We start from the raw sequence: 65,829 nt of genomic DNA on the forward strand, positions 1-65,829 counted from the left end.
ACAAGTGTGGAAATAAGTTTTCCAAAAGATGACATGAAAAAACAAATAAATTTAGTAAAAAAATATTAAAAATAAAATTCAATTATAATTGAAAGTAACAAAAATTTAAAATATTACCTGCACTGACATTGTAGCTTGCATTATCTGTTACAATCTGAACCACATTTTTTTCTCCAATGCGATAAACAAATTTAGAAAGTAAGTCAAACATCTTGTCCGCTGTGTGAGAATAGCCAGAAGCATTAACTGATTCGACAAATACACTTCCTTTGGGACCATTCATCAAAAAATTTATAAGAGTCCTACTCTTTTTATCGGTCCATCCATCTGCCATGATTGTGCACCCAAACTTAGCATGATCTTCTTCATGGGATTTGAGAAGCGAGTTCGTATTTGGCAACTCCGTCTTCAAATACTTAACCCTCACTTCATGATATGATGGAGGTTTCATCCCCGATCCAAATTGTCCAATAGCTTCCATACAAGGCTCAAAAGAATCATATTTAACAACATTGAAGGGAATTCTAGGATCATACATCCATCTTGCAAATTTCTCAACTGCAATATCTCTTAACTTCTTTTTATTTTCATCAAATTGTCCTTTATTTTTTTCACGTCTTTGTTTGACAATTTCATCGATATCTTTCATAAATTAAAGGTTAATAGGTCCAGTTTGTTTACACTTTTTACCTTAGACCGTAGGATGGTTGCTTGAATCGGATATTGGTCGTTTCCCTTTCACTTTCGTTTGATGATCTTCTTCTTCATGTTCTTCCAAATCTTCTAAATTATCAACATCATCAGAATGAGAAATTTCATCCTTTTGATTCTTCGAATTACTCTTTTTTTGCATGAACCCTCTAATTTCTTCTTTAAAATACTCGGGGCATTTCGGACAAGTTTTTACATTTCTATTGCCCCAACTAAATGTAGCTTATGTCGATAAATTCCACCATTTGTTATTTTACCATAGAAAATACAACATACAACATTTGGATTTTTAGAATCAGAACATGTTGCATAATTTCAAGTTGATGGAGTTGTTGTATTTGACATGGTTAAAAATCAATACTACTAAAAATGAAATCAATAATAATCAATCAATAAATAAAATAAAAAAATAGGAAAAAAATTAATTATAGAATATATATCAGATTGATATGAATTAAAAAAATTTATTAGATTTTTAAATTTAAAATTTATTTTTTATATATTTAAATTTTAAATCTAATTAATACAATTTATCAAATTTTTTTACTTTAAATATATTTTTTATGTATTTAAATTTTAAATCTGATTTACTGATTTATTTGAATTAATAATCCTTTTTATTTTAAATAAATTTTGTATATATTTAAATCTGATTTATATAAATTAATTATATTTTTATATTTAAATATATTTTTTATATATTTAAATCTAATTAGTAAAATCTATCAAATTTTTATATTTTAATTTTAAAACTGATTTACTAATTTATTTAAATTAATATTTTTGTTTAATTTTTAAATATTTTTTTTAATATATTTAAATCTGATTTATATAAATTAATTAGTTTTTTATATTTTAAATATATTTTTTTAAAAAAAATTAAATCTGATTTATATTAATTAATAAACTTTATTGATTTTTATATTTTGAAGGGGAGCCTTGGTGCAACAGTAAAATTGTTGCCATGTGACCAAAAGGTCACGGGTTCGAATCCTGGAAACTGTCTCTTGCAAAAAACCCGGGACCTCGCATGGCGGGAGTTTCGTGCACCGGGCTATTTTTTTTTAATTAGATTTCTATATTTTAAATATATTTTTTAACTAATAAAAATTATTGGATTTTTTTAATATAAATATAATTTTATATATTTTATTGGGATAATTTAATTAGACTTTATAAAACCTATTCGAAATACCTCATTTAAGTGAGGAGTTCTTTAATTTAATTAAATGCTTAAAAAAATGTTGCTGATACACGGCTCACGCGCGTATCAGTTAAAAGTACATGAATTAAAATGGTCGGTTGTGCTAATAGTTACTTGAATTCTATAGCCGTGGCAGTGACACATATCATCATTAGTGAAGGCAGTTATGTATGACAGTTACTTGAATTCTGTAGCCGTTGTTGTAAATCATGAGTGGTACAAGGCATGGACATTTAGAAGTGATGAGCCTTCTTGTGTGTAAGCCATTTGTAGATTTTTCCTTCTATTGTAAATTATCGCGTTAGTGCAAGGTTGGGCAGTGTAGCCCGTTAATCGTGTGTTGCTTTTGTTTCTGCCTAGGCATGCTTGGCTCTTGCTAGTTATATTCCTTGAAAACATAATCAAGCACAAGACATCAAAAATTGGCTTGGCGTTCGAGTGTACTTGCATAAGCGTGGGACATCTGCAATAATCCCTAGCGTTGCATAACCCTGTGACAGCTGATATCAGAGACAAGTTGTGGTTGTTGTCGTTGACGTTGCAGACATACATTCATGGCAAAAGATTCTAGCAATTCGTTTTCAAGTAACAATGTGGGTGTGTGATCGTATTCTGGAACTTGAAATGAGATTGCGACGTGTGGAAGGATTACCCGGTGCTCCCTCGGGTGCCCAACAGAATCGCTGTGGCAACAAGTTGAGGGCTTGTTGTGTTCTGTTGAAAGCAATGTTGGTTTTGTTGCAAAATTAACAGAATTTGTGGAAAGGTGGACAACTTCTTTGGGGGAAGATTTCAAATCCAAGGTGGGAAGATTCGAGCTTTAGATGAATTTGTTGAAGAAGGCGGTCGGGGTTGGGGTCGACTATGAATGCCTCTTCTTCTTCATCAAAATTCAAAGTCCTTGAACCGAAGGTGTTGGGGTTCAATCAAAGTCCCACATTGGAAAGATTTGATAAAGATCATGGGGTTAAAAGGATGCATGATATCTCCATTGGTATGAAGCATTTTGGGGAGAACCCAAGAGGAAAGTCATGAGGGTCTAAGCCCAAAGTGGACAATATCATGCTATTGTGGAGATATGTGGACATCCTTTGGGCCTAACAAATGGAATGGAGATATCATGCATCCTTTTAACCCCATGATCTTTATCAAATCTTTCCAATGTGGGACTTTGATTGAACCCCAACAATCCTCCCCTCAAACGAAGGACCACAATTACTCTCCTGGTCCGGGCCTTCCCGAGAGCATCTGCTCATCCTGACCTGCTCTGGGACCTCCCCGCAAGCATCCGCACCTGGTCATCTTAACCTATTCCGGGCCTCCCCGCGAGCATTCGGTCACCTTGACCTGCTTCGAGCCTCACTGCGAGCATCCGGTCACCCTGACCTACTCGCCTCCCCGTGAGCATCTGGTCATCCTGACCTGCTCCAAGCCTCCCCGCAATCATCTAGTCATCCTGACCTGCTACGAGCCTCTCCGCGAGTATCCGGTCACCCTGACCTGCTTCGGGACCTTTCTCACAAGCATCCGGTCATCCTGATCTGTTCCGGGCTTCCCCACGAGCAGCTTGATCCATTCAATCTTGACCTGCTTCGGGCCTCCCTGTGAACATCCGGTCACACTGACATACTCGTCTCCTTGCAAGTATCCGATCACAATAGCATGATATTGTGGAGATATGTGGGCATTCTTTGAGCCTAACAAATGGTATCAGAGCCATGGTCCGGACCAAATGTCATGTGGGGTGGCCTTGAACGAAGTTGAGGGTGGGCTCGGAGCAGGTCAGGATGACTGGATGATTGCGGGGAGGCTTGGAGCAGGTCAGGATGACCAGATGCTCGCGGGGAGGCGAGTAGGTCAGGGTGACCGAATGCTCGCAGTGAGACCTGAAGCAGGTCAAGGTGACCGAATGCTCGCGAGGAGGCCCAGACTTTGGGCATAACAGAAGGCATTCTCAAGAACCCGTAGTGCCAAGGAACTCAAAAATTTCTTGTGGGATATGGAGACTTATTTTATGCTACTAAAGTTCCTGATGCAAAAAAGGTGCCCATTGATAACCCACAATCGTGTTGCAAGAAAATGGTATCAAATATCTCGTAGAATCTACCCTTAACTAGCATAGTGAAAGGTAATCCAAGGCCATCTCCCAAAGACCTTGCAAAAGTGTTATAACTCTTAAATCGAATCCTTATACATGATTCTATGGGGTTTCCATTTAGTTAAGGAAATTGAACCAAAAGCAGCATTAATCGGCAAACAAAACCAAATGAAAAAGAATAACAGGAACTCAAATCTAGATGAGCAGTGATTGGATCCACTCAATAATAAACTTACAAAACAAATTCAAATCTATACTCAAAGATTCAACAAGCACTTAGTAAAAAAGAAAGGAAGAAGCATATCTAAGAATTCAGACAATGTAGATCTCAAAATTAAACGGCTACATTAAATTAAAGAAAGTAAAAACGTTGCTGATACAGGGCTCACGCACGTAGATCTCAAAGGAAAAAATATATTAAATAAAAGAGTCCTCTTATACTATTAGCCAGGATCTTGATATGAATTAAAATGGCCGGTTGTGCAAACAGTTTAAAGTAAATAAATAAGAACTAGAATGCCATCTTGTTATGCCGATGTTGTTGTCATATATCCAAAAAGTTCACCTTTACATTGCTAGATTAATTGTAGTAGAACAGAATCTGTAACACGATCCTCTTATGTCCCTTTTATTAGTCCATGCAAAATTTGCACGAAACCTTACTAATTATTTCCAATCACTAGTAGCATATATATAAATCGTTCTGCAAAAAGGAAAGTAAATACCTCATTTTAGTCCCTAAGGAACACGGACTCTCCAGTAGCTACCGCGAAGACAAGGATGCCTCGAGAGCCGCTAGGTTGTCTCATTGATCCCGCCGGTAGCAAATGAAATAACGGAACCCAATGAACTCGCAGGACTGGCACTGGAAGAGAGGCGGCGGCGGATGACGAGCCAAGCGAATCAGGGAATTACACCGAAAGGTGTCTTCGTCAGAGAAAGGGAAGACTACCATCTTCAAGGCAGGTAATGGGTAGAGTTGCAGAGTCAAGCTATGCGCGGCTAGGGAAAAGAAGAAGAAACCCTAACTTTGTAGTTTTTTTTAAGAAGCAAAAATCACGCAGCTTGCTTTCCCGATTTCGTAGAGTGGCAGTGAGAGCGTCTTTGTTTCTTCGAGATGTGAGACTCTTCGTTTCTCGCGGCCATCAAGCCATAGCTAAGTAGACGTCTGCAAAGTGATTCGAGATGTTAACGATAGCTTGACTTTAGTCCCACATTGAAAGTTTTCTCCACGTAGAATGAGAAAAAGAAGATAAAAGAAAGTGATGTGCACCACAACAACTCATACCTTTCTCGGCCTTTTGGCTAAGATCAAGTGTAGTATCTGTTCTTATCAGTTTAATATCTGATACGTGGACCATTGGTTCACTATGATATTAAATTAATTTTTGATTGGTCCCATAACAATAGCTTGCTATTGGGGTTCTTATGTGTCGCCTATATGTTGCACTATTGTATAGGCCAGGCGCACCCTACCAAGTCGGTTTAAATATTAAATTTTGTTATTTAAATCAATAGTGAACTTTTGGCTAGGTTTTTTATTATGTTTTGTTATCATAATATTTAATTAATAATTTAGTTTTTTAAATATGTTTTGTTATCATAATATTTAATTAATAATTTAGTTTTTTAAATATGTTTTGTTATCATAATATTTAATTAATAATTTAGTTTTTTAAATAATTAACTTTAGCAAAATTTAAAATAAATTTATGATAATAAATTTATTTTAAATTTTGCTAAAGTTATTAGTAATTTTTTATTATATAAATAATATGTATTCGTTAATTTTATATTTTAGGATTGAGTGGAAAAGCTTCCATACATATTTTTGGATATTTTTTTGGCTATGATAAAGTGCTATATTTATTTTAATTATTACATTATACTACTGTATTAGCCTGACACACTAAATCTATATGCTACTAATTTATACTTATTCATATATTATATTATTGAAATAATATGTACGCGTGATGACTAAATTAATTTTATTTAATTATTTAAATGTTGAAATTATCTCTACATGTTGGAAGTCAAGGTTATAATATATATACCCATTATGAGTGCGATAGATAGAGATCGTTAGTTGTTAATATCTTTAAATTTATTGCTATGAAAGTTTAAGATACCATGTTAATTTATTCAAATAAAAATGAGACTTTTTGACATAATTTTAAATTTTAAACTAAATGGTGGTTTGAGCAACAAAATAATGAACTAAGTGGTTCAATTTTACCATTTTGTTTACCAGTCACACGATTGCTAAGAATGGAGGTCAGGTTTTGTACTATTTCTTTGAATGGAGATCAATTTTTGTATAATGTCTTGGTTTTTTTTACTCAGACATCTCAATTAGCACGGATAGACGTCTAATCTAGTATAATTCAAATATATGTCATGTGAATAAATGATTGTGTAAAGGAAGTCGAGTGATTCAAAGTAGTCTCTGTATATAGTTTTAAGTTAATTAGAGGAGAATAGATTTATTATAATGAAACATAATCAAATTTCAAGAGATATGAGGGTGATAGATTCTTTACAATGGGAGAGATCAAATTTAAATGGGCACATGCCCGGGAGAAAAAATTGTTCTAACTCCTAGCAACTTAGCGGTCGACAATAAACTAACAAAGTAATTTATATTTATTCAAATAACCTATGAATAGATAATAAAAAAAATACCTACAATGAATATACTCACTTTTTACAGCAATCACCACAAAAATAGATGAATTGACTATTTTATCAGACTATGCATGAATAGTCGTACAAACTCTCTCAAATTACATATCATAATCATTTTGTTAATCTAGTTTTTCTCATTAAATTTAATGTATAAGTTGAACATGACTTTGTTTTTACAAAATGAAATGGTTTGGTACATGAAATAATCATTAGTACCATTTTACTTAAATATCTATGTCAGCGTACTAAATATAAAATTTATCTTAAATTTTATAGACATTTTTTTTACATTAATTACCTTATTTATTCCTTAAATTTATATTTTATGAATAGTACTTTTAATTTCTAGATTTAGGGAATTAAATTCATTCCCTAAATATTAAAATATCATTTAATTTGAAAAAATAAAGGAAATAAATTGGGTAATGAAAAACAAATACTATATAACGAGAGAGAAAAATAATAAAATAATAGAAGAGAGATAAAAATAATAATAATAAAATAAAGATCATGAAAATTTTAGAGTAGTTAATATAATATGAAGTGAAAAATAATTATCTAAATTTAATAAAATAGATGATTTATCCGAAATTTTAAGGATATTATAGAAAAATTGATGTATATGTTCTTAATACCGCGTGAAATAGATAATACTGCCAATAATGTCATGTAAGCAAATTGTTCTACTTAACTAAAGTCAAAATTACAATTAGTTGTCCCGGAGCTACAGTTGTTGGATCGGGGAGGGGGAGTTGAATCGAGAGGGAGTGTCGGGTCAACCAAGGATGACTCCCGGCTACACTCGGTGGCCGACTTCTGATGACTCTTGGCTACGATCGGTGGTCGATTTCCAGCTACTTCCAACTCTAGGCTACGTTTGGTGTCTGATTCCCAGCTACTCCAAGCTACGTTCGTTGGCCAACTCCCGACAACTCCCAACTTCGGGTTACTCCATGCTACCGATTACCAACTGTTGACTCTCGACTCATGCTTCAGCTCCCTCAAACTAAACTGAAACAGTCTCGGCTATTAAGAACTAGAGTAAAGAAGTGTTACACTATTCCTTGAAATAATATGTATGCGTGATGACTAATTTTGTAAAATACCGAAAATGATAAGGGAATTTTTCGAAATTTTTAGAAATTTTTCAGAAATTTTTCGGAGCTCGTATGGACAAGTTAACGGGGACAAAAACAGGGTCCGGGAAAGGCCTGTTTAGGTTACCCTGTTTTAATGAGGAAAAGATTTATTTTCTTTTCCTTTTCCTTTTCTTTTTCTTTTTCTTTATATTTTTCTTTATTTCCTCGCCGTTTCTTTTCTCACTCGCGCACCCGAGCCGCATCCCATTTCTCGCCCGACGCCATCTCCTCCGAGCCCTAACCACGAGCCCCCCGCGCCGGCCGAATCCTTCTTCCCCTCTGCCTCATCGCCTCCTCGCCAACATAGGAGCAAGAGCCGGTCGACTCCCTCTCCTCCTGGAGCACGCGACACGCCGACCCTTTTCCCCTTTTCTTCACTCTGCGGTGCCCTAGATCTGCAGTGTGTCGCCGTTGCACAAAACGCCAGCACGGCGCTGACCATCTCGGGAGTGCTCAAGTCTTTCCTCTCTCTGTGCCCTAGTTCCTCTTGCGTCGCTTGTTCCTGATGCCACCGACGCCGTCATCCCAGCAGTCGCGAGGCCTTCTTGCCCTTTTCCGGCTGCTGATCCAACCCAGACTTGACCTAGCCGTCGAGTGTCCTATTCTTCTTTTCCGATCTGATCTGAGCAAACGTGGCAAGTGCTGTGATTTGCCTTGCTTCTGATGGGCGCCGCTCGATCACATCAGTGACCTCCTGCTTGATCCGATGGTTAACAGTGAGGTAAGATTAGGTTGTAAGATGAATTGTTGATTTGGTTTGTTTTGTTCCAGCAGCTAACAACCCTTAACGGCAGAAATTCCAGCCAGCAACCCTTTGATATCAGTACAAACTAGTGGTTGTGATATTCGACTGAGGCATTCAACTCAGGTGAGTGATATTCCGTTTGTTAGGTTTAATCCTTATGCTAGGATGATTAGGGTTAAGGAACTAACCCTTGTGAACCCACTGATTTTATTTAATTAGGGTTCGTTAATTGTGTTGGGTTGATTAGTTGGATCCAATTTAGAACTTCTTAATTGGATTAGAATTTAGTTTGGCTAGTTGTTGTATGGTAGAATTAGCTAAACTAGACCTTTTGTTTGATAACACAGGACTTTGACACGAGACGAGCATCTCGACGTCGGATTTGGACCAGATTGGATCTTTTCTATTGGAGGCGGGTACTTTTGACTTTTTGTCTTTGATATGCTTAGTAATGAAATTAACATATTGTATCAATTGTGTTTCTTATCTGTTTCGGTTAATCACTACCCAAATCTTGATACATGTTTGATTGATTGATTTGTTTTGCATCCCATGTATACTTTACCTGTCTATACATGCTTATAGGGGTAGTGATATACCATGCTTCACCATGTTCAGGACCTAGGTTTTTATACCTTCTGTGTACCTTTGATTCGATATGATTCGTTGACCTAGGGTGCACTTTTCTATATATATGGATTAGGTCAGGATGTTTATATGGTTATTGCCATGCATCATTTGCATGATTGCATGCTGTGCAATAGTCCGCTCCATTATTGTTGAGCACATCGCCAGTTACATGGATCTGCACACACCACCACTCATGGGTTAGTGGTCGATTCAGGCAGAGTGTGTTGCAGCAGGGACTCTGTTAGGCACCGTTGGTCCGCTCATGGGTAGTGTGACACAACGAGTTATCCGGCAGGGATTTCTCCCCGTCATCGTGTACCGGAGTTGAGAGCATTGCGCTCCCCATCTATGATTTGGGGTAGGAGGATAGGTGTACTCGACATCCCGTCCACTCGGTCACTCATCGGGAGTAGTGGCGACAGAGTGCACGGTTGTCACCCCTACCCACTCGACCTCACTTTTGTATGAGATGATCGTGGCGTCGGGGTGACCAGGGCGCATCATTGGCATCATATGCATGATGCATTTATTGCTGTGTTTGTGTTTTTGCATTTATATGCTGCATATTGTTTGGATACCTATGTTTGACATGCATACAGGATCCCTATACCACTCGGACTGTTTGACCTTATACTCAGGACCTGGTTAGTACAGTATTCTCCTGTTTACTTCAGATGCATTTTTATCTTTCTTATCAGGAGACTGTACGCATGATTAGTGCTAGGTGTTGTTTCTTTACTTTGCATATCAATTGTACCTGCTGAGTGTTGGACTCACCCCGCCTCCATTGTTGTTATTTTCAGGTTGATGCTGTCAGGAGGGAGTTCCAGTCGCTGGTCCCCACAGCACATAGTGCTACTCCTCTGCTGGATTTTGAGTTGTTGTTTTATTTTAGCTTTCCGCTATCAGACTTTGTTTTAGTTTTGTTTTGGACTTTACATATGGATATTGTATGGTATCTTTCCGTTGGATGGACTTTTGGTATGATTTGGATTTACTCTACTACATGCCTGCCTGGACGGCAGAAGAGGTGAGTTCGTCGGGTTTGAGCTTTACGAGTGTAGTTGAGTAGGGTGGTTTTCGAGTCAGAGTATTACTACTTTGTTTGATTATATATAACTGCGTGGATGGTTGTGTGGAATGTGTTTTTATTTATTGTTATTATTCCAGCCGCCTGTGGCTGAGGTATATGAGATGTAGAAAAGTTTTAGATTGTCCGCTGTACAGGGGGGATGCTGCCGAAATTTCTTCGGACAGAGACTCCTCTGGGGCGTGACAATTTAGTGGTATCAGAGCACAGGTATACAATCTTTTGTATTCGTATTTTTGATGTTTGGGATAACCTGATACCAATTTATTTACTTGGTATCAGAGTGTCGAGGTTGGCGATACTTGTTTGATTTATTTTCGTGTTACGGATTTTTGAGATTTGGCTGATACCAATTTATTGGTATCAGAGTGGGTTATGACTCCTGCTTTAGGTATTCTGGATTTTTGGATTAACCCAAGTTTGCGAGTCAAACTGGGTAGTTGTTTGAGTGACATGGATTTTTCCCTTACGATTGTGTTTGGATTTCCGTTTCGGATTTATATGGATTTCCGGTGATTTTTTTATGATCGGAAATTTTGAGGTCAAGTTAGGGACTGGACAGCGATGGAACATCTCCAGACGGCAAATAGGTATGATGTTTATTTTATGATAGTTAGGACATCTATTAGCACTTTATCTTATTACCTGTCTGGTTGTTGTAACCATATTACATGTGATGGGTTAGCCACTGATTTGGGTCGACCCTAATAGAGATCAAGGATTATAGTCTCTGGTGATTTTTCATATCATACTATCAGTAGTTTTAACTTCTGTTACTACTAGTAGGAGATGGAGGCACATACCAGCCTCTGCTATTGTTAGCTGGGTAGTGGATGATACTTACATATTCCTGTTGACTTAGCCAGGAGAGTTTATACTCATATCTTTTGGATATTAGGGTACCAGGTACGATGGAAATTGATCATTGGGGGTTACCATGTTTGATCATTGTTGAGAATGGTTTGAGGTTGAGAGATATTGTGAGATCAGATATTATGATATGTTGATTTCTAATGATTTATGAGAGTAAATGTTATGTGGTTGTCTGATGATCAATTACTAGATATTTGTTTTGATGATCTATTAGTGGATAGCTATTTTGATGATTTATATTTGGGTTGTCATTGATGGTGACATAGTGAGTGTCATTTATGATATTCACATGTTTGATGATTATGGTTGGTGATCAGATTATAAATTGGGTGCTGGAGAGTTTACGGTTGAATGTGCCTATGAGATTTTAATAAATCTGGTCGGTTATGGATAGTTAACAGGATGAAAAAAAAAATTTATATGTTTCCTCTGATATGAGACTATGTGGATAAATAATGATTGATGTTTTGAATGCTAACTTGCCCTCATGGGAAGTAGAGATTTATTCATCTGATATAGTGTGGGCTGATGTTTTTGAGGATGAAGATGAGAGTGTCTTGATGTTCTTAAATTCTGACTTTTTCTTTTGGGTCGTACACATTTATACATATGATATTATGTGGTTGGATATACCTTAGTTGCTTGTGGAGGTATTATTGAAGATATCTTGTTGATTAAATCCGAGACGTAGTATAAGTACATCGGTGGTGTTTTGATGGAGGCATTTTGTCGATTTAACCTGAGTTGTGATATGTACATATGTGTTTGGTGTGGTATCTGAGGTATCTTTTTGATTATGTTTGATATGTGAGTGCACCTGAGTTTAGTATGCTTTATTGGAAGTATATGTTGGTTATACTCTTGGCATAGGTGTATATATGTCATGTGAGGTTGTTTGAGGTGTATTGTCGATTATACCTATGTTGATATATGCACACGGGTTCGGTATGCATTGTTGGAGGTAGCACGATGATTTATGCCTATGTTGTGAGTATGTTTGGTGTGTACTAATTGGAGAATTATGTCGATCATACATATGTTGTGTGAGCATGTGTGCTAGGTGTATACATTGGTAGCAGTATGATGATTTTACTTATACTGAATGCAGAATGTGGAGTGAATGCATTATGTCATTTGTTGAATTAACCCATCAACTAATTTTCCTATCAGTGGATGACCCACTAGGATGCTGATAGAGTTGATGATGGATTTGATTAGTTACTAGGTTGTTATATCCTAGGCTAACCACAGCGAATTGTGGTAGAGAGATTTTGTACAGTCTAGGTGCCTTGGGGTACTTAGGTATTGTTTTGTGGTGGAGCGTTGCTCCCACATATCACGGATTGCTGGTAGCGGAGCATTGCTCCTATATTTATTGCAGATACATATTTCAGATTATTTGTGGTGGAGTGTTGCTCCCACATATTGAGGATTTCTTGTGGTAGAGCGTTGCTCCCACATATGTGATGTTTCCTGTAATGGAGCGTTGCTCTCACACTGGAGGATTTATTCTTTGGTGATTTATGTTGTTGATGATAAGATATTTCGATTTATTATCGGAGATTTTATGGATAGGAATGTCTGTTATACGGACATTTTATGTCTTGGGTTTTGCCATATAGGCTTACAGTGCCTTAGAGGTTTTTAGAGACTTGGTGATTTTGGTATTTCCAGGATGTTTGGATAGGTTTCTATTGTCTTTGTGGACGATGTTGTGATCTATTTCGGATCTGCGGTGAGTAGCGCATATCATTTTTGCATATCAACTGTACCTGCTGAGTGTTGGACTCACCCCGCCTCCATTGTTATTATTTTCAGGTTGATGCTGTCAGGAGGGAGTTCCAGTCGCTGGTCCCCACAGCACGTAGTGCTACTCCTCTGCTGGTTTTTGAGTTGTTGTTTTATTTTAGCTTTTCGCTATCAGACTTTGTTTTAGTTATGTTTTGGATTATTCTGCTTATGGATATTGTATGGATTTTATTATTGCGATGGATTTGGATTTGGATTTTATTCTACTACATGCCTGCCTGGAGGACAGAAGAGGTGAGTTCGTCGGATTTGAGTTTTACGAGTGTAGTGGAGTAGGGTGGATTTCGAGTCAGAGTATTATTTTTACTGTTTAATTATCTTAACTGCGTGGTTGTGACAGCCAGAGGCTGAATAGATTATATATAACTGCGTGGTGATGTTTTATTTTGTTGTTATTATTCCAGCCGCCTGTGGCTGAGGTATTTGTGAGATGTAGAAAAGTTTCAGATTGTCCACCGTACAGGGGAGATGCTGCCGAAATTTTCTCGAACAGGGACTCCTCTGGGGCGTGACAATTTAGTGGTATCAGAGCCAATAGAAGATGTTTCGATGGGAACATCTATATGCGAAGTTCAGTAGTGCATTTTGGGTTTGTCTTATGTGAGATGTTTGAGCCACACGTCACCAATAGAAGTATGCCGTGGTTCCACATGAGATCGAGATTGTTACCGTCGGGAGTAGACGGAGTCAATAGAAGAGGCTTGCAACCTCCTTTGTTTGGCCGATATTTCCTGAGATACGTTGAGGGTTTCTCACGGATTGCTATGCTACCTACACGCCTGACCATAAAATGTATGAAGTTTACTTGGATTGAGGATTGCAAGATCAGCTTCTAGGAGTTGAAGCGGAGACTAGTGTCGGCTTCGATTTTTGGTTTTTACCTTCTGGAGAGGACGGATTTGTCCTCTACACTGACGCGTTTCTACAGGGTATGGGTGCTGTTCTGGTGCAGCACGGTAGAGTATTCTTATATGCTTCTCGATAGTTGAGGGAGCCTGAGAAGAAAATACTCAGTTCATGATCTGGAGATGACCGCTATTATTTTTTGCCCTGAAGATTTGGCGGCAGTACCTGTATGATATTACATTGAGATTCTCACTGACCATCGGAGTCTCAAATATCTGTTCACTCAGAAGGAACTTAATCTTCGACCGAGAAGATAGATGGAGTTCCTGAATGATTATGATTGTACCATTAGCTATCACCTGGGAAAAGCTAATGTGGTTACCAATGCACTTAGCTAGAGGTCCAGAGGGACTTTAGCTTGCCACCGAGTTGTGGTCACAGATTTGATTAAGGATTTCTCTGAGTTAGACATTGAGGAGCAGGGACAGACAGAGCAGGGAATTCTTGTTACGATGGTTGCTCAGTCGTCGATCAGGAAGAGAATCCGAGAGACCCAGTTGTTGAGACCTCATAGAGCTCAACGTGAGGCAAAGTGGTCCATATTATCAGACAGAGGATGTTAGAGGCATAAGACTGTCAGAAGTGTTATGCTGACCGGAGTCGGAGACCCTTAGAGTTCTCCATTTGCGACCAGGTATTTCTGCGAGTTTCACCCACGAAAGGGGTGAAGAGATTGGCCTCAGGGGTAAGCTAGCTCCGCGATAAATTGGACCTTTCCAGATCTCGGAAAGGATTGGAGCAGTAGCTTATCGGGTGGCACTATTGCCGTCTTTAGCAGGCGTTCACGTCGTATTCCACGTATCTATGCTGAGGAGATACATACCTGATCCGACGCATGTGCTGATAGATATTCCAGTTCCAGTTAAGCCTGACATTACTTATGAGGAGGTTCCGGTACGGATTTTGGATCGGAAAGAGTGTAAGTTGTGGAACAAGACTATCCGGCTGGTTAAAGTCGGATGACAGCATCATTCAGACGAGGAGGTTACTTGGGAGCTTGAGGATATTATCCGAGCTCGATATCCCCACCTTTTCACTTGAGGTATATGATATGTTTACCTTTCAGCATTTATACTTTATATCTGTTGTTAGTACTTGCTGATGGTAGATAACGAAATTTGGGGACCAAATTTTTATTAGTGGGGGAGAATGTAAAATACCGAAAATGATAAGGGAATTTTCCGGAATTTTTAGAAATTTTTCGGGAATTTTTCGGAGCTCGTATGGACAAGTTAACGGGGACAAAAACAGGGTCCGGGAAAGGCCTGTTTAGGTTACCCTGTTTTAATGAGGAAAAGATTTATTTTCTTTTCTTTTTCTTTTTCTTTATATTTTTCTTTATTTCCTCGCCGTTTATTTTCTCACTCGCGCACCCGAGCCGCATCCCATTTCTCGCCCGACGCCATCTCCTCCGAGCCCTAACCACGAGCCCCCCGCGCCGGTCGAATCCTTCTTCCCCTCTGCCTCATCTCCTCCTCGCCAACACCGGAGCAAGAGTCGGTCGACTCCCTCTCCTCCTGGAGCACGCGACACGCCGACCCTTTTCCCCTTTTCTTCACTCTGCGGTGCCCTAGATCTGCAGCGTGTCGCCGTTGCACAAAACGCCAGCACGGCGCTGACCATCTCGGGAGTGCTCAAGTCTTTCCTCTCTCTGTGCCCTAGTTCCTCTTGCGTCGCTTGTTCCTGATGCCACCAACGCCGTCATCCCAGCAGTCGCGAGGCCTTCTTGCCCTTTTCCGGCTGCTGATCCAACCCAGACTTGACCTAGCCGTCGAGTGTCCTATTCTTCTTTTCCGATCTGATCTGAGCAAACGTGGCAAGTGCTGTGATTTGCCTTGCTTCTGATGGGGGCCGCTCGATCACATCAGTGACCTCCTGCTTGATCCGATGGTTAAGGTAAGATTAGGTTGTAAGATGAATTGTTGATTTGGTTTGTTTTGTTCCAGCAGCTAACAACCCTTAACGGCAGAAATTCCAGCCAGCAACCCTTTGATATCAGTACAAACTAGTGGTTGTGATATTCGACTGAGGCATTCAACTCAGGTGAGTGATATTCCGTTTGTTAGGTTTAATCCTTATGCTAGGATGATTAGGGTTAAGGAACTAACCCTTGTGAACCCACTGATTTTATTTAATTAGGGTTCGTTAATTGTGTTGGGTTGATTAGTTGGATCCAATTTAGAACTTCTTAATTGGATTAGAATTTAGTTTGGCTAGTTGTTGTATGGTAGAATTAGCTAAACTAGACCTTTTGTTTGATAACACAGGACTTTGACGCGAGATGAGCATCTCGACGTCGGATTTGGACCAGATTGGATCCTTTCTATTGGAGGCGGGTACTTTTGACTTTTTGTCTTTGATATGCTTAGTAATGAAATTAACATATTGCATCAATTGTGTTTCTTATCTGTTTCGGTTAATCACTACCCAAATCTTGATACATGTTTGATTGATTGATTTGTTTTGCATCCCATGTATACTTTACCTGTCTATACATGCTTATAGGGGTAGTGATATACCATGCTTCACCATGTTCAGGACCTAGGTTTTTATACCTTCTGTGTACCTTTGATTCGATATGATTCGTTGACCTAAGGTGCACTTTTCTATATATATGGATTAGGTCAGGATGTTTATATGGTTATTGCCATGCATCATTTGCATGATTGCATGCTGTGCGATAGTCCGCTCCATTATTGTTGAGCACATCGCCAGTTACATGGATCTGCACACCACCACTCATGGTGGTCGATTCAGCAGAGTGTGTTGCAGCAGGGACTCTGTTAGGCACCGTTGGTCCGCTCATGGGTAGTGTGACACAACGAGTTATCCGACAGGATTCCTCCCCGTCATCGTGTACTTGAGAGCATTGCGCCCCCATCTATGATTTGGGGTAGGAGGATAGGTGTACTCGACAACATCCCGTCCACCGGTCACTCATCGGGAGTAGTGACGACAGAGTGCAGGTTGTCACATCCCTACACTCGACCTCACTTTTGTATGAGATGATCGATGGCGTCGGGGTGACCAGGGCGCATCATTGGCATCATACATGATGCATTTATTGCTGTGTTTGTGTTTTTGCATTTATATGCTGCATATTGTTTGGATACCTATGTTTGACATGCATACAGGATCCCTACACTCGGACTGTTTGACCTTATACTCGGGACCTGGTTAGTACAGTTCCTGTTTACTTCGGATGCATTTTATCTTTCTTATCGAGTACGCATGATTAGTACTAGGTGTTGTTTCTTTACTTTGCATATCAATTGTACCTGCTGAGTGTTGGACTCACCCCGCCTCCATTGTTGTTATTTTCAGGTTGATGCTGTCAGGAGGGAGTTCCAGTCGCTGGTCCCCACAGCACATAGTGCTACTCCTCTGCTGGATTTTGAGTTGTTGTTTTATTTTAGCTTTCCGCTATCAGACTTTGTTTTAGTTTTGTTTTGGACTTTACATATGGATATTGTATGGTATCTTTCCGTTGGATGGACTTTTGGTATGATTTGGATTTACTCTACTACATGCCTGCCTGGACGGCAGAAGAGGTGAGTTCGTCGGGTTTGAGCTTTACGAGTGTAGTTGAGTAGGGTGGTTTTCGAGTTAGAGTATTACTACTTTGTTTGATTATATATAACTGCGTGGATGGTTGTGTGGAATGTGTTTTTATTTATTGTTATTATTCCAGCCGCCTGTGGCTGAGGTATATGAGATGTAGAAAAGTTTCAGATTGTCCGCTGTACAGGGGGGATGCTGCCGAAATTTCTTCGGACAGGGACTCCTCTGGGGCGTAACAAATTTTCTATAATTATTTGAACGTGTAGAAAGCTGCATGTTGGAAGTCAAGGTTATATAATATATACCCATGTGAGAGTCCGATAGAGATCGTTAGTTGTTAATATCTTTAAATTTAATGCTATGAAAGTTTAAGATACCTCGTTAATTTATTCAAATAAAAATGGGACTTTTTGACATTATTTTAAATTTTAAAGTAAATGGTGGTTTGAGCAACAAAATAACGAACTAAGTGGTTCAATTTTACCATTTTGTTTACTGGTCACACGATTGCTAAGAGTGGAGGTCAGGTTTTGTTCAATTTCTTTGAATGAAGATCAATTTTTGTAAAATGACTTGTTTTTTTTTAATCAGACATCTCAATCAGCAATGAAAGACGTCTAATCTAGTATAATTCGAACATATGTCTTGTGAATAAATAATTGTGCGGAGGAGGTCGAGTATTCAATATGGTCTCCATATACAATATCCAGTTAATTATAGGATGAGAGTGATAGATTTATTACAATGAAATAGAAATCAAATCTCGTTGGACACATGTCCTGGAGAAAAAATTTCTCCTAATCCTCGCCACTTGATGGTCAGCTATAAACTGACCAGGTGAGGTAGCAAATGAAGTAGAGAGGAACAGAGAGTGGTGGATTCAATTCATTCTCTTCATCTTCTCGATCATCCTTCGTCGAAGCTCTGATCATGCCCAGGATTTGAGAGTGCTTCCGCTGTGCATTCTTTGTTTTGATATTGCTGATTGATCCCACCGGATCAGAGCTCATCTGATCAATCTTCGTTATTCTATAAGATCTAGATTACTTTGCTAGGATCTATGAGTGTTTTGAGGTATTCCCAGCTCACCTGAGTCCATTTCTTCTCTTCATTTCTTTTCTAAATTTTGTTATGTTGTTCTATTTCCAGTATAGTTTTAAGATCTGTAGTCGTTTAATTTTGAGATCTACATTGTCTGAGTTAGTTGAATTCTTAGATCTGCTTCTTCCTTTCGTTTTTACTGAGTGCTTGTTGAATCTCTGAGTATAGATCTGAATTTGTTTTTGAGTGGATCCAGTCATTGCTCATCTGGATTTGAGTTCTTGTTATTCTTTTTCATTTGGTTTTGTTCGCCGATTAATACTGCTTTTGGTTCAATTTCCTTAACTAAACGGAAACCCCATAGAAGCATGTATAAGGATTTGATTTAACAGTTATAACACTTTTGCAAGGTCTTTGGGAGATGAACTTGGGTTACCTTTCACTATGCTAGTTAAGGGTAGATTCTAAGATATATTTAATTCCATTTTCTTGCGACACGATTGTAGGTTATCAAATTTGGCGCCGTTGCCGGAGACCTTTGAGTTAGTTGCAGCTCTTAGATTGATAACTGTTGCATTGTTGTTACTTTGTTTGTGTTTCTTGGCAGTCGCTGTGTAAGTGCAGTTTATGACTAGAAGCTCCACGAATTCTAGCAGTAAATTGATTCCTTTTGATTCAGATATTTAAAGAACTTGTGCACACCGCAGGGCTAAAAGGGAACTGTCATCCATCCTTGTTTCTGATAATAGTTCTGAAATTTTGAGTTCTGGGAGAAGAATGGCACGAAATAGCAATCAAACACTGAGGGATTTGGCATCATCTAATGGTTCAAACTAACCTCTATGCATCCAGTATCTAGAATTGGAGGTCGAGTTTGAGCTTAGATCAGGGATTATTCATTTGCTTCCTAAGTTTCATGGACTTGTGGGTGAAGATCCCAATAGGCATTTGGAAGAATTTCATATTGTTTGTTCCACATTGAAACCTCATGGAGTTTCAGAGGAGGTGGTTAAGCTCAGGGCCTTTCCATTTTCTCTGGTTGATATTACTAAAGATTGGTTCTATTATCTCCCTTCAGGTACGGTCACTAGTTGGAATGACATGCGAAGAATGTTTAATTTTTCCCTGCCTCTAGAACAAATGCAATCAGAAAAAACATCAGTGGAATCCAACAAGTTAATGGTGAGATACTCTATGAGTATTGGGAGAGGTTCAAAAGGTTATGTGCTAATTGTCCACAACACCAAATAAGTGAACAGTCGCTTATTCAATATTTCTATGAGGGGTTGTTGAATATGGATAGAAGTTTGATTGATGCTGCTAGTGGTGGTGCATTGGTTAATAAGACTCTTATAGAAGCTAAGTAATTAATTGAAACCATAGTTGAAAATTATCAACAATTTGGTACAAATCATGTAGTAGTAGCAAGGGGGGTTCATGAAGCTCAAATAGTTTCTGCCGATCAGGATCGGGCGGTGAGCAGAATGGAGGAGATGTTGTCTAAGATGGAATTAGTCACAAGGCAGTTAACATCACACCAACAACAACTGTCTTCTACAGAATTAGTTCAAGCAATGAGAGCTTGTGGTATTTGCTCTAGTACTCTTCATTTAGCTGATACTTGTCCAGCCTTACAACTTGAGGATGTGTCTTGGATGCATGAACAATCATTAGCCACAGTGAATACATTTCCAGGCAGACCTCATTATCAACAAAATCAGCAACAAAGGAGATATGATCCCTTATCCTCTACTTATAATCCTGGATGGAGAGGCCATCCAAACTTGAGGTATGGCAATCCAATGGTAGCTCAACAACCAAATAGTCAGCCATATCAGAGCTTCTATCAGAGAGCTCCTGGTTTTTATCAAAATTCTGTTCCAAACAGATTCCAGTAGCAAGGAGGTTTCTAGCAATCTTATCAGCAACCTCATAATTCTCAACAGAATTTTCAACAGTCATCAAGATAACTTTTACTTACTAACCAACCAGAATCATCAAGTCAAGACTTGAAGGAACTTTTGCAACAGATGTTATTAGGTCGGCAGCAAACTCAAGCTGCATTACAGAATTTAGGACAGCAGCTCAGCCAGTTAGCTTCAAATTCTAGACAATCCATTCTGGGCAGTTACAAACATTAAGCTCTAGTCAGTTACTTTCTCAAGTGATACCAAAACCAAGGGGTAATGTGAGTGCTAATAACCCTCAGGAGTGGTTGGTCCACTACTGAACCAAAAGAAAAAAATCTGGACGGAAAAGCACGGATTGTTGACCCAGCTCAGCAGCTTTAGTTTGGAACTATACCAAGTGAGCTCTTGCCTTCCAATAAGCCATCAAGTTCACAAGACTTAGTGCCCTTTTCAAAACCAACCTTGAGTGTCTCTACCATTCCCTCATACAGTAGTACAACCTAAGAAGGATACAAGTCTAGAGAAGGCTAGGGAATTCCAAGAGCTAATGAATATTTTCAGTAAAGTAGAAGTTAACATACCTCTGCTACAAGTGATTAAGAATATTCCTAAATATGCTAAATTTTTGAAGGATTTATGTGTTCAAAAGAGGAAGTTGAAAGGTAATGAATTGGTGAGCATGGGTAAGAATGTTTCTGCTTTATTTCAACCTATGCCACAGAAGTGCTAAGATCCTGGAGTGTTCACTATACCATGTGTGATTGGTGAAAGTAATTTTGGAGATGCCATGCTTTATTTGGGGGCATCCATCAATGTAATGCCCAAATCTATTTTTCAAGCCCTTAGGATTGGACCAATACAACCAACAGGCCCGGCCCAGAGGCAGGGCCATCCTGGGCGATTGCCCAGGACCCCAACTTTGGGAGGGCCCATAAATATTAAATATTTATATAATATATATATATATATATTAATTATTTTAAAAATTAAGTTTTATAATTTTTCACTGTTGCACCTTGTCTTTCGCCGCCGCACAACCTCAACTTCTTGGAGGGGCCCACAACTTTTAACTTTTAAATGATTATATATATATATATATATATATATATATATATATATATATATATATTAATTATTTTAAGAATTAGGTTTGGTAAACTGTTGTCTGATTTTTGTTTGCTCTCTTTTCTACTAGCGACTCCATGAGACCGCGACGGCATCATAGCGAGGCTGTGACTTTGCCACTTCTTTACACAGCTGCACCACCACCTCCGACACGTTGCTCCTGGAGGTTTTGAGGTTACGGTGCGGAGGTTTGCGAGTTGCGACGGTTGCGGACTGTCATCTACAGATCTACTCATCTTTTTCATCCACGTATAATTATTTTAATTGATTTAAATTATAGTTTTATTCAGTTTATTTAAATTATAGTTTTACAATTATTGTAATGAAAACATTTGGTGAAATGATAATATTTGAAAATATATTTGATTTTTTGTTTGATTCGAAAACATTAAAATCATTAGATAATAATGAGTTGAGAAAATATTGTATTAACATCCACTTTTACGCATGAAAATTTATTAGATGTTGAGTTAGATGATTTGTTTACGGAATTAAAAATATTACAAGTAACTTTACCAAATGAGATAATGTCGCAATTGATATTTTTAATTTTATGAAAAATATAGATTATTATCCAAATGTTGCAATTACTTAGAAAATATTGTTAACTATGTCTGTTACCGTAAGATCAACTGAAAGGAGTTTCTCGAAATTAAAATTGTTAAGAATATACATGAGATCAATAATATCACAAAGAGATTGCATGGATTAATAATTTTATCTATTGAAAAAGAGATTTTAGAAAATCTTGAAATTAATAATATTATAGATGATTTTGCATCTAGAAAAACTAAAAGAAGCCATTATAAATAATTTTTACTTTATGAAAAAAAAATTAAGGGTCTATTTTGATTGTTTCGCCCCGGGCCCCCTGATTGTTAGGACCGGGGCTGACAACCAACAAAAATAGTAATTCAGCTTGCTAACAGAAGTTTCGCTCATCCTATGGGAGTGTTGGAAGATGTGTTGGTCAGGGTGAGGAATTTAATCTTTCCAGCTGACTTTTATGTTTTAGATATGGAGGGAGATACTCTATCTAGTCAAGTGCCAATAATCCTTGGGAGGACATTTTTAAAAACTGCTAGGACTAAAATCGATGCCCATGCAAGGACCTTTTCAATGGAATTTGGAGATACTAAAGTCCAATTTAATGCTCATGATACTATGAAGTATCCAACAGAAAATTATTCCATACTTAGCATTGAAGTTTTTGGTGAACTAGAAGTGGGTTCAGATATTGTTCTGCTTGATGTTGGTGATTTTCTTAAATATTAAGATTATGGTTTGGGTGATGGTCTAGATCCTATTCTGAAAGCTGATGTTGATCCAGAATTTGCACCAGCAACTGAGAATTCTGTTCCATCAATTGATGAGGATCCAAATTCTTTCTAGCTGTACAATTTTATCGAGCAACAAATTCTGTTCTGGAATCTGTTTCGAAGCAGCTCTGTTCATTGGAGGAGAGTTCTACACAAATATTGTCTTCAATCTTAAAGCCACCAAAGCTGGAATTAAAAGTTCTTCCTGATCATTTGAAGTATGCTTTATCTAAGAGAGAAAGAACAACTACCGGCTATCATTGCCAATGGACTTGAACTTGATCAAGAGAATAAGCAATTAGAGATTTTGAGACGCCATCAGCAAGCTATTTGCTGGACTTTAGCAGACATAGATGGGATTGACTCTTCCATTTGTATGTATAGAATTTTGTTGGAGGATGGAGTTAGACCAGAGAGGCAACCACAAAGAAGACTCAATTCCCTTATACTTGACGTGGTCAAGAAAGATGTGGTGAAGTTGCTGCAAGCTGGAATTATTTATCCCATTTCAGATAACATGTGGGTAAGTCCAGTTCAAGTGGTACTTAAGAAGTCTGGAGTGACTATAGTGGCAAATGAAGCGAATGAGTTGATCGCTATAAGAGTGTAAAATAGTTGGAGAGTTTGCATTGATTACTGAGGACTCGATCATTCAACAAAAAAAGACCATTTTCCTTTGTCATTTATTGATCAGATGCTAGAAAGGCTGGAAGGGAAGACACACAATTATTTTTTGGATGATCATTCCAGTTATTTTTAGATTTGTATAGCATTAGAGGATCAGGATAAGACTACCTTTACATTCCAATTCGAGACCTTTGTTTATAGGAGGGTGTCGTTTGGACTTTGCAATGCTCTAGGTACATTCCAGAGATGAATGGTGAGTATCTTCACTAATCTTTTAGAGCATTATATGGAGGTATTTATGGATGATTTTATTGTCTATGGTTCGTCATTTGATACATGTTTGGATAGTCTTTTTCTTGTTTTGAAAAGATGTGTAGAGAAGAATTTGGTTTTGAATTTTGAGAAGTATCATTTCATGGTTGAGCATGGTATAGTGTTAGGACATATCATTTCTAGGAGAGGTATTGAGGTGGATCCAGCTAAAATTAGTTCTATTATTGCTTTATCTCATCCCACATGCATGCGGGGCGTTTGATCTTTTCTTGGACATGTAGGATTTTACAGGAGGTTCATTAGAGATTTTAGTACCATTGATCTACCATTGTCATTGTTGTTACAAAAGGATGTGGAGTTTGTTTTTGATGAAAAATGCAAAGTTGCCTTTGATAGACTCAGGGAGGCTCTCACCTCTGCCACTGTTATGTGTGCTCCTGATTGGATATTTCCTTTTGTGTTTATGTGTGATGCTTCAGATTTTGCAGGTGGAGTAGTTTTGACTCAGAGGTAGGTGGAGCACCCTATGCCTTGAGGACATTAGACTTTTCCCAAAGCAACTACATCATGACAGAAAAAGAGATTTTAGCTATTGTGTTTGCTTTAGACAAGTTTCGGTCCTATCTTCTTTGTTCTCATGTGATTATTTTTTCTGACCAAGTAGCCCTCAAGTTTCTCCTCAATAAGCCAAATGCAAAGCTTAGGTTGATTCGATGGATGCTTCTGCTTCAAGAATTTGATATTGAGATACGAGATAGGAGTGAGAGGGAGAACTTGGTGGTAGATCAGGTCACGCCCCGGAGGAGTCCCTGTCCGAAGAAATTTCGGCAGCATCTCCCCTGTACGGCGGACAATCTGAAACTTTACTACATCACCATATACCTCAGCCACATGCGGCTGGAATAAATAACAATAATAAACAAACCACAACATATAGACATCCACGCAGTTTAATAAGCAATGATAATAAGACTCAAAATCCACCCTACTCAACTACACCCATAAAACTTAAAACCGATATCCTACTCCACTACACTCATAAAACATAAATCCGACGATCAAATCAACTTACCTCTTCTGCCATCTAGGCAGGCATATAGTAAAACAAATCCAATTAAAAACCCATCGACAAGTACAATCCATACAAGCTCCAAGTATCAAAACAAAACCAGTCCAAACATAGTCTAGTACATAAACCAAAATATAAATAAACATCCTCGTGGCTGCAGGGGACTAGCAACTGGAACTCTCTCTTGACAGCATCAACCTGAAAATAGTAAATATCCACGGGGTGAGTCAACTCCTCAGCGGGTAACAACTGATATACATAGTAGAGAAATAACATCTAGCACTAATCATGCGTATAGTCTCCTGATATAAGAAGGATAAAATGCAACTGTAGTAAACAGGAGAAAACTGTACTAACCAGGACCTGATACAAGGATAACAGTCCGAGAGGTATAGAAATCCTGTATGCATGTCAAGCATGGCCATCCAACCAAAATGTAGCAAATAAATGCAGCAAACACAATCACAAGAAATAAATGCATCAATGCGTATGATGCCAATGATGCGTCCTGGTCACCCCTGACACCAGTCAACCATCTCACACACAATAGTGAGACAGAGTGGGTAGGGCTGTGACAACCGTGCACTCTGTCGTCACTGCTCCTGATGAGTGACCGAGTGGACGGGATGTTGTTGGAGTACACCTATCCTCCTGCCCCAAATCATAAATGGGGGAGCGCAATGCTCTCATCTCCCGGTACACAATGACGGGGAGGAATCTCTGCCGACCACCACGCTGCGTCACACTACCCATGAGCAGACCAACGGAGCCAAACAAAGTCCCTGCTGCAACACACTCTGCCTGAATCGACCACTAACCCATGAGTGGTGGTGTGTGCAGATCCATGTAACTGGCGATGTGCTCAACAATAATGGAGCGGACTATCGCACAGCATGCAATCATGCGAATGGTGCATGGCACTAACCATGGAAATATCCTGAGCTAAACCATATGTATATAGAAGGTGCACCTTAGGTCAATGAATCAAATCAAAGGTACACAGATAAGATAAGGTATAAAACCTAGGTCCTGAACATGGTGAAGCATGATATATCACTACCCCCTATAAGCATGTATAAGCAGGTAAGAAATAACATGAGATGCAAAACAGGTATCAACCAAGCATGTAACAAGTATCGGGTAGTGACTAACCGAAACAGATAAGAAACATAATTATTGTAATTTGTTAAATTCACTACTATGCATATCAAACGACATAAAGTCAGAAGTACCCGCCTCCGATCGAAAAGGTCCAATCCGACGTCGAGATACTCGTCTCGCGTCAAAGTCCTGTGTTACCAATTGAATATATTTTTATTTAGCTACTTTCTTTAAAATAGCTAAATAAACTCTTTAACCCTAAATTAGGGCAAATCCCTAATCAACACAAACCTAATTCAACCCATACATAATCAACAGCATATATCAAATTCATATGCCTTACCTTAAACTCACAGCCGTTTATCACTGTTGGAAGTAGGGTCATTGCTGCTGGAATCTACCTGCTACTGGAGCTAAGAACAATCCTCAGCAACCCTACTAGAAATCTTTCCCACTAGTCATATCAGATTGAGATAAAAAAAAAATAGAGATAACAATTCCAACAATGACCAAATTCAAACCCACCTTACCTTCAAAATCGCTGGAGATCAGAGAGTAAGAAAAATAAGGATTCGCCACTGATGCTAGGGCACAAGGGAAAAATGGCAGTCAACACTAAGGCAGGGGGAAAGAGGGCCTAGCTCCGTGCTCCTTGCTCCTGTCCAAAACCAATCCGAGTAGAGACACGGCGGTGAGAAACTGAGAACAGAGGGGAGAAGCAAACTCACCCTCGGCAGTGGCACGCAAAGGAAAACTAGGGCTCGGCTCGGCCCTTGGTTGAAGGTTTGCAACGGCGACCGTGAGTCGGAACTAGGGCAGAGGGAAGATGGTTGCCGACACTAGGGTTTCCTTGGCCAAGGGCTTGTACGCGGGAAAGGGAGGCGTCGGCGCTGGGTCGGCATTGCTTCGTGCGGTGTCGGCTGTGGCGGCAGCTCGGGAAGGAAATGGAGGAAGAGAAAAAAGAGGAAACCGCTTGGCGGTTAGGGCTCGGAGGAGGGCGTCGGGCGCGCAGGGAAAGGAGGAGAAGTCGGGCACGGGTTCGGCGTCGAGGGAAGGAAACAGCGCGGAAAAAGAAAAATAAGGAAAAGAAAATAGAAAAAGAAAAAATAAATCAAATTTTTCCTCGCTTAAATGGGTCGCTTAAACAGGCTTTTTTCCCGGCCCCGTTTTTATCCCTGTAAACTCATTCGTACGAGCTCCGAAAAATTCCAAAAAATTCCTGAAAATTCCCTTATTAATTTTCGCCTATTTTCGGTATTTTACAGATCATTTGAGCAGGATTAAGGGTGAGGTAGATCTTGCACCGATTGTTGATTCATTTCCTGATGAGCATCTCTTTCAGCTCCAAGGTAAGGTGCTATGGTATGCACACGTTGTTAACTACTTGGTAGCTAATGTTTTTCCTACACACTTCTCTAGATTTCAATGTGATTAATTAAAGAGTGATGCAAAGTATTTTGTGTGGGATGATCCTTATCTTTGGAAATTTGGTAGTGACCAAGTAGTGAGGAGGTGTGTATCTGATGATGAGTTCTAATCTATACTTTTTTTTTTTGTCATTCACTTGCATGTGAAGGACATTTTGGTCCTCAACGTACAACTAGGAAAGTTTTAGGTTTGGGACTTTATTGGCCTACCTTGTTTAGGGATGCTTTTGAGTTTCATAAGGCTTGTTAGCATTGCCAAAAGATCGGGAATATAGGACGTAAGCATGAAATGCCTCAACAATCTATTTTATTTTGTGAGATCTTTGATGTGTGGGGTATTGATTTTATAGGTCCTTTTCCCATTTCATTTGGTTTTGCTTATATATTATTAGCTGTCGATTATATATCAAAATGGGTGAAGGTTATTTCTACCAGGACTGATGATTCTTTTATGGTTGTGAGCTTTGTCAGGTCTCATCTATTTTGCAAGTTTGACTTGCCTAGGGCCATCATTAGTGATCAAGCTAAGAATCCCATTTTTGAAATAAGCACATGAAGGCACTCATGAGTAACTATGGTGTAGTTCACAGGGTATCTACTCCTTATCATCCACAAACAAATGGTCAAGCTGAGGTGTCTAATAGGGAGATTAAACAAATTCTTGAAAAAACGGTGAATCCGAATAGGAAAGATTAGAGTATGAGGCTTGATGATGCTTTATGGGCTTATAGGACAACTTACAAGGCTCTTATTGGGATGCCACTTTTCCAAATTGATTTTGGAAAAGCTTGCCACTTACCAGTGGAGGTGGAGCATAGAGCATATTGGGCCGTGAAGTCTTGTAACATGAATTTGAAGGATGCCGGGTGTGAAAGGAAGTTACAATTGCAAGAGCTTGAGGAGCTTACATTGGATGCCTATGAAAGTTCTCAGATTTATAAGGGAAAGCTAAAGTTTTTCATGACAAGCAGATTTTGAGGAAGGATTTTTGTGTAGGGGATAAGGTTCTCTTGTTTAATTCTAGACATAAATTGATCAAAAGTAAGTTGAAGTCAAGGTGGGACGGTCCTTTTTGTGTTACTAATGTTTTTCCTTATGGTGTGGTGGAGTTGCAGGAATCTGCTACAGGAAGAGTTTTTAAGGTTAATGGACATCGTCTCAAGGTGTTTCATGAAGGTGTTGAAGAAGCGTCCAAGGAGAAGTTGAGCTTTGAAGAGGCTATCTACCCAACTTGAGGAAAAGGGGAGTGTCTTCTCTTTTTCTTTTCTTTTAATAAATTCTTATTTCCTTTTTGCAACTATTATTTGAATTTCAGCAGTTTAGTTGTTTTGGGTTTTCATTTCATGGGCAATAATGGTTGTTTCTTTGAGTAGTATTGATGATGTGTTCAGATTTGTAAAGGGTTTTAGATATGTTCCATCAATACTAGAATCTTTTGGCATGATTGGTTAAGTAACTTCATGTGTTCAGTTGGCAAGGTGGTGGATTTTAACTTGAATAGTTGAGTTCATTTAATACTCAGTAAGGACTATTTCAGAACATTTGTTTACCCCCTGTTGTGTGACATGCACTTTTAGCATGGAACTCTAGAATTTGCCTTGCTTTTATTTGAAATTACAATTGACAAACATTAGGCATGAGAATGATGAAGGATTTTCTATTCTTTGGACTTCTTTTCACAAATCTTTCTTAATTGATCTTCTTTCTTTTCTTGTGCTAATTTCATTGGTATGCTGGGAATGACTTGATGAGTTCCTTTGTTTGAGACGAACAACATTCTAAGTGTGGGGGAGGTGCAAATCATTTGTTACAGTGGAGTTTAGATTTTTGTTGATGAAATTGGAATTAGTTCTTTCTGGATTTCAGATGTTAAGAGTTTAATATAAATTTACATTGATTTCGAGACATTGTTTGAAGTGATGGAATCTGCATGTTATAGGCTGGGTTTAGTTTAGTATTGAGACTGAAAAATGTAGAAGTTTACAGTAGGGAATGTAATTTTCTGTGCATGCCTAAACTGGAATCTGCATGTTCTGTGCCAATTTTCAGTGCCAGTTTTCTGAGCTGTTTTTGATTTTCAATTTTGAATTGATGTCTTTAAGATGCTGAGTGCTAGATGATGTAATTTTGTGTGATAGAATTGTTCACTTGATGGGTTGAAGTTTTGTAAGAGAATGAGCTTCGGTACTAAAGAAATTGGAGATAGAGTGCTGAACAGTGAACTTTATTTCTGAAAAGCTAGTTGAGTGGTTGTTTCATTAAGAGTTGAGCTGGATTCTGTTTCATTGCAGTGATTTGAAGGGTTCAACAGTGGATTTGAGTGTTGGCCAAGGGAGACTATTAGAATAAGATTGTCATCAGTAGAGTTGGATTCAGAAAAAAAACAGCAGCAGCCAAAAATAAAAAATAAAATGAAACTTGATCAAGTATCTTGAATACAATAGTTGGGTTCGATGGTAAAGATTACTCAGATTTTTGTTGGATTAAGCTTGACAATTTTCGGAATTACAATTTTGTGCAATCAGCTTAAGCAATGTTTTACATACTGGAGTGAGAAGAATGAGAATTGATGAAGTTGAAGGATCAGGGAAACTTTAGAACATTCACTACTTTTTGAGCTGGAATTTCTGCACAGTTAAGTTTAGAGTTGCACCTAGTTACAATTTCCAGCTAGCAACTTTCAGTTACTGATTTGAGGAAGCAGAACTGTAAACAGTAAGAACTTAAGCAAGTTTATTGTTGGAGAGTCTGATCATGACAGTTCAGAATGACAGTTCGAAAAAACATCAGAGCTGAGAAGTTTGTAACCTTTGGCTCAGTTTATGGAATAAGTAATAGAAGCTAAGGTTTTGGTTCTGAGATATAAGCTGAATTGTTGGTGAGAGTTAGAAGACTAGGTATGGGAGAATCAAATTCAGGAATAACAGAAATGATTGGTTCAAGTCTTGTTAGCTAAATGAATGAGAGCTTAGAGCATGCAAAATATTCAGATTATGAACTCTTCTTCTGGGCAGAATAGATATATAAAAAAAAACTGAAAAATGAAAACAGAACAAGAAATTTGTGCCAGTTTAAGCCACTGTGCAGTTTCATGGGTTGGAGTTTTTGGTTAAAAAAAAAGAAAAAAAAAATTATTACAATTTGAAGTTTATTCATCCAATCATTGAGGCAAATTGAATTTTACTGAGTTTGTACAGTTCGAGGTTAGCATTTGTCAGGAAAATGAATTCTGGGATTGTGATGAGTGGATTACTAGAAGATCCAAAAACAGTGTGTCATTCATGAAGAATTTGATTTTTAACAGAATTCTTAAGTGCAAGAACTATATATGGACTAGGAAGTGTTAACTGACAAGGAAATAACATGTTCAGCTATAGGAGTGATACAAAGGACAAGAAGATAACTCATCAAGTGTAGTTTTTAGCATTACAATTCCTCATTTGAATTTCTTGATTCTTACCATTGTTTGCCTTCAATTCAATCACTCTTTGTCTTCAATTAAAATTTTTGGAAATCTTTTTGACTTATGTCATGCTATGCCAAAGTGGTGGAGGATTAGGAAATAGGCAAACATATGGTAGTGAAGTGTTATACTGGCATTGAGAGGAACTCCATTCCAACATATAATTAGAAGAGTGAAAGGGGTTAATCCCCAATAAGTGAGGATGAGTTGTTCTTGGTTACTTGAGTTGTTGAAACTACCTTGCTAGTTGAATTGTGAAGGGTATGGATCTAAAGAATGTTTTGAATAATTTGATGGGCATAAATAATTGCATTTTACACTTCTTAATACATTGTTGGTGGTGCTTGAAGGGATGACAATTGGTTTGCCTAGGTCGGTCAAAAGCAAGTGTGGGAAATTTGATAGTAGTCATTTTGGCTTGATATTTTAGTTCTATTTTGGGGGATTCTGCCTACTTATTGAGCTCAAAGTGTATCCTTAACCTTGATAAATGATTAATTCACCAAAATTGGTTTTGATGAATTTTTGTGATAATTATGGGGTTATTTGCTAAATATTCTTTGATTGATTTTTGTAGGTGATGAAGGAGGAGGAATCTGAGATGTTGATCAGATTTGGAATTAGCGAAGCAACTCAGGTGCATTACAGCCGTTCAGATCGGATCTGGATCATTGACCGCCGTTGGATGGGAGCTAGGAGAGGCTATAAAAGATTGTGGACGAAGCACAATAGAGGAGGACTTCGGGGGCGGTGGATTCAATTCGTTCTCTTCGTCTTCTAGATGACGATCATCCTCCGTCGAATCTTTGATCATGTCTAAAATTTGGGAGTGCTTCCTGCTGTGCGTTCATTGTTCTGATACTGCTGATTGATCACACCGAATAAGAGCTCATCTTATCAATCTCGTTATTCTGTGAGATTTAAATTACTTTGCAAGGATCTGTGAGTGCTTGGGGTATTCCCAGCTCACCTGAGTCCATTTCTTCTCTTCATTTCATTTTTGAATTCTGTTGTGTTCTATTTCAAGTATAGTTTTAAGATCTATAGCTGTTTAATTTTGAGATCTACATTGCCTGAGTTGGCTGAATTCTTAGATCTGCTCTTCCTTTCGTTTTTACTGAGTGCTTGTTGAATCTCTGAGTATAGATCTGAATTTGTTTGGTAATTTTGTTGTTGAGTGGATCCAATCATTGCTCATCTAGATTTGAGTTCCTGTTATATTTTTCATTTGGTTTTGTTTGCCGATAAATGCTGCTTTTGGTTCAATTTCCTTAACTAAATGGAAACCCCATAGAAGCATGTATAAGGATTCGATTTAAGAGTTATAACACTTTTGCAAGGTTTTTGGGAGATGGCCTTGGATTATCTTTCACTATGCTAGTTAAGGGTAGATTATACGAGACATTTGATACCATTTTCTTGCGACACGATTGTAGGTTATCAATGGGCACCTTTTTTGCATCAGGAACTTTGGTAGCATAAAATAAGTCTCCATATTCCACAAGAAATTTTTGAGTTCCTTGGCACTATGGGTTCTTGAGAATGCCTTCGGTTCAAGGACTTTGAATTTTGATGAAGAAGAAGAGGCATTCATAGTCGACCCCAACCCCGACCGCCTTCTTCAACAAATTCATCTCAAGCTCGAATCCTCCCACCTTGGATTTGAAATCTTCCCCCAAAGACGTTGTCCACTTATCCACGAATTCTGTTAGTTCTGCAACAGAACCAACATTGCTTTCAACAAAACACAACAATCCCTCAACTTGTTGCCACAGCGATTCTGTTGGGTGCCCCGAGGGAGCACCATGTAATCCTTCCACACGTCGCAATCCCATTTCAAGTTCCAGAATGCGATCACACACCGCATTGATACTTGAATACGAATTGCTAGAATCTTTTGCGATGAATGTATGTTTGCAACATCAACGACAACAACCACAACTTGTCTCTGATACCAACTGTCACAGGGTTATGCAACACAAGGAATTATTGTAGATTTCCCACGCTTGTGCAAGTACACTCGCACGCCAAACCAATTTTTGATGTCTTGTGCTTGATTATGTTTTCAAGGAATATAACTAGCAAGAACCAAGCATGCATATGCAGAAACAAAAGCAACACACAATTACGGGCTACGCTGCCTAACCTTGCACCAACACGATAGTTTACAATACAAGGAAAAATCTGCAAATGACTTACACACAAGAAGGCTCATCACTTCTAAATGTCCATGCCTTGCACAGCTCATGACTCATATAAACGAAATGCATTACAACAACGACTACAGAATTCAAGTAACCGTCATACATAGTTGCCTTCACTAATGATGACAGGTGTCACCGCCACGGCTACAGAATTCAATCGTCAAACATAACTGCCTTCATTAATGCTGACAAGTGTCACCGCCACATGCATGTAGTAGGATGTCCGAATGCCACTTGTCTTGGTTATCTTGTTCATTTTATTTTATACCAAGTATTCAAAAATCAAATGTTCACAAAGTAAATTGGAAAATGCTCACCTTTATCAATGTTCTTGATTAACCATCATTCTATTAGAGGAAGAATACCTTGCAATATGCCGTAGTTGGGATTCAAACTTGAAGTGTTTGATTAGCCGCTAGAGTGCTTGACCACCAAAGCCCTGAGGCAGTAATTAATTATCTTGTTCATCAAATAGCATAAAGTGACCGTAGGCTGTAGATATCAAAGCGTCAGAGGCAACACTATCACCAAAAAATACACCCAAACTGTCTAAAAAATGCAACTACTACAATCCCCTAAGGGACACAGATTTATTCCCGCTGTTAAGCAATTCATAGTTTCTGACTACAGAGACATGCTTTCTAATTAATTTTATTCACACGAATTAAAACACTAGGAAGTAGGAATGGAGTTTGCATACACCTTGGTAAAAGAAAGAAAAGCAAACAGACAAGGAAAAGTCTGACACTTTGTAACAAATGTGATTGGAAGAACCACCTTTAAATTTTGGGGAAATAACTTCAAAAGCAGTTCATCCAGAGATCTTGGTCCGCCGGCAGCAGATGATGAGTAGCAGATGGAGTAGTGGATTGTGTCACGTAACAGTGCGCCAGCAGAAATTTAAAAGCAGCTGTCAAATTTCAAAAGCATGCATCAACTTATAGATAATTAAAATTTTCGTAATACCAGATACTATAATATCCCAACCGAAACTAGGATGAGAACCATACTCTAAGGAACCATACCTCATTTTAGTCCCTAAGGAACACGGACTCTCCAGTAGCTACCACCAAGACAAGGATGCCTCGAGAGCCGCTAGGTTGTCGCATTGATGCCGCCGGTAGCAGATGAAATAACGGAACCCAATGAACTCGCAGGACTGGCACTGGAAGAGAGGCGGCGGCGGATGACGAGCCAAGCGAATCAGGGAATTACACCGAAAGGTGTCTTCGTCAGAGAAAGGGAAGACTACCATCTTCAAGGCAGGTAATGGGGAGGGTTGCAGAGTCAAGCTATGCGCGGCTAGGGAAAAGAAGAAGAAACCCTAACTTTGTTGTTTTTTTTAAGAAGCAAAAATCACGCAGCTTGCTTTCCCGATTTCGTAGAGTGGCAGTGAGAGCGTCTTTGTTTCTTCGAGATGTGAGACTCTTCGTTTCTCGCGGCCATCAAGCCATAGCTAAGCAGACGTCTGCTCGTCTGCAGTGATTGTAGATGTGAACGATAACTGACTTTAGTCCCACATTGAAAGTTTTCTCTACGTACATTGAGAAAGAGAAGATAAAAAAAAGTGATGTGCACCACAACAACTCATACCTTTCTCGGCCTTTTGGCTAAGATCAAGTGTAGTATCTGTTCTTATCAGTTTAATATCTGATACGTGGACCATTGGTTCACTATGATATTAAATTAATTTTTGATTGGGGAGGGCCCATAACAATAGCTTGCTATTGGGGTTCTTACGCGCGCCTATATGTTGCACTATTATATAGGCCTGGCGCACCCTACCAAGTTATTTTAAATATTTGATTTTGTTATTCAAATCAATAGTTCTTCATTATATTTTTTTATCATGATATTTAATTAATAATTTAGATTTTTAAATAATTAATTTTAGTAAAATTTAAAATTAAATTATGTTAATAATTTTTTATTTTTACATTCATACTTATTTTAAAATTTATTAATAATTTTTTATTATATAAATAATATGTATTCTTTAATTTTATATTTTTGGATTGAGTGGAAAAGCCTCTATACATATTTTTTTTTTGGCTAAGATAAAGTGTTATATTTATTTTTATTGTTACATTTACTACTGTATTAGCCTGACACGCTAAATCTAATTTATAAATCTATATGCTACTAATTTATACTTATTCATATATTATAGTATTATAGAAATAATATGTACGCATGATGACTAAACTAATTTTCTTTAATTATTTGAAGGTGAAATTTATCTCTACATGTTGGAAGTCAAGGTTATATTATATATACCCATATGAGAGTGCGATGGATAGAGATCCTTAGTTGTTAATATCTTTAAATTTAATGCTAGAAAGTTTAGATACCACGTTAATTTATTCAAATGAAAATGAGACTTTTTGACATTATTTTAAATTTTAAACTAAATGGTGGTTTGAGCAACAAAATAATGAACTAAGTGGTTTTGTTTTACCATTTTGTTTACCGGTCACACGATTGTTAAGAATGGAGGTCAGGTTTTGTACCATTTCTTTGAATGGAGATCAATATTTGTATAATGTCTTGGGTTTTTTTTACTCAGACATCTCAATCAGCACAGATAGACGTCTAATCTAGCATAATTCGAACATATGTCATGTGAATAAATGATTGTGTAAATGAAGTCGAATAATTCAAAGTGGTCTCTGTATATAGTTTCTAGTTAATTAGAGGAGAATAGATTTATTATAATGAAACATAATTAAATTTCAAGAGATATGAGGGTGACAGATCCCTTACAATAAGAGAGATCAAATTTAAATGGGCAAATGCCTTGGAGAAAAAAATTCTTCTAACTCCTAGCAACTTAACGGTCGAATATAAACTAACAAATGAATTTATCTTTACTCACGTAACTTAAGAATAGATAATAAAAAATACCTACAATAAAAATACTCACTTTTTATTGCAATGACCACTAAAATAGATTAATTGACTATTTTATTAGACTATGCATGAATAACTCTCTTAAATTACTTATCATAATCATTTTGTTAATCTTGTTTTTCTGATTGAATTTAAGGTATAAGTTGAACATGACTTTCTTTTTACCAAAATGAAATAGTTTGGTACATGAAATAATCATTAGTACCATTTTACTTAAATATCTATGTCAGCGTACTAAATATAAAATTTATCTTAAATTTTATATACATTTTTTTACATTAATTACCCTATTTATTCCTTAAATTTATAGTTTATGAATAGTACTTTTAATTTCTAAATTTAGGGAATTAAATTCATTCCCTAACCATTAAAATATCAATTAATTTGAAAAAATAAATGAAATGAATTGGGTAATGAAAAACAAATATTATATAACGAGAGAGAAAAATAATAAAAAAAATAGAAGAGAGATAAAACTAATAATAAAAAAATAAAGATCATGAAAATTTTAGAGTAGTTAATATAATGTGTAGTGAAAAATAATTATCTAAATTTAATAAAATAAATGGTTTATCTGAAATTTTAGGGATATTATAGAAAAATTGATGTATATGTTTTTAATACTGCGTGAAATAGATAATACTGTCAATAATGTCATGTAAGCAAATTGTTCTACGTAACTAAAGTCTAAATTACAATTAGTTGTCTCGGGGCAACAGTTGTTGGGGGGGCGGGGGGGTGGGTTGGGGGGGTTGAATCGAGATGGCGTGTCGGGTCAACCAAGGATGACTCCCGCGCGGCTACACTCGGTGGCCGAGTTCTGACGACTCTTGGCTACGCTCGGTGGTCGATTTCCAGCTACTTCCGACTCTAGGCTACGTTTGGTGTCTGATTCCCAACTACTCCAAGCTACATTCGTTGGCCAACTCCCGACAACTCCCAACTTCGGGTTACTCCATGCTGCCGATTATAGACTGTCGACTCTCGACTCATGCTTCGGCACCCTCAAACTAAACTGAAACAGTCTCAACTATAAAGAACTAGAGTAAAGAAGTGTTACATTATTCCTTGAAATAATATGTACGCGTGATGACTAATTTATCTTTAATTATTTGAACGTGAAAATTAAATCTGTAGAAAGCTGCATGTTGGTAGTCAAGGTTATATAATATATACCCATGTGAGAGTCTGATTGAGATCGTTAGTTGTTAATATCTTTAAATTTAATGCTATGAAAGTTTAAGATACCTCGTTAATTTATTCAAATAAAAATGAGACTTTTTGACAATATTTTAAAATTTAAAGTAAATGGTGGTTTGGGCAACAAAATAATGAACTAAGTGGTTCAGTTTTACCATTTTGTTTACCAACGATTGCTAAGAGTGGATGTCAGGTTTTGTACCATTTCTTAGAATGATGATCAATTTTTGTACAATGTCTTGGATTTTTTTTTTAATCAGACATCCCAATTAGCACGGATAGACGTCTAATCTAGTATAATTTGAACATATGTCATGTGAATAAATAACTGTACGGAGGAGGTCAAGTATTCAATGTGGTCTCAACATACAGTATCTAATTAATTATAGGATGACAAATTTTTTATAATTGGATATGAGAGTAACAAATTTATTCCAATGAGACATAAATCAAATCTTGATGGACATGCCCTGGATAAAAAATTTCTCCAAATCCTTGCCACTTGACAGTCAGCTATAAACTGACCAGGTGAGGTAGTAGATGAAGCAGAGAGGAATAGAGAGTGGTGGATTCAATCCGTTCTCTTCATCTTCTAGCCAGCGATCATCCTTCGTCGAAGCTCCGATCATGCCCAGGATTTGAGAGTGCTTCCTGCTGTGCATTCTTTGTTCTGATACTGCTGATTGATCCCACCAGATTAGAGCTCATCTGATCAATCTTCAATATTCTATAAGATCTAGATTACTTTGCTAGGATCTATGAGTGCTTGGAGGTATTCCCAGCTCACCTGAGTCCATTTCTTCTCTTCATTTCATTTCATTTCAAAATTCTGTTATGTTCTATTTCTAGTATAGTTTTAAGATCTGTAGCCGTTTAATTTTGAGATCTACATTGTCTAAGTTAGCTGAATTCTTAGATCTGCTACTTCCTTTCGTTTTTACTGAGTGCTTGTTGAATCTCTGAGTATAGATCTGAATATGTTTTTGATTGGATCCAATCACTGCTCATCTGGATTTGAGTTCCTGTTATTCTTTTTCATTTGGTTTTCTTCGCCGATTAATGCTGCTTTTGGTTCATTTTCCTTAACGAAACGGAAACCCCATAGAAGCATGTATAAAGATTTGATTTAACAGTTATAACACTTTTATTAGGTGTTTGGGATATGAACTTGGGTTACCTTTCACTATGCTAGTTAAGGGTAGATTCTAAGATATATTTGTTGGTAATTTTGAGAGCATGAAAACTAAAGCGAAATAATGCGGTAATTATAGTCACTTACAGTGATCTCCCGAAGTCGCAACTGAAGACCCGCCGGAGACGTCGCTACTTCTGTCGCCGAGAAGATCACCACACGGAACCGTCTCGAACTCTTCCACAAACCAAATCCCATCCTCTGGGTGTTCCCTCTGCTCGCCGATCTCCTCGCAAAGCTCTCTGATCACCTCCACAGCGCTCGTTCGTTCTTCACCCCCGATCACGATTCCACTTGGACGCCATCTTATATAGCTAGCAAAACATCGGCTACCAATCGATGCTTTGATGACTAGCTTTCAATGGAGGAAGATGAAGGATCGACACCCCTTCATCTTCCCCACATTGCAACTGATGCAACGTCTAACATCTCCCACTCGTCCAAGTCAATCCATATAGTCACGTAGACCATGTCAATCACATAGACTACAAGATGATCATGTCACGAAGACTAGTACGAAATTAGTCACAAAGACTAAATAAGTCACGTAGACTTTATGAGGATCAAGTCACGAAGACCAGAGCAAAATTTAGTCACAAAGACCAAATAAGTCACGAAGACTTTATGAGGATCAAGTCATGAAGACCAGAGCAAAATTTAGTCACAAAGACCAAATAAGTCACGTTGACTTTATGAGGATCCAGTCACGAAGACCAGAGCAGAATTTAGTAACAAAGACCAAATAAGAACATCCATTCTATACATTAGGAAAAATGGTTTGTGCGACAGCAAGCACAGTGAGCATTCAATTGCTAAGAAGATTGTCACACCTGACTTAGCTGCTCCATAGAACAAATCAGAGACATAAATGTCCATAGAACGAATCAAAGACATAAATGACTTGCTTTTACCCCAGATTAAATTTTTTACATCATTATAAACATCTCTAATCCCTCATATTGACCTTATGTCAAGAGCATGTTCAATATCTCCAATCAAACAAATTATTCGCAATTACATTTTATGTACTGAATTAAAAATGTAACCGGTAGCAGTGAATAAATGTCACAGATGTAAATCAATCTTAACCTTTCTTTTTAGCTAGAATTCATTCATTCTAATCAGTCGCTTTCCTAGTTATGCTCCATAGACCGAATCATCCATAGCCAATAGGAAACATGCTAAAGTAGCAGACACTGATCAAAACTTCAAGTAGACAGCTAAATAGTCACTTAGGGCAAAATCGAGATTAACTTATAATCTCTAGGGTCTCACATAGTAGAGAAACAGAGATCCATTCTCCTACTACCCTTCTTGTCGCCATAGCACATGTGGTATGAATCACATGCAACGATATTATTCTCTTTTCCAAAAAAAAAATGCATATTTTTTCCAAAATTTAACATCGTACAGATTTCGATCTAGACATTCCCAATGTCTAATCCTGAATTCAACATATGAATTCTAATATGGCCTCAAGCAGATTCAATAAATGGTGGGTGCATTTACTTCAATCATTACACAAATGATCTCATCTTGACACAAATGTCAAGGCGACCTTAACTTATGTGTATGTCTCTATTCACAACTACATAAGCCGTCCCATAAGCAACGGTCCTACCCCTATTTGTACTTAACAAATAGAGTTGATTGTCCATGTGAGTGGACCAATCTCAATCTGTCAACATGCTTATCGAGACTTTTATTCGAATGTAACCGAGACATATACACTGAATAGATCATGGTATTTTTCATTTATCAAAATGTCTTTACAATTGTTACATTCTTCGAAGTCCCAAAGACTTCACATGCCCATGAAATGACTCTTTAGTCAATGGCTTAGTAAAAGGATCAGCAAGGATATTCTGTGTAGGAATGTACTCAAGAATAATCTTTTTCTTGTCAACAATATCTCTGACAAAATTATACGTAATTTTTATATGCTTGCCTTTGCTGTGGTATTTGGGATCCTGGAAAAAGCTATCGCAGCTTGACTGTCACAGTACACAGTAACAGGACTCCTACTATCCTCAGCAATCCTCAGATGCTTCAGGAACCTTCTTAGCCAGACAGCCTCTTGCACTGCCGCTGCACAAGCCACATACTCAGCTTCCATTGTCGACAAGGCTACACAAGTCTGCTTCTTGCTGTTCCATGAGATGGCGCCACCATTCAGCAAGAAGACATAGCCAAATGTGGATTTCCTGTCATCAAGGTCCCTTGCCCACTCTGCAGTTGAGTAGCCACTAAGGCTCATATCTGATCTTGGGAAACAGAGACAATAATCAGCTGTTCCTTTAAGATATCTGAATATCCTCTTCACCGCTTTCCAGTGTCTCGATTCTGTGTTTGACTAAAAACGACTAACTAAGCCAACAACATAGCTTATATCGGGACGGGCACACAACATAGTGTACATCAAACTACCAATGGCATTGGCATATGGTTTCTTCTTCATTTCGACTATTTCCTCAGGAGTCTTGGGATACATACTTTTGCTCAAGATAGTACCTTTCGCTATAGGCGTCTGTTCAATGTTGCAATCTGACATATTGAAGTGTTGTAGCATCTTAGTGATATAAGCTTCTTGAGACAAACCCAAAAGCCTCTTTGATCGGTCTTTAACGATCTTTACTCCTAAGATGTACTATGTTTCTCCCATATCTATTATGTCAAATTGTGATGAAAAGCCAACTTTTGACTTCTATCACACACTTTATGTCGCTTCCAGCTATTAGCATATCATTAATATATAATGATAAAATGACAAGCTTTCCTTTTTCTTTTATAGGTAAACACAATGATCCTCATTGATCATTTCGAAACCATAAGACAATATTACTTCATTAAATCTTATGTTCCATTGTCTTGACGCTTGCTTTAGCCCATATATAGACTTCCGAAGTCTACATACTCTTTTCTCTTGACCTTCAGCAACATAATCTTCTAGTTGTACCATATATATTTTTTCGTCAAGATTACCATTAAGGAAAGCCGTTTTTACATCCATCTGATGTAATTCCATGTCATATTGTGCTACGTTAGCTAGAATGACACGTATTGACAGAAACTTTACAACTGGGGAGAACGTCTCTTCAAAGTCAATACCCTCTATTTGGGTATATCCTTTTGCAACTAATCGATCTTTGTATCGATTAATCGATCCATCTGCTTTCCTCTTTACTTTGAGAATCCACTTATTACCAATAGCCCTTCGGTCCGGAGGAAGATCGACTAAATCCCAAACTTGATTCTTTCTCTTTGACTCCATTTCTTCATCCATTGCAATTTTCCATTCTTTTCTAACTGAGCTTCTCAAAGCTTCCTCAACTGTTCGAGGTTCCTCATCGTCGACTGGGAGAACCATCAATGCCTCATTCTCAATATCAAACCTTCTCCGAGGAATAATCTGACGACTACTTCTTCGAAGGTTAGACTGTTGAGAAACTGACTCATTCAGTGGCAAATTACTCCCACTCGGTTGACTAGATTCAGGCATCTCCAGATCTGTTGATAAAGGAACATTATCCTCCTCCTCTATCTCATATAGAGGAATTGTCTTATCAACTTCACCTCGTATTGGGAACTCAGTTTCTAGAAAAGTAGCATCTCTTGACTCTATTTCAAAGTTGGTTCAATCTTGTCGTTCACCAATAAAAACATAACCCTTAGAAGTCTCAGAGTACCTTATAAAGATACACTTCTTACCTCTGGGTCCTAATTTTCCATATTCGTGAGTCTTATCATGAACGTAGGCTGCTGACCCCCAAGGTCTCAGATTACTCAAATCCGGCTTTCTGCCTATCCAACGTTCATGTGGGGTAGATGGAACTGACTTTGAAGGCACTTTGTTAAGTATATAGGTCGCAACTAATAATGCATCTCCCCAAAAGGAGATTGACAAATTAGCCTGTTCCATCATAGATCTAACCATTTCAAGAAGAGTCCTATTTCTTCTTTCAGCAACCCCATTTTACTGTGGAGTTCCAGGGATAGTTAGCTATCTAATAATCTCTTTCTCATTACACATTGTCTTGAACTGATTAGACAAATATTCTCCTCCATGGTCAGTGAGCAAGGTTTTAACCTTAGGTTCCAATTGATTCTCAACTTCGTTCAAGTAATGAATAAAGCAATCCAATGCTTCAGATTTGTGAGAAATCAAATACACATGACCAAAAAGTGTGAAGTCATCGATAAATGTAATGAAATAAGAACTCCCATTTCTAGCCTTCACATTCATTGAACCACAAATATCCAAATGAATTAATTGCAATGGTGATTCAGCCCTAATAGCCTTACCAAATGGTTTTCTAGTCGTCTTTCCCACAAAACAATGCTCACATATAGACAAGTTAATTTTAGCATGAGTGCCTAAAAGACCCTCCTTAGCTAATCTATTCATTCGTTCTTGTCCTATATGTCCCAATCTAGCATGCCAAATTTCATCATTAACATCAGCATTACTAGTAAAAGTAATGTTTGAAAAGCAACTATTATTATTTGGTTCTACATCAAGAACCATAAAATCATTTGTTATATAACCATATCCAATTAACACAGAGTTAATTCGAAGTTCCACACAACGGCTATAAAAATTTACATTGTAACTTAAATCAAGAAGACAAATAACGGAAACCAGATTCCGTTGAATCTCAGAAACGTATAGGACATCATGTAAAAACAAGGTGCCTCCACCATGTAGGTTGAGCTTGTAAGTGCCAATTCCTTTGACTTCAATTCTTGTATTGTTTCCTACATATATCCATTTGTTGCCAGCTGGTACCCGACGGTACTCCACATATGTAGCTCGATCACGAGCTACGTGGTTCGTTGCTCCTGAATCTACAATCCACAAAGGATACGAATCAGCTAACAACACTGTACTTGCAACATATCGCTCGTGGAAAGAAGACAAAAATGGATCTACCGTTTTAGGCTCAGTACAATTCCGAGCAAAATGACCCTTCTTACCACAGTTGAAGCAAGTCAACCTGCTCTTAGGTTTTTGTCCATATTTCTTTCCTTTCTTCTTGATTTGGTTTTTCGCAGCAACAGCATTAGCTTCCTTTCCTTTCCCCTTTCCTTTCTTAAACCACTTGTTCTTATTCTTGGAACCAGAACCTTCAACTACAAAAGCTTGACCCGAAATCCTTGCGGATTCAATCCTCTCCGCCTCAAGTTTCACATGGCGTGAGACATTAGTGAAAGTCTTGATACTCTCGCTATGGGTCAAGTTCTGTTTCATCGTTTCCCAAGAATCAGGAAGGGAACAGATAACTGTCTGAACCTGTTGTTCATCGATCAACATATAACCAGCAGTCTTAAGCTCTCGAATCATGTTACCCATCTCCCTGAGATGTTGGGCCATGGTAACATTCGAGTGCTTTTTATAACTATCAAACTTGATAGTTAGCTGACGGAGCTTACTCAGACTGACTCCACTGTACTTCTCTCTAAGGGCTACCCATACAGCATGAGCCAATGGTAATGTCTCATATTCAAACACCAGGTCATCCACCATTGAACTAATCAATATTCCCTTAGCAATGGAGTCCTTCCTTTTCCATGCCTTATAGGCATCAAGGTCACGTCTGTGCTGTGCTGAAGAACCATCAACCGGTTCCTCAATAATTTGGTTTACAGCCTCTAGAACTTCTTGTTCCTCAAGAACATATTGTATCTTGATGTGCCAAATTTTGTAGTTATTCCCATATAATTTCTCACCCTTATTGAGTTCAGCTATGATGTTTTTAGTTGCCATGATCTACATAAATAAATAAATTATTTATTATTTCAGTGTAATTCATATATGTGCAATTAATCATTGACTCAGTGTAAATTAGAATTAGTTTACAAAATAAAGTGATAACATTATTTCCACTCATCATTTGTATGTTCTAATCTAATCAACATTGATCAATTTTATTGCACACATCTCATCTAATGAACGAATTATTTTTCATATGAACTAATCATATGGATATATGAACTAATCATATCATGAAATGAACTAATAATTTCCAAGTTAGTCAACATATAACATAACTTTTATTATATAATTCTGTTCGTACAAAACAACAGAAATTATTACATGACTCAAAACTAGATGAGCTAACACTGTTCGTACATAACGACAGTAAACAGAACACTTATAGACTAGATAAGCTAGCACTACTCCCACTAGGATAAATGCTAGAGCAGTGGGTAATTGCATCCCGTTCATCCCGGATTCTATGATGGGTGGATCAGCCTTAGATGTATCCATCAGATCCATTTCTGGATCTTCTATACACTCTTGAGGATCCTCCTCTGATTCTTCTGGATCCATCTCTAGATCCTCCTCGGGATCCTCTTCAAATTCTTCGAGTTTCATTTCCGGATCATCTTCAGATTCTTCGGGATTTGGATCCTCCTCAAAATCTTCAGAATCCATTTCTGGATCCTCCTCTGATTCTTCGAGGTCCATATTTTCGGGATCTGGATTCTCTTCAGATTCATCAGGACCCCATTCTAAATGAAGCAACTGTCTTCACATCTCTGAATATGAGATATGCCCATCAGAATCATCCCAAAGTTGGAATGCTATCTGCCTTAGATGTTCCGATAATGAATAAACCAGATACCATCTTCTTTCTGTTTCCTGGACTGGATACCTTCTTGCTCAAGATTCCAGAACAACCAATCGAGCTGACCAATAAGCCTATCGACTCCGTGATCCGGGTCATATTCCATCTTCTTGATCTCCTCCCACAGCTCATGTTGTCGTACATAGCGACCAGTCATCGTGTATATCATTCTTTGTATCTGAAATTGAAAATCATGATGTCAGTACAAAATCGACTGACCAGTAACAAAAATCGGTCAAATTCAATTCCCGCATATAGAACAAAATATACAGAATACACAAGCAATTAAGAAAAACAAATTTTCTTATTTTGGGGAGTCTCATGTGATTGACACATTGGATTGGTTGATCAGGAATCCTAATCTTAAGCTTAATCTATTGTCTTCATTAGAACTAATATAATTGGACCTATGTTCTGTTATTGTTTAAGCCCATTTGAGTCAATCACAGACTTATTAATCAAACTTAGGTTCGTTTGATTCGTCCAATTGCCCATTGGATTAAGTCTGACTCATTAGAACAAATCTAATGTTTCTGATCAAATCTGACACAACGGAACTAATCCGGTCATATTTGATCAGCCCAATTTCTGTAATCAAGATCACCCTAATTAATTCAATAATAAACCGAGCTGGTTAAACCAACAAAAAATTTGAACCAGCTTTAGGTATCATTGAATCAATTTGCTTTGCTTAAATCAATTAATAATTTAAATCAGACCTGGGTTTGATCGGCTAAGTTGGTCTGGTTCCATTTTCAATAAATTGAACCATAAATTAATTAAATATTTCTTTATTAATTAATAATACATTTCTATATGTATTTTAATTAATTAATAAATATATTTAATTAATCTCTGCTGTTCATGTACGTGAATAAAAAAACATGCACCTTTTTCTTTATTTTATACACGTTTTTTTTTGTTTTTTTTTTCACTGTGCACTTCTGTTCATGCATGCAAGAAAACGAACGATATACTTCGTCAAAAGCGAGCACTGTACATACCGTTTTTTTTTCTTTAATCGATTGAACAATCGATTAAATCACTGTGCACGATTTTTGAATCAATTGAGATTCTTGGATCGATTAAATTACTGTGTGCGATTTTTTTTCCTCCAATAGATTCACGAATCGATTCAACACATGAGTGAGGCACTGTGCCGTCAATTGAATCGATTTAATTCCTTATTCAATCGATTCAAATATTTGAATCGATTGAACAATCGATTAAAACAAAAAAAATGCGCACTGTTCGTGATTTTGAATCGATTAACCAATCGATTCAATTGATGAACAGTGTTACTGTTCATCTTCTTCTTCGCGACAGAAGAAGAAAAAACGCGAGCGTTTTCGCGTCGATTTCCATGCTTTCAAAACCATGCATGCTCTGATACCATTGTTGGTAATTTTGAGAGCACGAAAACTAAAGCGAAATAATGCGGTAATTATAATCACTTACAGTGATCTCCCGAAGTCGCAACTGAAGACCCGCCGGAGACGTCGCTGCTTCTGTCGCCGAGAAGATCACCACACGGAACCTTCTCGAACTCTTCCACGAACCAAATCCCAGCCTCTGGGTGTTCCCTCTGCTCGCCGATCTCCTCGCAAAGCTCTCTGATCACCTCCACAGCGCTCGCTCGCTCTTCACCCCCGATCACGATTGCTCTTTGACACCATCTTATATAGCTAGTAAAACATCGGTTACCAACCGATGCATTGATGGCTAGCTTTCAATGGAGGAAGATGAAGGATCGACACCCCTTCATCTTCCCAACGATGCAACTGATGCAACGTCTAACAATATTTTATTCCATTTTCTTGCGACACGATTGTTGGTTATCAAATTCGGCGCCGTTGCCGGAGGCCTTTGAGTGGGTTGCAGCTCTTTGATTGATAACTGTTGCATTGTTGTTACTTTGTTTGTGTTTCTTGGCAGCCGCTATGTAAGTGCAGTTTATGACTAGAAGCTCCATGAATTCTAGCGGTAAATTGATTCCTTTTGATTCAGAGATTTAAAGAACTTGTGCACACCGCAGGGCTAAAAGGGAACTGTCATCCATCCTTGTTTCTGATAATAGTTCTGAAAGTTTGAGTTCTGGGAGAAGAATGGCATGAAATAGCAATCAAACACTGAGGGATTTGGCATCATCTGATGGTTCAAACCAACCTCTATGCATCCAGTATCTAGAATTGGAGGTGGAGTTTGAGCTTAGATCAGGGATTATTCATTTGCTTCCTAAGTTTCATGGATTTACGGGTGAAGGTCCCAATAGGCATATGGAAGAGTTTCATATGGTTTTTTCCACAATGAAACCTCATGGAGTTTCAAAGGAGGTGGTTAAGCTCAGGGCCTTACCATTTTCTCTGGTTGATATTGCTAAAGATTGGTTATATTATCTCCTTTCAAGTATGATCACTAGTAGGAATGTTATGCGAAGAATGTTTAATTTTTCCCCGCCTCTAGAACAAATGCATTCAAAAAAAGCATCAGTGGAATCCAACAAGCTAATGGTGAGATACTCTATCAGTATTGGGAGAGATTCAAAAGGTTATGTGCTAGTTGTCCACAACACCAAATAAGTGAGCAGTTGCTTATTCAATATTTCTATGAGGGGTTGTTGAATATGGATAGAAGTTTGATTGATGCTGCTAGTGGTGGTGCATTGGTTAACAAGACTCTTATAGAAGCTAAGTAATTAATTGAAACCATGGCTGAAAATTATCAACAATTTACGGGTTCCTGAGAATGCCTTCGGTTCAAGGACTTTGAATTTTGATGAAGAAGAAGAGGCATTCATAGTCGACCCCAACCCCGACCACCTTCTTCAACAAATTCATCTCAAGCTCGAATCCTCCCACCTTGGATTTGAAATCTTCCCCCAAAAAAGTTGTCCACCTTTTCACGAATTCCGTTAGTTCTGCAACAGAACCAACATTGCTTTCAATAGAACACAACAAGCCCTCAACTTGTTGCCACAGCGATTCTGTTGGGCACCCCGAGGGAGCACCGAGTAATCCTTCCACACATCGCATTCTCAATTCAAGTTCCAGAATGCGATCACACACCGCATTGATACTTGAAAACGAATTGCTAGAATCTTTTGCCATGACTGTATGTTTGCAACGTCAACGACAACAACCACAACTTGTCTCTGATACCAACTGTCACAGGGTTATGCAACACAACGGATTATTGCAGAATTCCCACGCTTGTGCAAGTACACTCGCACGCCAAGCCAATTTTTGATGTCTTGTGCTTGATTATGTTTTCAAGGAATATAACTAGCAAGAACCAAGCGTGCATAGGCAGAAACAAAAGCAACACACAATTAACGGGGTACACTGCCCAACCTTGCACTAACACGATAATTTACAATACAAGGAAAAATCTGCAAATAGCTTACACACAAGAAGGCTCATCACTTCTAAATGTCCATGCCTTGTACAACTCATGGCTCATATAAACGAAATGCATTACAACAATGGCTACAGAATTCAAGTAACTGTCATACATAACTGCCTTCACTAATGATGATAGGTGTCACCGCCACGGCTACAGAATTCAAGTAACTGCCATACATAACTGCCTTCACTAATGCTGACAAGTGTCACCGCCACATGCATGTAGTAGGATGTCTGAATGCCACTTGTCTTGGATATCTTGTTCGTTTTTTTTTATACCAGGTATTCAAATGTCCGCAAAGTAAATTGGAAAATGCTCACGTTTATCAATGTTCTTAGATTAATCATCATCCTATTAGAGGAAGAATATCCCGCAATATGTCGTACTTGGAATTCAAACTTGAAGTGTTTGATTAGCCGCTAGAGTGCTTGACCACCAAAGCCCTGAGGCAGTAATTAATTATCTTGTTCATCAAATAGCATAGAGTGACCGTAGGCTGTAGATATCAAAGCGTCAGAGGCAACACTATCACCAAAAAATACACCCAAACTGTCTAAAAAATGCAACTACTACACACAGATTTATTCCCGCTGTTAAGCAATTCATAGATTCTCCTTCCCCATGAATTATCAAAAAGAACTAAGTTTCTGACTACAGAGATATGCTTTCTAATTAATTTTATTCACACGAATTAAAACACTAGGAAGTAGGAATGGAGTTTGCATACATCTTGGTAAAAGAAAGAAAAACAAACAGACAAGGAAAAGTCTGACACTTTGTAACAAATGTGATTGGAAGAACCACCTTTAAATTTTGGGGAAATAACTTCAAAAGCAGTTCATCCAGAGATCTTGGTCCGCCGGCAGCAGATGATGAGTAGCAGATGGAGTAGTGGATTGTGTCACGTAACAGTGCGCCAGCAGAAATTTCAAAAGCATGCATCAACTTATAGATAATTAAAATTTTCGTAATTCCAGATACTATAATATCCCAACCGAGACTAGGATGAGAACCATACCTCATTTTAGTCCCTAAGGAACACGGACTCTCCAGTAGCTACCGCCAAGAGAAGGATGCCTCGAGAGCCGCTAGGTTGTCTCATTGATGCCGCCGGTAGCAGATGAAATAACGGAACCCAATGAACTCGCAGGACTGGCACTGGAAGAGAGGCGGCGGCGGATGACGAGCCAAGCGAATCAGGGAATTACACCGAAAGGTGTCTTCGTCAGAGAAAGGGAAGACTACCATCTTCAAGGCAGGTAATGGGGAGAGTTGCAGAGTCAAGCTATGCGCGGCTAGGGAAAAGAAGAAGAAACCCTAACTTTGTTGTTTTTTTTAAGAAGCAAAAATCACGCAGCTTGCTTTCCCGATTTCGTAGAGTGGCAGTGAGAGCGTCTTTGTTTCTTCGAGATGTGAGACTCTTCGTTTCTCGCGGCCATCAAGCCATAGCTAAGCAGACGTCTGCTCGTCTGCAGTGATTGTAGATGTGAACGATAGCTGACTTTAGTCCCATATTGAAAGTTTACTCTACGTACATTGAGAAAGAGAAGATAAAAGAAAGTGATGTGCACCACAACAACTCATACCTTTCTCGGCCTTTTGGCTAAGATCAAGTGTAGTATCTGTTCTTATCAGTTTAATATCTGATACGTGGACCATTGGTTCACTATGATATTAAATTAATTTTTGATTGGGGAGGGCCCATAACAATAGCTTGCTATTGGGGTTCTTATGCGTCGCCTATATGTTGCACTATTATATAGGCCGGGCGCACCCTACCAAATCGGTTTAAATATTAAATTAAATTTTGTTATTGAAATCTTTAGTTGAACTTTTAACTAGGTTCTTCATTATTAGTTGTTTGTCATAATATATAATTAATAATTTAGATGTTTAAATAATTAACTTTAGCAAAATTTAAAATTAAATTATGTTAATATTTAATTATTTTTTACATTCAAAATTATTTTAAAAGTTATTAGTAATTTTTTATTATATAAATAATATGTATTCTTTAATTTTATATTTTAGGATTAAGTGGAAAAGCTTTTATTACATATTTTTGGATATTTTTTTGGCTAAGATAAAATATTATATTTATTTTTGTTGTTACATTATACTACTGTATTAGCCTGACACACTAAATCTAATTTATAAATCTATATGCTACTAATTTATACTTATTCATATATTATACTTTAGAAATAATATGTACGCGTGATGACTAAATTAATTTTCTTTAATTATTTGAACATTGAAACTATAGGTTATATTATATAGATAGAGATATTTAGTTGTTAATATCTTTAAATTTATTGCTATGAAAGTTTAAGATATCATGTTAATTTATTCAAATAAAAATGAGACTTTTTGACATAATTTTATATTTTAAATTAAATGGTGGTTTGAGCAACAAAATAATGAACTAAGTGATTCAATTTTACCATTTTGTTTACCGGTCACACGATTGCTAAGAATGGAGGTTTTGTACTATTTCTTTGAATAGAAATCAATTTTTGTATAATGTCTTGGTTTTTTTTTTTACTCAGACATCTCAATCAGCACGAATAGATGTCTAATCTAGTGTAATTCGAATATATGTCATGTGAATAAATGATTGTGTAAAGGAAGTCGTGATTCAAATTGGTCTCTGTATATAGTTTCTAGTTAATTAGAGGAGAATAGATTTATTATAATGAAACATAATCAAATTTCAAGAGATATGAGGGTGACAGATTGCTTACACTGGGAGAGATCAAATTTAAATAGGCACATGCCGGGGAGAAATAAATTCTTCTAACTCCTAGCAACTTAGCGGTCGACTATAAACTAACAAAGTAATTTATATTTATTCACATAACCTAAGAATAGATAATAAAAAAATACCTACCTACAATGAATATACTCACTTTTTTACGCAATCACCACTAAAATAGATGAATTGACTATTTTATCATACTATGCATGAATAGTCGACAAACTCTCTCAAATTACTTATCATAATCATTTTGTTAATCTAGTTTTTCTCGTTGAATAGTACCATTTTACTTAAATATCTATATCAGCGTACTAAATATAAAATTTATCTTAAATTTTATAGACATTTTTTTTACATTAATTACCTTATTTATTCCTTAAATTTATATTTTATGAATAGTATTTTTAATTTCTAAATTTAGGGAATTAAATTCATTCCCTAAACATTAAAATATCATTTAATTTGAAAAATAAAGGAAATAAATTGGGTAATGAAAAACAAATATTATATAACGAGAGAGAAAAATAATAAAATAATAGAAGAGAGATAAAAATAATAATAAAAATAAAGATCATGAAAATTTTAGAGTAGTTAATATAATATGTAGTGAAAAATAATTATCTAAATTTAATAAAATAGATGGTTTATCCGAAACTTTAAGGATATTATAGAAAAATTGATGTAAATGTTCTTAATACCGCGTGAAATAGATAATACTGTCAATGATGTCATGTAAACAAATTGTTCTACTTAACTAAAATCTAAATTACAATTAGTTGTCTCGGAGCTACAGTTGTCTGGTCACCAAGGATGACTCCCGGCTACACTCGGTCGCCGACTTCTGACGACTCATGGCTACCGCTCGGTGGTCGATTTCCAGCTACTTCCGACTCTAGGCTATGTTTGGTGTCCGATTCCCAGCTACTCCAAGCTACGTTCATTGGCCAACTCCCGACATCTCCCAACTTCGGGTTACTCCATGCTACCGATTACCAACTGTCGACTCTCGACTCATGCTTCAGCTCCCTCAAACTAAACTGAAACAGTCTCGGCTATTAAGAACTAGAGTAAAGAAGTGTTACACTATTCCTTGAAATAATATGTATGCGTGATGACTAATTTTCTTTAATTATTTGAATGTGGAAATTATATATGTAGAAAGCTGCATGTTGGAAGTCAAGGTTATATAATATATACTAATGTGAGAGTCCGATAGAGATCGTTAGTTGTTAATATATTTAAATTTAATGCTATGAAAGTTTAAGATACCTCGTTAATTTATTCAAATAAAAATGGGACTTTTTGACATTATTTTAAATTTTAAAGTAAATGATGGTTTGAGCAACAAAATAACGAACTAAGTGGCACAGTTTTACCATTTTGTTTACCGGTCACACGATTGCTAAGAATGGAGGTCATGTTTTGTACAATTTCTTTGAATGAAGATCAATTTTTGTAAAATGACTTGTTTTTTTTAATCAGACATCTCAATCAGCACGGATAGACGTCTAATCTAGTATAATTCGAACATATGTCATGTGAATAAATAACTGTGCGGAGGAGGTCGAGTATTAAATGTGGTCTCCATATACAATATCCAGTTAATTATAGGATGATAGATTTATTATAATGGGATATGAGAGTGACAGATTTATTACAATGAGACAGAAATCAAATCTCGATGGACACATGTCCTGGAGAAAAAATTTCTCCAAATCCTAGCCACTTGACGGTCAGATATAAACTGACCAGGTGAGGTTGCAAATGAAGCAGAGAGGAACAGAGAGTGGCGGATGCAATTCATTCTCTTCATCTTCTAGCCAGCGATCATCCTTCATCGAAGCTCCGATCATGCCCAGGATTTGAGACTGCTTCCTAATATGCATTCTTTGTTTTGATATTGTTGATTGATCCCACCGGATCAGAGCTCATCTGATCAATCTTCGTTATTCTATAAGATCTAGATTACTTTGCTAGGATCTATGAGTGTTTGGAGGTATTCCCAGCTCACCTAAGTTCATTTCTTCTCTTCATTTCATTTCTAAATTCTGTTATGTTGTTCTATTTCCAGTATAGTTTTAAGATCTGTAGTCGTTTAATTTTGAGATCTACATTGTCTGAATTAGCTGAATTCTTAGATTTGCTTCTTCCTTTCGTTTTTACTGAGTGCTTGTTGAATCTCTGAGTGTAGATCTGAATTTGTTTTTGAGTGGATCCAGTCACTGCTCATCTGGATTTGAGTTCTTGTTATTCTTTTTCATTTGGTTTTGTTCGCCGATTAATACTTCTTTTGGTTCAATTTCCTTAACTAAACGGAAACCCCATAGAAGCATGTATAAGGATTTGATTTAACAGTTATAACACTTTTGCAAGGTCTTTGGGAGATGAACTTGGGTTACCTTTCACTATGCTAGTTAAGGGTAGATTCTAAGATATATTTGATTTCATTTTCTTGCGACACGATTGTAGGTTATCAAATTTGGATTCATTGCCGGAGACCTTTAAGTTGGTTGCAGCTCTTAGATTAATAACTGTTGCATTGTTGTTACTTTGTTTGTGTTTCTTCATAGTCGATGTGTAAGTGCAGTTTATGACTAGAAGCTCCACGAATTCTAGCAGTAAATTGATTCCTTTTGATTCAGAGATTGAAAGAACTTGTGCACACCGCAGGGCTAAAAGGGAATTGTCATCCATCCTTGTTTCTGATAATAGTTCTGAAATTTTGAGTTCTGGGAGAAGAATGGCACGAAATAGCAATCAAACACCGAGGGATTTGGCATCATCTGATGGTTCAAACCAACCTCTATGCATCCAGTGTCTAGAATTGGAGGTGGTGTTTGAGGTTAGATCAGGGATTATTCATTTGCTTCCTAAGTTTCATGGAATTGTGGGTGAAGATCCCGATAGGCATTTGGAAGAGTTTCATATGGTTTGTTCCACAATGAAACCTCATGGAGTTTCAGAGGAGGTGGTTAAGCTCAGGGCCTTTCCATTTTCTTTGGTTGATATTGCTAAAGATTGGTTCTATAATCTCCCTTCAGGTACGGTCACTAGTTGGAATGATATGCGAAGAATGTTTAATTTTTCCCTGCCTCTAGAACAAATGCAATCAGAAAAAGCATCAGTGGAATCCAACAAGTTAATGGTGAGATACTCTATGAGTATTGGGAGAGGTTCAAAAGGTTATGTACTAGTTGTCCGCAACACCAAATAAGTGAACAGTCGCTTATTTAATATTTCTATGAGGGGTTGTTGAATATGGATAGAAGTTTGATTGATGCTGCTAGTGGTGGTGCATTGGTTAAAGAGACTCTTATAGAAGCTAAGTAATTAATTGAGACCATGGTTGAAAATTATCAACAATTTGGTACAAATCATGTAGTAGCAAGGGGGGTTCATGAGGCTCAAATAGTTTCTCCCGATCAGGATCGGGCGGTGAGCAGAATGGAGGAGATGTTGTCTAAGATGGACATAGTCACAAGGCAGTTAACATCACACCAACAACAACAGTCTTCTACAGAATTAGTTCAAGCAATGAGAGCTTGTGGTATTTGCTCTAGTACTCTTCATTTATCTGATACTTGTCCAGCCTTACAACGTGAGGATGTGTCTTGGATGCATGAACAATCATTAGCCACAGTGAATACATTTCCTGGCAGACCTCATTATCAACAAAATCAACAACAAAGGAGATATGATCCCTTATCCTCTACTTATAATCCTGGATGGAGAGGTTATCCAAACTTCAGGTATGGTAATCCAATGGCAGCTCAACAACCAAATAGTCAGCCATATCAGAGCTTCTATCAGAGAGCTCATGGTTTTTATCAAAATTCTGTTCCAAACAGATTCCAGCAGCAGGGAGGTTTCTAGCAATCTTATCAGCAACCTCAGAATTCTCAACAGAATTTTCAACAGTCATCAAGATAACTTTTACTTACTAACCAACCAGAATCATCAAGCCAAGACTTGAAGGAACTTTTGCAACAGATGGTATTAGGTCAGAAACAAACTCAAGCTGCAGTACAGAATTTAGGACAGCAGCTCAGCCAGTTAGCTTCAAATTCTAGACAATCCAATTCTGGGCAATTACAAACATCAAGCTTTAGTCAGTTACCTTCTCAAGTGATACCAAAACCAAGGGGTAATGTGAGTGCTAATAACCCTTAGGAGTGGTTGGTCCACTACTGAACCAAAAGAAAAAAATCTGGCTGGAAAAGCAGGGATTGTTGACCCAGCTCCGCAGCTTTAGTTTGGAACTATACCAAGTGAGCTCTTGCCTTCCAGTAAGCCATCAAGTTCACAAGACTTAGTGCCCTTTTCAAAACCAACCTTGAGTGTGTCTCTACCATTCCCTCAGAGAGTAGTACAACCTAAGAAGGATACAAGTACAGAGAAGGCTAGGGAATTCCAAGAGCTAATGAATATTTTCAGTAAAGTAGAAGTTAACATACCTCTTCTACAAGTGATTAAGAATATTCCTATGTATGCTAAATTTTTGAAGGATTTATGTGTTCAAAAGAGGAAGTTGAAAGGTGATGAATTGGTGAGCATGGGTAAGAATGTTTCTACTTTATTTCAACCTATGCCACAGAAGTGCTAAGATCCTGGAGTGTTCACTATAGCATGTGTGATTGGTGAAAGTAATTTTGGAGATGCCATGCTTGATTTGGGGGCATCCATCAATGTAATGCCCAAATCTATTTTTCAAGCCCTTATGATTGGACCATTACAACCAACAAAAATAGTAATTCAGCTTTCTAAAAGAAGTTTCGCTCATCCTATGGGAGGGTTGGAAGATGTGATGGCCAAGGTGAGGGATTTAATCTTTTCAGCTGACTTTTATGTTTTAGATATGGAGGGAGATACTCTATCTAGTCAAGTGCCAATAATCCTTGGGAGGCCATTTTTAAAAACTGCTAGGACTAAAATTGATGTCCATGCAGGGACCTTTTCAATGGAATTTGGGGATACTAAAGTCCAATTTAATGCTCATGATACTATGAAGTATCCAACAGAAAATCATTCCATACTTAGCATTGAAGTTTTTGGTGAACTAGAAGTGGGTTCAGATATTGTTCTGCTTGATGTTGTTGATTTTCTTAAATATTAAGATTATGGTCTGGGTGATGGTCAAGATTCTATTCTGAAAGTTGATGTTGATCCAGAATTTGCACCAGCAACTGAGAATTCTGTTCCATCAATTGATGAGGATCCAAATTCTTTCTAGCAGTACAATTTTATCGAGCAACAAATTCTGTTCCGGAATCTGTTCCGAAGCAGCTCTGTTCATTGGAGGAGAGTTCTACACAAATGTGGTCTTCAATCTTGAAGCCACCAAAGCTGGAATTAAAAGTTCTTCCTGATCATTTGAAGTATGCTTATCTAAGAGAGAAAGAACAACTACTGGCTATCATTGCCAATGGACTTGAACTTGATCAAGAGAATAAGCAATTAGAGATTTTGAGACGCCATCAGCAAGCTATTTGCTGGACTTTAGCAGACATAGATGGGATTGACTCTTCCATTTGTATGTATAGAATTTTGTTGGAGGATGGAGTTAGACCAGAGAGGCAACCACAGAGAAGACTCAATCCCCTTATATTTGATGTGGTCAAGAAAGAAGTGGTGAAGTTGCTGCAGCTGGAATTATTTATCCCATTTCAGATAGCATGTGGGTAAGTCCAGTTCAGGTGGTACCTAAGAAATCTGGAGTGACTGTAGTGGCAAATGAAGAGAATGAGTTGATCCCTATAAGAGTATAAAATAGTTGGAGATTTTGCATCAATTACAAGAGGCTCAATCATGCAACAAGAAAAGATCATTTTCCTTTACCATTTATTGATCATATGCTAGAAAGGTTGGCAGAGAAGACACATTATTATTTTCTGGACGGTTATTCCCATTATTTTTAGATTTGTATAGCGCTAGAGGATCAGAATAAGACTACTTTTACATGCCCTTTCGGGACCTTTGCTTATAGGAGGATGTCGTTTTGACTTTGCAATGCTCCAAGTACATCCAGAGATGCATGGTGAGTATCTTCGCTTATCTTTTAGAGCATTATATGGAGGTTTTCATGGATAATTTTACTGTCTATGGTTCGTCATTTGATACATGTTTGGATAATCTTTTTCCTGTTTTGAAAAGATGTGTAGAGAAGAATTTGGTTTTGAATTTTGAGAAGTGTCATTTCATGGTTGAGCATGGTATAGTGTAAGGACATATCATTTCTAGGAGAGGTATTGAAGTGGATCCAGCTAAGATTAGTACTATTATTGCTTTATCTCATCCCATATGCGTGCAGGGAGTTTGATCTATCCTTGGACATGCAGGATTTTACAGGATTTTAGTACCATTGTTCTACCATTGGCATGGTTGTTGCAAAAGGATGTGGAGTTTGTTTTTGATGAAAAATGCAAAGTTGCCTTTGATAGACTCAGGGAGGCTCTCACCTCTGCCCCTATTATGCGTGCTCTAGATTGGATGTTTCCTTTTGAGTTTATGTGTGATCCTTTGATTTTGCAGTTGGAGCAGTCTTGGCTTAGAGGGTAGATGGAGCACCATATGTCATTAGCTATGTCTTGAGGACATTAGACTCTTCGCAAAGCATCTATATCACGACAAAAAAAGAGATTTTAGCTATTGTGTTTGCTTTAGACAAGTTTCGGTCCTATCTTCTTTGTTCTCATTTTATTGTTTTTTTTAGCCCTCAAGTTTCTCCTTAATATGCCAGATGCAAAGCCTAAGTTGATTCGATGGATGCTTCTGTTTCAAGAATTTGATATTAAAATACGAGATAGGAGTGAGAGGGAGAACTTGGTGCCATATCATTTTAGCAAGATTGAGGGTGAGGTAGATCCTGCACCGATTGTTGATTCATTTCTTGATAAGCATCTCTTTCAGCTTCAAGGTAAGGTGCTATGGTATGCTGACATTGTTAACTACTGTTGGACCCCGTGGTTGTTTTGATGTGATCAACTAAGTTAGGTTAGGTCATGTTTGTTATTAGATCCCTGCGTCTAAGTGTGCAGGAACTTAGGAGCGCAGGAAGTCGAGCGAAAGACGTAGCTAGCGAGAAGGACGACACGGGAAGGGAGCCGACGGGCTCGGTGCATCCGAAGGACGAAAGAACTACGGAAGAGTACTCCGGTGGACGAGAAGAACGTGCACGACGTTCGAGGGAGGAGAAGTCAGGACAGAAGCCTACTCGAGGAGAAGTCCGGAAATTGGGTTCGGATGATCCCTATTTCGGTTGACCGAAATCACCCAATCGATCGGAGTTTCGGAAGAAGAAAGGAAGATGAAGAGAAGCTGAAGAAGCCCTTGGAGGCACCCTCAACAGTGTTGACGGCGCCCTCAACATTGAAGGCACCCTCAACAGTGTTGGAGGTGCCCTCAACATTGAAGGCACCCTCAATACCATTGAAGGCGCCTTCGACCCAGTCTACTTGACCGTTTGGACTTTGGATAAAATTTTATTCTAAGCCTTGGATGGAGGCGCCCTCAACCCCTTTGGAGGCACCCTCAAGACTCGAGATAGAGTTTCCAGGAGCTATATAAAGGCCCCTGGACCTAGGAATTAATTATTCAACTCAGTATTCAATTCCTAGCAACTTGTAAGAGTTTTTAGTGTGTAAAAGGTTTCTCCGCCTTCAGAGTAGGAGACTTTCTTAGTGCGTCTGTTCAACCGCCTTGGATTAACAACCTTCTTGGTTGTAACCAAGTCAACTCGCAGAGTCTTCCTACTTTTCTTTATTTTTATTTTCTTATTATTATTGTTGCTATTATTTTAGAGTTGAAAGTTTTGAGGAGGGTATTTTTATTTTACAGGCAATTCACCCCTCCCTTCTTGCCGGCCTCGCTGCACCAACAACTACTTGGTAGCTAATGTTTTTCCTACACACTTCTCTAGATTTCAATATGATAAATTAAAGTGTGATGCAAAATATTTTGTGTGGGATGACCCTTATCTTTGGACATTTGGTAGTGACCAAGTAGTGAGGAGGTGTGCATCTGATGCTGAGTTTCAATCTATACTTTCTTTTTGTCATTCACTTGCATGTGGAGGATATTTTGGTCCTCAACGTACGACTAGGAAAGTTTTAGATTCGGGACTATATTGGCCTACCGCGTCTAGGGATGCTTTTAAGTTTCATAAGACTTGTGAGCGTTGCCAAAAGATGGGGAATATAGGACGTAAGCATGAAATGCCTCAAGAATATATTTTATTTTGTGAGATCTTTGATGTATGGGGTACTAATTTTATAGGTCCTTTTCCCATTTCATTTGGTTTTGCTTACATGTTATTAGCTCTCGACTATATATCAAAATGGGTGGACATTCCTACCAGGACGGATGATTCTTCTATGGTTGTGAGCTTTGTCAGGTCTCATCTATTTTATAGGTTTGGCTTGCCTGGGTTCAACATTAGTGATCAAGGATCCCATTTTTGTAATAAGCACATGAAAACACTCATGATTAAGTATGGTGTAATTCACAGGGTGTCTACTCCTTACCTTCCACAAACAAATGGTCAAGTTGAGGTGTCTAATAGGGAGATTAAACAAATTCTTGAAAAAATAGTGAATCCGGATAAGAAAGATTGGAGTAACGAGGTTTGATGAAGCTTTATGGGCTTATAGGACAACTTACAAGGCTCTTATTGGGATGTCACTTTTCTAAATTGATTTTTTAAGTTTTCTATTTCTTCTTTTAATTTAACATTTTTAAGTTTTATTTTATCAAAATCTTCTATCAGACATGATTTTGCTAAAATTCTTTTTATTTCTAAATTTTTATTTTTTAATTTATTATTTTTACTTTTTAATTTGTACATAGATTTTGCCATAAACTTAATTCCAAAATAAAGTTGATCAGGAGGTAAGAGGCATACCTCACTTACCATATCAGACTTGAAGTCTGACTCTTCCCCTGCTTCGCTGCATTCATATGAAGTCGCTCCCCCTTCATCGATGCTGGCTTCTGATGTACTTTGCCCTTCATAGCTCGTCATCAGTGCTAGTCCTGCATATTCTTGTATTTCGGACTCAGATGATGAACTGTCGTCCCAAGTGGCTTTTAGATTCTTGTGCTTCTTGAGTATCTTGACTTTATCCTTCTTGAGTTTTGGGCAATACTCTTTTAAGTGTCCTTCCTTTTGACACTGGTAGCAACGGACCCTTCTTCTATTTCTTGAATTTTTCTTATTCTGTATTTCTTTAAATTTATTAGATCTAAAGAATTTTTTGAAATTCCTTACCATATAAGCTTCTTAATCTTCTTCAGATTCTGACTCGGGTTCATCCTTCTTGGTTGCATTTAGAGTCATAATCTGGCTTGAGTCTTTTGATGTTCCTACACATCTGGTTTCATGTAATTCAAGAATATAAAAAATTTCCTCTAGGGTACTTACCTTCAGGTCCTTTGAAATGTAGTAGGCGTCAATTATTGACGTCCATTCTGGAGTCCTGGGAAAGGCATTAAGTGCGTAGCGTATTGTGTCCCGGTTGGTTATCATTTCACCGAGGTTTTCGAGTCCGGTGATTAATTCTTTTATCTTCGCGTGTAGATCGGCTACCTTCTCACCTCTTTCCAGACAAATATGTTGGAACCCCAAGGTGTTTTGATGTGATCAAACAAGCTAAGTTAGGTCCTTCATTTGTTTAACCCTTGTGTCTAAGTGTGCAGAAGCTTAGGAACACATGAAGACGCGGCTAGCGAGAAGGACGGCACGGGGAGAGAGCTGACGGGCTGGGTGCGTCCGAGGGATGAGGTGACCACGGAAGAGTACACCGGTGGACGAGAAGAACGTACGCGGCGTTCGAGGGACGAGAAACCTTGAAGGAAGGCTGCTCGAGGAGAAGGCCGGAATTTGGGTTCGGGTGAGCCCTATTCCGGATGGTCGAGATCACCCAAGCTAGCGGAGTCGGAGTTGAAGACCCGGACCGAGACGAGCTGAACCGAAGCAGAGCGACCAGACAGAAAAAGTCAACCAGAGTTGACTTTTGGGGTCCGGGGCGATCGGACTGAAGATATTGACCAGATCGAGTCAAACTCGATCTGAACGTTGAGGGATAAAGTTTTATCCCCCCAGGGCGCCCGGAACCCCTTTGGGGCACCCCGACCAGTGCTATAAATATAGCACTGGTTTGTACAGATCATTCAACGAACTTGTAATTCATTTCTTTCTGTGCTTTCCCTTCTTTTGTACTATCAACGCTGTAAGAGGCTACTCCACCCAGAGGAGAATCAGATAGTGCGCCATCTTTGCCTTGGATTAGCAATCCTCTGATTGCAAACCAAGTAAACCCTCTTGTGTCTGATCTTTTAATTTAGTCTCTTCTTTTTATTATTACAAGTGTCTGTTAATTAGTTGAAAATCCGAGAAAGGTTTTTTTGGTTTAATTTTTGTAGGGAAATTCACCTCTCCCCTCTTCCCGGCTTCCAAAGGGACCAACAAGTGGTATCAGAGCAAGGCACTTCAGGAGGACTAACCGCCGATCGAAGCAGCAAAGATGGCCGGACCAAGCATCGTTCCACCAAAATTCGAGGGGGACTTCGCAGACTGGAAGCGACGTATGGAGGTATTCCTAAGAACTGATTTTGAAATTTGATTTATTATGAAATATGATTTTGTAGCTCCGATGAATCAAGACAGAGAAGAAAAAGAAGAGAGCCACTGGACAAAAAAGGAGCAGAATGAGTCTGTAGCCAACAGCCGTGCGGAATATCACCTACTGAGAGTGTTCCCGCCTCAAGAGGTCAACCACATCGAAAGCTATTCATTCGCTAAAGACCTCTGGGAGAAGTTCCTGGAACTCCACGAAGGCACGTCTGAAGCAAAGCTCGCTAGAAGAGACATCCTCCGGAACAAGCTGATGAACGTCCGTCTTGAAAAAGGTGAGAAGGTAGTCAATCTACATGCAAAGGTAAAAGAACTGATTACTGGTCTCGAGAACCTTAGAGAAATGGTAACAAATCAGGACAGCATACGCTACGCACTCAACGTGTTTCCTAGAACCTCAGAATGGTCATCAATCGTCGACGCCTACTACATTTCGAAAGATCTGGAGGTAAGTACTTTAGAAAAACTATTCTCCACTCTTGAATTGCATGAAACCAGGTGTGCAGGAACAAAGGAATCAAGCCAGATGATTGCACTAAACGCAACAAAAAGGGATGAACCTGAGTCAGACTCAGAGGATGATCAGGAAGCGTACATGGTATGAAACTTTAAAAAGTTTTTTAGAGCTAATAAATTTAAAGAAATACAGAATAAAAAGAATCCAAGAAATAGAAGAAGGATGCGTTGCTACCAGTGTCAAAAGGAAGGACACCTAAAAGAAGACTGCCCAGAACTAAAGAAGGACAAAGGCAAGATTCCCAAGAAGCACAAGAATCTAAAAGCTACTTGGGACGACACTTCTTCATCTGAGTCCGAGATTCAAGAATTTGTCGGGATAGCACTGATGGCAAGCTACGAAGGACAAAGTACATCAGAACCCAGTATCGATGAAGGGGGAGCGACCTCAGATGGAAGTAGCGAAGCAGGAGGAGATTCAAGCTTCAAGTCTGATATGGTAAGTGAGGTATGCCTCTTGTTGGTGCGGTTAGCACTAACGATTTAACCCAGGTTTTGATGAATGACAAATCAGGTTAAGTTAGTTTGTTGTTGTCTGACACTTTGATCGAGTGTGCAGGAGAAGTCCAGACAGGTCGACGGGCTGACCGGATGTCTGGCACGAAGCCCAGCTAGGTCGACGGGCTAACCGGATAGCTGGCACGAAGTCCAAGTGGGTCGACGGGCTGACCGAACGCTTAGACACGAAGTCCAGCTAGGTCGACGGGCTGACCGGATAGCTGGCACGAAGTCCAGACGGGTCGACGGGCTGACCGGACGTCTGGTAGGTAAGTGAGGTAAGTCATTAGAGGGGAGTGACTGCGAGGACGCGTTCCCGGGAAGGGAACATTAGGCGTCGATCCGGCTTAGATCCATTTCGGATATCTAAGTCGAGATCGTGACTAGATTCCGGTCTCGAAAAGACGGAATTTAAGTCATACTCTTTTTGCTAATTCATACTTAATTTGCTTATCTATAAAACTGTGCTAACAATCTGTGTTGCAGGGTATATTTACCTCGGACTAACATTTTCTTGCAAGAGAAGGACTTTCTGGAGAAGAGGGGTCCGGGCGCCCGGAGGTAAATTTTATCCAAACCGAGTCGTCGTCACGTGAAGTTCACTGATTAGACCTGTCACGTCGCACCAGGGCGCCCGGAAGGGATCCAGGCGCCCGGAGCAGCATATAAAAAAGCCCCAGGGGTGGAGCTTCAGAATCATCTCAGAACTCTTAGACTGCTTGCTCTGCTGCTCTGCGCTCCAACGACGCTAACGAAGCTCCGACAACGTGCTCTTGTCCTTGTGGTTTTCTTTCTGTCGGTATAGCTTTGTTTTAATTTTCATTAGCATTCCTTGTACTGCCTTTGTAATCATTATTTCGAATTGCTAGTGAATTGCCCAACGAAAGTACTCACGGAGTACGGGCCTTCGAGTAGGAGTCGTCACAGGCTCCGAAAGAAGTAAAAACTACTGTGTCTATTGTTTTTAAATTCCGCTGCGTTTAACTCTGTTTAACACTATTTTTTTTTAAATCGATATTCACCCCCTCTCTATCGACGTTTCACGATCCATCAAATGGTATCAGAGCAAGTACCGCTCTGATTTGGTGCAACCACCAATCAGACAAGGGGGGTGAAAAATTAACCTTTATTTTTGTTTCATTTTTTTCGCTTAATTCCAATCTGGTATTATTACCTATTTTGGAAAAAAAATTTCTTCGTTGCAATTAAATCTAAATTGGTGCAACACCAATTTAGACACAGCTATTATTTTTTCCCGCACTACTAATCCAAGACAAAGTCTTGGGATATTTTTTTCGTTGTTTACTTGTGTGCAGGATGTCTCAACTAGAAGGCTTCAACACAGTACATCATCCCCTATTCAACGGGGATGACTTCTCGTACTGGAAGAAAAGAATGGAGGTGTACCTAAAGACGGATTACGATCAATGGTTCAGCGTTATAAAGGCCTACCGAGCTCCAACCGACAACTCCGGAAATCCACTAGACACGGAACAGTGGACTCCGAACATGAGGAAAAAGACGTCGACGGAAAACAAAGCAATCAATATGCTACACTGCGGCCTAACACGAGAAGAGCTGAACCGGGTCGGACCGTATCAGAATGCTAAAGAATTATTGGACAAATTGATTGAGCTGCATGAAGGAACGAGCGACGCAAAGGTAACAAAAAGAGATTTACATTTAAATAAAATATTTAATATAAAAATGCAAGAAGGGGAAACGGCAAGTCAACTGCACACGAGGATGAAGGACATCCTCAACGGACTCCACGCGATAGGTCACCAGATGGAAAACAGAGATTTAATCAGGTACGCACTAAATGCTTTTCCACGTAATAGTTTGTGGGCATCGATTGTAGATGCCTACAAAATTTCAAAAAATCTATCTAAGTTAAAATTAGACGAGCTTTTTTGTGAGTTAGAATTACATGAACAAACTAATGCTGGAGCCGAGAAAGGTATTGCTTTATTTGCAGGTTCATCCAAAGAAAAGAAGAGCAAGTCTAAATCTGAAGAAGATTCCGGTCAAGATTCCGAAGACGAAGAATACCTGGTGAACTTGGTAAGAAAAATGTGCACCAGGAGAAAAAGGAGCTTCAGCAAGAAGGACCTTCAAAAGATCAGTTCTCCCACGGAACAAAAGAATGTGACTTGTTTCGGATGCAACAAAAAGGACACTACAAGAACGAATGCCCAAGACTGAAATTCGACAAACCAAAGTCAACCAAAAAGAAGGCCCTCAAAGCAACTTGGGACGACTCCTCCTCGGATGAATCGGAGGTAGAAGAGCAGAAGCACCAGAGCCATCTCGCGCTGATGGCCCGCGAAGCTGAAACGGAAGACGAATCGGAAGACGGGTCCGAACCCGAATCAAGCCACGAGTCTGTACTCGTTTCCGAAGGCCCGGATGAGGTATATTTTAATTTTAAAAAAAAATTCTTTAAAATTATTTCCTACTTAAATAGTTAATTAGTTAAAATAGAAAATGAAAACAAGTCACTTCTTGAGGAAAATCAAAACCTTAAGGAACAAATCAAAAATCCAAATCCAACTCAAGATCTAACACTTGAAGAGAATTCATCATTAAAATTAGAAATTAATAAGTTAAAAGAAATGCTAGAAAAATTCACAACAAGATCAAAAAATCTAGACTTAATCATGAATAATCAAAAGGCGTGCTGTAATAAAACCGGACTCGGATACAAGACGAACTCAAATAAAACTTTTAAATCATTAATAACTCAATACAAATCAACTAATCAAGCTTGGGTTCCGAAAGCGTGTTTGACCACGCAAGTAGGACTTAATCAATATTATATACCCAAAGAAAAAATATATTATATAAACTCGAACAAACCAAATCAAAAATCAAAATATAAACCTAAATCAAAAAATCTAAAATTTAAACATTTTACTCAACAAAATATAAATTATCACCAAGTTAATTATAACTATAAAAGAAATAGACATAAACCTAAAACGAAAATTTAAATAAAGGGCAAATAATTCAGGGGGAGGCTCCAGAATAGCTGGCACCTCCAAAACTAACTTACCCGACAGGGTAACCCAAATATACTAACCC

The 65,829-nt window shown here is 38.1% G+C and overlaps 1 long non-coding RNA gene and 3 other non-coding genes across 4 annotated transcripts; 3 read left to right on the forward strand and 1 right to left on the reverse strand.

Moving 5' to 3' along the window:
• The first annotated feature begins 5,297 nt into the window (after window positions 1-5,297).
• On the forward strand, window positions 5,298-5,489 carry LOC122018159. Its single transcript, XR_006121623.1, has one exon. It is a non-coding gene; the product is annotated as a U2 spliceosomal RNA (small nuclear RNA).
• A 27,536-nt stretch (window positions 5,490-33,025) lies between these two features.
• Window positions 33,026-34,503, reverse strand: LOC122017515. Its single transcript, XR_006121388.1, has 3 exons — window positions 34,039-34,503; window positions 33,791-33,923; window positions 33,026-33,452 (listed from the first exon to the last, which is right to left on the reverse strand). It is a non-coding gene; the product is annotated as an uncharacterized LOC122017515 (long non-coding RNA).
• A 99-nt stretch (window positions 34,504-34,602) lies between these two features.
• On the forward strand, window positions 34,603-34,798 carry LOC122018158. Its single transcript, XR_006121622.1, has one exon. It is a non-coding gene; the product is annotated as a U2 spliceosomal RNA (small nuclear RNA).
• A 15,130-nt stretch (window positions 34,799-49,928) lies between these two features.
• LOC122018154 lies at window positions 49,929-50,125 on the forward strand. Its single transcript, XR_006121618.1, has one exon. It is a non-coding gene; the product is annotated as a U2 spliceosomal RNA (small nuclear RNA).
• The last annotated feature ends 15,704 nt before the right edge of the window (window positions 50,126-65,829 follow it).

The sequence above is a fragment of the Zingiber officinale genome, chromosome 8B (genome assembly GCF_018446385.1).
Source record: "Zingiber officinale cultivar Zhangliang chromosome 8B, Zo_v1.1, whole genome shotgun sequence".
NCBI lineage: Eukaryota > Viridiplantae > Streptophyta > Magnoliopsida > Zingiberales > Zingiberaceae > Zingiber > Zingiber officinale.